Source organism: Daphnia carinata, chromosome 3 (assembly GCF_022539665.2).
Source record: "Daphnia carinata strain CSIRO-1 chromosome 3, CSIRO_AGI_Dcar_HiC_V3, whole genome shotgun sequence".
Taxonomy (NCBI): domain Eukaryota; kingdom Metazoa; phylum Arthropoda; class Branchiopoda; order Diplostraca; family Daphniidae; genus Daphnia; species Daphnia carinata.
Genome location: NC_081333.1, coordinates 12,526,864 through 12,580,227, shown reverse-complemented (window position 1 = coordinate 12,580,227; position 53,364 = coordinate 12,526,864). Strand labels below are relative to the sequence as shown.

Genomic DNA, 53,364 nt, shown 5'->3' with positions numbered 1-53,364 from the left:
TGTTTGCATTTTTGATGAGGTGTTTGCTCTCGTCTCAATGGCGGCTAGGCTAACGTAATTATTTGTCACGCGGGAAACTCGCTGGCTGGCCAATAAAACGAAACCCCAAAACTCCGTCGTACAGAACGAAATAAAAAGTTGAATCAATACGTAATATTCAACAACACACAATGACATCATTCATTTTCTTGCCCAGTCTTTTTTTTGGGGGGGGCGGATGTGGAGAGAGAGAGTCGGACAACAATAGACGCAACCGGAAACCAGAGCAGACCAATTCATTCGAATAGATTGCTCTCGTCGCAAAACGACGCCGAGGTTACCCTCCAAGCAGCTGCTTATTACGAGTCCCCGACAACAAGCAAACGCTTAAACTTTTGGCCCATCAATCAATAACTGCCATCCCTTCACTTATTCCCCGACTTGTAGCGGTTAGCACACGTGTTTGCACGCAGCAGCTTAACAACAACTGCTGCTATTGAGAGAACCCCTTCTCTTTCTTCCCACCTTTAATGTCAAACAGAAATAAATAATATGGAAAGTTCGGTTGTGACATCTGTGTCTGACGTGAGTTATTTAGAACTCCATGAAACGCATCCGCATGCGAGAAACATAAATTAAGAGCCATAGTATATAAGGAGAAGACCATCGATTACTACGTTTCTAACGCAAAACCAACAACGATCGGGTATAAATAGGAAAGAAAGCAACGAGCTCTTTGTCGTAAACACACCCTATCTAAACTATTAAAGCGTTAACGGACTGATATATCACCACAGCGATAAATGAACTTTGCAACGACTCAACAAGGAAACAAAAATTATTTTAAAAGCTTCGACATTTTTGTACCGCAGTAGACCGACGCTAAAAATTCGTTTACAAGTTGGAACGCACGTGAGGGCCCGTCTTTGCTGGTACTACCATCACGTTGATGGATCCGTCTATCTAAATCCATCGGATTTTTTTTTTCGCAAGCATTTTCGCCTATCTAATCGATATGAAAGAGCCCGTTGGCTGTTTCTATAGACACAAAGTAAAAAGGCTGGTAAACACTCTTTCACCAAGTGAGTGGGGCATGTTTAGTGTCAGCGAACAAACGGTTCCAAAAACATAAGTGGTAATCTTCATTCACAGATGTGTGAATAAGCTCTCGCTACATTTCCCCGAAATAACACAGACAATAATAATAACCTTTCTACAGCTTAACAACAAGAGACTTTGAAAGCTACTTATCACACCAAACAATTAGGCAAGAAAAAAAAAAGAGGTTGGGCCTACCTCTTTGAAAAGCAGATTCCATCAAAATGAGTAGCATTACAGATCTACACACGTAAGTTGACTACGTTTCATTACACCTCCGATGGAATGTGTTCCAACCGAATGTGTCCATCCGCGCGGTTTCCGGTTTTTCATTCAGGGCGGGGAGTGAGGTGATTCAACGTCGGTTGAAGAAATTCTTCCACTAGAGCTTGAACCATCTCTTCTAGAGTCGCTTGAACTTGTTGACGGTCACTAACAAATGAAATATAATATTAACCAACTATGTGTTGCATTGTGGACATTCGATAATATTACGTTTGAGTTGGCGGAGCGCGGAGTTCAGTGTAGTATTTGATTTTAGGCTCGGTGCCACTTGTTCGTATGGTCGCATCTAATCCGTTTTCAAAGTAGAACGTGATCATTTGCGAAGAGCTTGAAGTTGGAAGCAGAGCCTTGCCATCCGGCTGTCGCGAATCAAAGCCATTTGTTAGATCACGGACACCTTTAATGACATACTTGCCATTCATCAAGGACTTCGGATACTACGCGAGGACAACGGATAAGAAAGTCAGCACACAATAATTGCTCAAAATAATTTTAAAAAATACCGTTTTAGGTTCCATTTCAAAATTGCGAAGACGTTCAAAGATGCGGCTAATTATAATAGGATCGTAGCACAAATAATACGAGTTCAGCGTAACATGTTGGCCATATCTAAGATGAATTCGACGGTTAGCAAAAACAATTTATCCTCATTCAGCCAAACAAATTGTAATTACTTGATGTAGATTTCCTCTAGCTGTCCGCTGAGCGTAGTACCCTTGTTCTCCAAATAGACGGCCAATTCGGCCAAATGAGCGGCGGCCGAAACGCCGTCTTTATCCGGGACGTGAATGCCACACATAAAACCAATAGCCTCTGTGGATGCAAAAAAAAAAAAAAAAAAATAGATAATGCTGCCCAGCATGTGGCCAATTTATCTAACGAACCCTCAAAGGCAAACAAGATTTTGTATCCTTCTTTTTGTAACTGTAGTCCGCGGTTGGCCATCCACTTGAAACCGGTAAGCGTTTCCTCAAACAAGAAACCCTCTTGTTCGGCCATCGTCTGAAGGATCTTGGATGAAACAGTTGACGCGATCATGGCTGCTGTCTTAGGATCTTGTCCCTTTTGCACTGCTCGGGTCCACATCCACCAACCGAGTATCGCTCCCAACTCATTGCCCGTAAAGACTTTCCACTCTCCGCTGCAATTAAGTGCATGTTCAGTTAAGAGGATCAAAGGGGATTTGCTGCTGTCCATCTTGTCAGCTTACTTTGGTTGCAATTCAGCACACGCTAGGCGATCCGCATCGGGATCGTTGGCCAAAATCACCGTGGAATTGTTAAGCGACGCAGTTGCCAGTGCTAGATTTAAAGTAGATTTGCCCTCTTCAGGGTTAGGGAATTTCACAGTAGAAAATTCAGGGTCTGGCTCAATCTGCTCTTCAACTGGGATGTATGGCTTGATGGTAATTGCAAATAGTTAAGATTCAATACCGACTTTCTTTTTGTTGTTTCACAACTACCTGGAATTTGCAAGTATCGAAAGCCATTTTCACATAAGGAGCTCCGACACCATGAACAGGTGTATAGGTAAACTGCATAAGGAAAAAGACAAACCGGATTAGTCTCATATTATTACGTAAAAGCCGTCTGTGGCAAACTCACCTTGAGGGCGGTTTTTTGGTTGAGTTCGCTTCGTACGCATTCCTTGGCAAGGATGTCGAAATAGAGTTGGGTTATGTTTGCTAGTGGGTCAGAAACCAAAGGATGTTCCCTAACCGAGTCGTCCCAGGCTTCACCCCATGGAGCCAAATTGTCTAAACTACGTTTAAGAATGTTTCCGTCATGAGGAGAAATAAGCTGAGGAAAAAAGAAAAACAAGAAAGGTTTTTATTTACGGTTATTTCAGAAACCTGTCTAACGGAAAACAAGAAAGAAAAAATACCTGTGCTCCATTGTCCCAATAGACTTTGTATCCATTGTCTTCTTTGGGATTGTGGGATGCAGTTATCATGATGCCGGCTTTAGTTTTTAGCTGGCATACACTGAATGGAATATACGGAGTAGGGACTAGCGCAGAAAAGAGATGGACAGGAATGCCCATTGAAATAAATGCTCGTGTAGCCAATCGAGCAAATCTATAAACAGGCAGCCAAAATAACGAATTAGTTTCGTTTTAAAACAGCAATTAAAACAACGATACTCCGCATTTTACCTGCTACTATTGTGCCTTCCATCATAGCCTATCGCCACGCCTTGGGTTTTTACATCGTCAAAGCATTCTAGAAGATATTTTGCCATTCCTTGTGTTGCTTGGATTACTGTCAAATCATTCATTCTGCTAGGTCCAGCTGCCATAACTCCTCTAAGACCAGCTGCCAGGGTTTTAAAATTCTTTGTTGTGAAAAAAATATGTAAACATAACAATAGGAAATTGTTTTGCTATTGCCTGTTCCAAACTCCAAACGTTTCCCAAAAATTTTCAAAAGTGTTGCTGTGTCATTTTGTTTCAACAAACCTTCAATTTCAGCTACATTTTTCTCATTCTGTTAAGAAAATGACAAAACTACATTATTTCAAGAAGTTCTGTTATGCTTAAATTTTGTCATGTACCTTATCCCAATTCAACCAATCCCTGACTTTGCTATCCAAATCTGGATTACCTGTATTGATGTCCATTTTTGCGAAACCTGGAATAGTGTTTCCTTTCAAGTCGCAAAATTTGGTTTTACTTATACAGTTGAAAAGCGATAGAGTAACCGTAAGAAAACTATGTCGATATGGTTGCCCAATGGGGCTGAGAATTTTAAAAAAAATAACGAATTTACCTGAAGACAATTATAATACTAGAAAGGTGAAGAGAAACAAAAAATTAACTTACAGCGTGAAAATCGAACAAGAACTGACTCTGCCAGCTGGTGTACAAGAACGGGAACGGTACTTGAAAACCCACAACCTTGAAGCCGAACATGACAGACTGGAAAGCAGACGCTTTACCCATGGCAACCGCCAGCCCGCGTTTTTAAAGGTCTAGAGTTTAAAGCATAATTCTGCCTAGTGAAACAAACGGTTTATTTTCATTAACAAGTTTGTGCTGTATATTTAACACGTCCGTTAAGCCTTGTGTAAAAATAACAGTGGCTAAAGATAACCAACCCTTGGAAATTTCAATGTACATCTAGAGAAAATTTTTCTTCTTTTCTGAATAAGGTTACTTCAAATCCCCTCCCCTAACATGGTACCATTTCTTACCAGAAATTATATTGATGCAGCACCAACCAAAATATAGGAGACAAAGCATGCATCATAGTTTACTCTTTTGATCTGGAACTGGTCCCTTCCAGTCTTCATTCATCATTTGGGCTACCAGTGGGAAGCGATCTGATCCGAAAAACATTTCTGGGCCTTCTTTTGCATGAACTACTATGGTTGGTGCACCAAAAGCCTGTTAGGAACAAAACATTGGTTCACCATCTTACTTAACCATATTAAATTGGAGGCAGAGGATGCCCTGTACTCCTCGAGTTTGAGTAAGCCGTTACCCCGTAGTCAACTGCCTGTTCGGTAGCCATTTTTAAGGCATCTTTTGTTCCTGAATCGTCCATTTTACTTAAACATTCCTTAATGTCATTTTCTTCCATTTTTGCTTCTTTAGCCGCCATTATGAGGCTGTCATCTGCCACAATATCTTCTCCCTAATTTCAACTAATGATTATTTGTCTTGCTTATATTTTCAATAGATTGTTCATTTGTATTTTTGCTTCTTGTACTTACTTTAGACCAAATTCTACGCCACAGCTCACGAGAAACACTTTCTAGATACTGAGGGCAATGAAGATTTATAGCAGTTAGAAACCTCATGGCTCTCAGCGATCCTTTTTGAACAAGCACATTGTATGGATCCTGGAAAATTTAATTAAACTTTAAAATTTCAGTTAGAAAGCCAATGGTTGAATTACCTCTATAAGTTTTAGATCAACCTTAAAGTATTCCGCACTTCTTTGAATATCCTTCTGCATGTACATACCTTTTGATGCTACAGTCATTGGGGGCTTATTTCCAGATGCCTTCATAACCCCTCCAAGGAAAAATGGTCTTAGAACAAGATCCATATTCCAATGGTGCCTATAACGACACAGAACCTGGAAGAAAAAAACAAGGCAAACTTAATTCCAAGTATGTATGAAATAGACATAAATATTACCTCAAAACCAAACCAAGTATATGGAGACACAACGTCGTAGTACAATTCAACTTTGATTCTCGGAGAGGATGTCATTTCTTAAGTTCTTCACGGATGACACCAACTCTTGCACCTGCGCCCAATTAGACCTTCACTTTTGACTACGAACAACCAAGAAGGTTAGATACTCTGACAGCAAACGAAAAGCTAATAGATAACGTGCTTTGCCATTATCAGCTCAGACTTTGAAACACATTGACTTGTTTACTTTTTTAGTTTTCAGTGGATTGGATTTGGACAGAGCAGACGACCAAATGATCACATGACACTGTTCTGCGCAAGGCGCGCTATTTAAACTTGATTAACCCATGAGGTTTGTTGAGATAAGCCAACAACTCACACGAAATAGATTTTTTCTATTTAAAAATCGCTTGTTTGAAGAAAAAATATCAACGGTTTTTTCAATTTCTGGTTGTATTTTTCATTTATTATTTTTTCCTCAAATAATATATATCCATTTTAAAAAGATTCTAATAATTAGGCAAGCTATGAACGCCGCCTCATAATTTTTCGTGCACTGTGTAAAATCAAAGTTAATTTTTCGGTTCTGGAGACGGCCCTTTCCATTCTTCATTCATAATTTGAGCAATTATAGGAAAGCGGTCCGATCCAAAAAATATTTCTGGATGGCCTTTCGAATGAACAATAATGGTAGGAGCCCCAAAAGCCTACAAATTAATAATACTATTAATCATTTTATTAGGATTTTTCAACGCCCAATCCTTGGGTATCTATCAAAATCGTTTCGGTACACAAAATTAAAATGACTTGGATGATGACGTGAGCCAAGAGAAACTTCATACCCCATATTCAATTGCAGCCTCTGTGGATTTCTTAAGGGCCAACTTGACACTAGAATCATTCAATAGTTTCAAACATTCTTGTATATGAACATCTTTCATGTTTGCAGCCTTGGCTGCAAGATGTAAATTTTCATCTTCAACAATGTCCTCTCCCTTCACAAGCATTAATCAGTTAAAAGGTTTGAGGCATTATATAGTGGCATAACCCACTCACCCTAGACCATATCCTTTTCCATAGTTCACGTGAAACACCTTCAAGATGCTCAGGATGCTTATCACCAATGGCTGTTAAAAATCTTTGGGCTTTTACAGTTCCCTTCTCAATCATGACATGAAAAGGATCCTAAAATAATGCCTAATTATTATGGATATACTGATCATGATACTATTTCTATCAATTATAGACAACCATCTAGGATGCTAATATTAAAATCCAACTTGAAAAGATACCTCAATTAGTTTTAAAGGGACTCCAAAATAAGCTGCATTTCTCAGAAGATCTTTTTGCATGTACAAGAGTTTTGACGGAACCATCATTGGGGGTCTGTTTCCAGATTCCTTCATTACACCCCCAAGAAAAAATGGTCGAAGAACTAAATCCATTTTCCAATGCGTCCGATACCGACAAAGAGCCTTAGAGAAAAATACCATATTTGAATGACCAGAAAACTAACTGCAACTTTGGACAACTTTTGATAAGTGAAACATGTAAGATACCTCAAATCCAAACCAACTGTATGGGGACACAACATCATAGAACAACTCAACTTTTGTGCGTACTATAGCTGCCATTTTCAACCAGTTTAATGAAACAAACAAATTAATTAAATAACCACGGTAATTTAAAGGAATCCTGCGGGGGAAGGCCTATGTGATCAGAATTTTTGTTAACCTTAGCCAAGACCTTTTGTACAATTACGTCTCAGACTCCCGGGAAAAAAAAAAATCTCAGCCACCTGTGGCGATAGTTAGAAGTTCCTGTTTGATAAGTAATCGATATAAAAGTTGGTTTATTTTTTTATTTTTGAAAGTTGGCATTAACTCCATTAGAGAAATCATATATTCAAATTGGTAGTTTCTAACACTTTGTCTTTGTGGTCCGCCATTGATGGGGTGGCTTCATAGGTGCATAGAGTAACACCATGTCTATGACCTTCTGACCAATCTCCTTTGAGACCAATGAATTGAATTTTTGATGTGTCAGAACCATAGTTTTTTGGAAAATGCAGTGTCAAATGGTAGACAGAAGAAAATTTCACTATCCTACCATAGAATATGCCTGCAATAAGATCAGTAAATTAGATGTGTTACATCCATTATCACCTACTTGGTGGCATATTCTACAGTTCCTTCTAAGTCTTCAACAAGATTTAACTCTTGCTCTGGTTGGCTTGTTGCATCATCAAAAGTCATATGAGGTCGATTCTTGAATCTGGAACCAACTGTGTTTTAACACAAACTCTCCTAAAATTAGAATGTTAAAATATATACTTACAAGCGCACCACTGATGGGTGTGTTCCTCCTTCTCCCCCTATAAGGATCAATCCTTTCAACTTCACATTACCTGTAAATCTTTATATTATTCATTAGCATTTGTATGTAATAGGCATCCACACAAGCTATTGCATCATAAATTCATGATGAACATACGGAATGTTGAATAGTAGCTCTTCATCTGCATCACTTTCAACAAACTGAAATACACAAAAATCATTTATGCCTGGGAAACCATAAAAAAACAAACAGAAAAGATAACCTTCGTGCTATCGAGACGTTGGTCCCAAGGCCGAAAAACACTTTTCGCAGAATTTTCTACAGCTTCATTTAAACACTCCAGATTTTCCATGTCGATCTTGGAATACAAGTTATATAGTTCAGCCAAGTTTTCAGTTTTGGTTTCTTGGCCACACTCACAATGGTGACCATGTAAATGATTGTGTTCCATAGCGCAAACTGAAACTATTATAACAAATCTATGTTTACAATACAAATACAAAAACCAACGCCGAGATTGCGTTTCGAGTCGTTTTTTCTTAGTGCATTTCAAGAAATTCGTCTGCTGTAAAAGGTTAGAATTTAAAAGTACGTACTGTACTAATTGGAATTTATATGCAATTTATACCGTTACATTATGAAGCAAAATCAACCAAAAAAATGATTGGTATACGCTAAAAAAAATGAAATAAACGTACAACATAATATTTTGTACAGTATAATATTGTATTGAGTTTTTGACATCATTTCATAATAAGCATTCATGTGAGTAATAAAAGTACAATGTAACCTATAAAAATCTAAACAACCCAGGAAAAATAAACTAAACCTTATAAGGTTGCTAAATATATTTCGTTTTTAGAACCATCGGTTGCTCACATGATATTAGAATTGTTTTCGATAGTACATAGTAAAAGTTATAAGGGCATGCTTCTTATATAGAATGTTCAGTGATGTTTCGTATCATAGATGTTTTGAAAGTCGGCCAGGACTGATGTTATCTGAATTGAAGATTTGGAATAATGTGAAGCTAGAGTGTTAGTTAAAGCACAGCAGAAAATAGTTCTAGGATTCTCTTTTTACATGGCATCCAACTGATAAAATGGGCCTGCCATGGCCCTATCCAATCCATTGTGCATTTTAAATCGCTGTCGCATGAGAGGGAGAAGTACAATTTTTTTTTCTTGGTTTGAGTGCAATGCTAAAAAGCGTTTCAAGGAATGTTTCGCAAAACAGGCAATTTCCCATCAACATAAGGCTAATAGTTCTTATCCATCAGCACCACGATAAACATCACACGGCGCCATTAGAAGTATCTATTACAGTAATGATAGTTAGACCTTTGGAATTCATAAACGTTTCAATGTTTCAAGAATAAAAAATACGCCGTTTCTTTCTCACACTTACGGTGTTAAGTACTTTTTTTGTTTTTTTTTTGTTCAGCTTTCAAAGACGTAGAGGATCTAGGCTTTCTAGATTAAAATCGTCGCCTTCAAATGAAATTCCTCGTGTGAAACCTTCTTGCATTTCAGTCATGCGGCGATTTAAGACACCCGAATTGAAGTTCATTTCTTGGTCCGTCTGCGAAACGACTCGTCCGAAATCTGCCATACCAAAAGGGTCGGTGCTATTGTCTCCAAACGGTTCTGCGCCGAAAATATCCTTCTCATGCGGGCTTTTTCCGTTTTTCTTTTCGATTTTCGGTTGTAGCGTTGAAAGAAATCCTGAATAGTTGAACAGAGTTCCAATATTCAATATAATTGTGGTTTTATCAAATCACACAAATTTACCTAAAGGCATATTTATGGTGGCGTTGCGTGCGTTGTTATTCATAATTGTAGTATCGCTACCACGAGGATCAAAGTCATCATCACTGTCAACAAAATCTCCCATGGCGATGTCGCTTCAGGGGGAAACAAACGTTAAATTTGCCGTACACGAAGCTAATGTCATCGACTTACGATTTCACTCCTTTGGCTTCAAATGATCGAGGTGGCACCGGGGGCAAATTCGGATACTGATTGTTTGTTTGCGGTACCGTATTGGGTCTGTCATTAGTGTGAAAGCTGATCAGTGTCTCATCCTGGTTCCCACCGTTAGTCGATCGGTTGGTGGTAGTTGTGGAACCATTCAATGAGGAAACATTATCCGAATCCAGAGCCACGTCCAATACGTTAGTCACCTGTAGCATGTTTCGATATAATTATTCATTGAATATAATGGGGTACGTCCTATTGCCTAAGTTTCTCTTAACAACTATATGCTTTTTACTCGCTTTACTTAAAAGGCTTTTTTACCCCTTCAGATTCTAAGAATCCAGCCATTTTATTATTGTCGACCAAATTGCTAAGTTCGAGAAGGCGACGACGTAGGACTTGATTTTGACGTTCCAAGTTGTCAAGTTTTTCCTGCAGTTGGCTTACTTGTCGACGGCCTTCGACTTCCCGCCCACTGCTTTCTAAAAACCGTCGGTAGGCCAAGTCAAAGGCTTGCCCAATAGTCAATGTTATTTCCTCGGCCTAAAGTCAATATATGCATTTTAAAAAATCACTGTTTAGTGGATGTGTATGAAGTTTAAACATTACCAGTTTGTCACTAACAAAAACATAGCAGGTATGTTTTTCCGAATCCTCTTCTTTAGCAATAAAACTGAAAAACTTCTTTTCAGCTTTATCGTCTGCACAATAGGAAATACGATGAAGGGGATACTGGTGGAGAATTCGCTATTTGGAAAAATGAAACGCGAAACGCCAAAGAAAAAATATTAATTAATAATCAGTTTAAAAACAGTTAACAACGTCATGCATTAATACCTTTCCTTTAGGTTCTTGAATCGCGACGCCATCAACTGAGACCGTCAATTCTACTTTAGGAGTTCGCTGGCCCTCGGCTTTGCGAAGCTGCTGAGAGAAACGCAGTTTTCGGATGCCTTCCTTCACTACTTCAATCCCTTTAGGTTGTTCGACATCCGTGTTTCCCAAAAACTACAAGTGGTCGGAAAGCCAGGAAAGCTATAATGTGGTTTCACAGCGTAATTACAAATCATGTTTTTTCAAGTACCTTGACTAGATAAGCAATGTGGCCGTGCATGAGAGATTCGGGTGTGTGAATCCAATTTTTGTTGTTGCTTTTGTTATTGCTGCCATTCTTGGTGTTGTTTGTCCAGCGCAGAAGGTTTGAAGTTCTCATCATGCTGTGAAAAAGTCTCAAATGCTAAAAAAAATAAAAACAACAAAAAAAGGAACAATTAACTAACTAGAAAAATGACAATACAGCAAATTTTAATTCATTCCAAGCTTTTTTGAAACTTTTTGTTGTCTTTTTTCTTTTCTGGACAATAGTTTTTGGCTTGGTCCCAACGAACTCAATTTTGCTCCATATTCAAACCGATTTTTATTTATATAAGCCATAAATGGCTAAATATTAAGTTTACATGCACACGTTACGATAAAAATGAGCACATTTACAGATTCCCTAATCAAGATGAGATGGACCATTCATTCTTTAACGACCTTGATAGAATTTATGTTCTTGATTTCATTTGCCTGGGATGTTAAGAATTCACGTCACTACTACCAAACGAGCTTTGAAAATAAAATATGACGGATTTGGACAAGTTTAGATTGATTAACACATTCGACACTTCCCGAAACTCCATCAACGGAAATTGGGCTCAAACCCCACTGCATTCATTCTGGACACGTATACAAAGCTTAGAACATTCAACCGACCTCTCGTTTAAGAAAACCGCTAGCCGAGGGTAACAACGGCTATCTAACGAAACGTACACCAAAGACAGAGTTGTGGCACATATTAATATCACGACGGATGATTTTTCTTTCTGTAAAATAAAATTAACTGATACCGATCACGAAAAACGCCCAGTTCGCCAGACTATTTTGATTTCACGCGATACAGCCCTTTTTCCCGCAGTTCAAATTACAAAACTCTGTGCGCAAGCTCGTACAGGTTTAAGAGAGGGAAATTTCAATTTGGTGAGCAAAATCACGATGCTTACAGCAACGGGGTGCTAAAATTCTCTGGGCACTCACGCTTTCTTTTCATATTCTATACACATATATATATATACCCTTTTGTGTTCCTGAGTTCCTATTGGTTTACAGAGAGAAATTAGAAACTACTTTCCCTGTAGGTTCCTTTTTTTTCCAGCACTACAGCCTTCAAGTTTTACACACCTCCCAATACAAAAACATAACACTTGAAAGATATTATTGAACACAATGCAAACAAAGATCTTTAGTTTGTACACAAAAGAAACGAGGGCACAGAGAAATGTGAAATCGGCGTTTCTATTATTTTTCATTTCCGGAGTATTTTAGTTAAAAAATCTGATATTAAAGGACTTCCGTCAATTCGTTGTAATGAATGAAAAACGTCATACAGGAAAAATCCCGACATTTTGCTGATTTGTCCAACATAACGGATTTAGGTGTGTAAGAAATCTAGGGAAACCTCGGCTCTTTGTTCGTGCCCCAAAATAACAAACATGTTGCTACAACCAAGATTTTTTGGGCCACTGCTTTCCAAAACTGTCAGTTACCATCACATGATATTGGCCAAGTCTTTGGCTAAAATGTGTTGAGATTTGTTTCACAAAACCCTGATTAAACAACTAAAGAAAATGAAAATACATAAACTTACCTAGACGTTGCAATTCCGTCAGCAACAGCGCGTTTCTCCGGTTTAACTCCCAGAGAAAGTTCTCAACTCTGGTTCCTCAACAGGTCATACAAGAATGCACTACGCCACTGTGTTCCACAATAACGGGATAGAGGAATAGGTACTATTTTTTTTTCGGAGCAGCATTCTCGGCGACATCTACCGCTTGTGCAGCATACAAAACGAGAAAACAGTTCTTAAGCAACAATTTCTAATGCTTATGAAATTAAGCAGAGATTCACAGAACTGCGTCAACTTGGTGAGAATGTTTGTACACGAAAAATGTACAGGCAATCGGCGCCTGATTACAAGTGTAAGAAACTCGGCTTGCTGTTTGTTACACGAGACACAAGCTTTACCATCGTCATTGGCACTATTCAGTACAACCAGGAAGGCTAAAAATCCAAGTGTTTAAGTAAAATTTACCTCCAATTCGTTGAAAAACTACAGCGAGTTTCACCAGGTACAAAACGTAACGTCAATGTAAGGTCGCCATGAGACAAGCGGGATTCTCATTTGGGTATATTGATCAAACACGTTGATAGGTTTGCATGCATAATCAATTCGTTCACATTTTACTTTACTGAAATGACAAGGGAAACTCCCGTTTTTGAAATCACTACTTCAACCTCCAATTTAACTTCAATTAGAATATCAATACAATCAGAAAATGTTCTCTTTTAAAATTTCTCGGCATCGAATTATCAATCGAGCCCCATTTTAACGCTTTGACAGCATACCTTTGCCCGGGAAAAGAAGCTTTCACAAACAAATGACGAACACTGTTCTTCAAATTCGTGATTGATGACTTATCAGTTTGTCTTATCTTTACCTATTGGTATTTTCGAAGAAAAAGAAATAAAAAATTGTCAAAAATTTTAAGATACCGAATTATTATTGTTTTTATTACAACTCTACGGAATGAATGGCAATGATGTTTTCTTAAAACTCTCACATTTCATTGGTTCTCATCTATCCTATACAATCAGCTGGAGACGAAACCGTCACTTTTTCAAACTTCGAAATTACGAAGTCGTAAGTCTGTGAGTCGTGAACGATCGGTTTAACTGTTGTGTTATAATTTGTTTAAACTGAAACGCCCTTTTGGCATAGATATAAGATGACTGACATAGATTTGGAAGTCATACTCGATAAATCTGACGGTGAAGTTGAATGCTTTTTGGATGTAGATAATGAAGTGTTTTTTGGCCCTGTTACTGAAAGGGAGATAGAAGTTATGAAGCCTTTACCACGAAAGACTCTTCATCCATGGTTAGTTTTCCCTTTAGTGAATACAGTACTTACCTCTTAAACAGTTAATTGTATTTCCAACTTCATTTTTACAGTGAAATTGCACAAATATCAAAGAGAGGCATGACTTTCCACGAATGGGAAGATTTCAAAGATCAAGTTCAAAGAAATGAAATGAATGATAAAGCTATTCAAGAAGTTTACGGTCTTGATCCTGATACTACAGAAGAGTCGTTTACAAGTTGCTACACATCAAATGGAGATGTGGCAAAACAAGTTTCATGTGACATAATAGATGTCAATAATCTATCTGCTAAATCCTTACACGAACCAAGCATAGTACCCAGTTTGGAGAATTTGTCATATTCAAGCATAAACCAAAAGGAGGATGCATGTGTACTAGATTCAAGCCCAGACCAATCTCATGTGGAATCTGTGCATGAATCAATCATAGATGGAAGTCAGCTGGAGGTTTCTGATGTTGGTGAGCTAAATGACACCTGGGAAATCCAAGAAAGGATGCTTGCATTAGCTGAAAGGCTGGAAAGAGGAGAAGATATTCCTGAATTAGGTCATTAAAAAAATATTTAGTAATTATCCTGGAGCATTTTTCTAACATAATTTGATTTTAAAGGTATTTGTCGTCACTCTTCAGGAGTAGTGGAGTACACAGCAAGGTGAATTTTTTGTTTTTGTTTAATCTATCATTCAACTCATCTTTGGAAATATTTCTTTGCAATTCAGAGACAACAAGTCTTACAAGGAAAGCAAATTGGAAGCGTCTCCGCCGGACAACCAGCTGCATACGGCCAGGTAAGCTGAAATGTTGTGTCATATAAACTGGATATGCTTGTTGAGCATCTAAACTGAAACATAATATTTTAGTGAATACGAAGGCGGAAAGGAAAACATTAAAGCTCAGGATTTAGAGGAATGTAAAAACAGGAAGAGCGATCTTGAACCGTGTGTTGCAGAAAACAGTACTGCCGTAACTCAACATCTAGCCATCAAATTAGCCATTGAACGAAAAACGAAATCTGTAGAAGCCCTGGCCGAAGAAATGGATTGTCTATTTTTGGCCCAAAGTGTTCTAGAGACACCCACTAAGAAGGACGCGCAAACAGCTGAAATGTGCCATATGCCTTCTCCCTCTCGGACTAAACTGGAAACCCCTATGAAGACACCATCGCATTATGGCATAAAATGTCAATCAACTCCTTTGCAACACGGAAGTGCTAAGAAAGCTGCCACGACAAAAAATATGGTGCCGAAGAATGCCTTAGTTGCTTCAAGTCCCGTTGGAATGTATATCCGCAGTTTGCCAGAGCCCATCTTGATTGAAAATGTCCGTTCGGCTCAGAAAAAAAAGCAAATACAGAGCATACCTATGATTAAGCCAGTTCCAGTCGCCGTTAAGAATAAAGATGGGCGTTGGAGTGTAGCTAAGACGCCACGAAGCAGCAGTGTTTCATCGAAGGAGAATTGTGTTCAAGAAAGCGATTTCGTACCAGTCCTTCCATGTGTTCTACACGAAGCTGCTGCTACCCTGGTAAGATTCGAGGCGTGGAGAAACTTCGGAAATTTTATTCCTCTACTGTTCCATCTACTTTCAATCCAGATTAACGAGCAGCCTATGCCTTCTCCCCGTAAGATGCCTGGAACGAGAGGCAAAATAGGAAAACTAATGGAAAGAGGACCTATACCAACAGTTATGAAACATAATGGTCGAATTCAAATCTCCCGAAACACTGCCACGTCAACTAAAATAATCCATTCACCAATGTCAGCAAGATGCGGTAAATTTTCATATTTTTCAACAGGATTCTAAAACTTCATTGATGATACTCCCGTATAGTTGAACCGTCGAATTCTCTTATGGAAGTTTCCGTCCTCGAGGCTGTTGAAGGGAACAAGCTGTACACGCCGAATAGAACCACTGCATCTGGCCGCAAATAGTGAGGAAGACGCTTCTAAATATATATATTCCGTTTCCACACCTATTTTTTTATGTAACCGTGTCCTTTGCTGAACCACTGACTGTATCACCATTCCACATTTTGATAAACTAGATACCAGACGTAGAATTAAAACTCGCGTCTTTTTCTATCCGCCATGGATCTTCTGTTATGATTGGCGCCCCGTGTTTTGTTTTCCGTTTTGTGACGGCGTGCAACGATAGTTTCCTTTTCCTGGCCTTGGCCACGTGGGCCGCCTGTAATCCACAAAAACATTTAAAATAGGTTACGGCATCACACGATTTAACACTATGTTACCAACGACATTTCGTTGCGATGGTGTCGGACCAGGTCTATAATTGCCTCGCCTACTCAACCGTCTCTGTTCCGCTAGCGCTCGGAGTTCTTCTGGATTCGTTACAAAGTGATCCTTAGGCTTTTCTTCAGGCTGATGGAAATCCTCTTCATCATCTGATTCTTCTTCCATTTTCGGTCGCAAGACACGAGGGACCACAAACGATCTTCGGAACTCTTCCTCTCCATTGTGTGCATCTGGCTCTTCGGAACCAACAGCATGGCCATCATAGGTGTCGTCATATTCGTCTTCATACTAAATAAAAAGAACAATGAGTTTTGGTAATAATTAAAGAAAGGTACAAAACCCATACTTCCGCTGCAAGTTGTTCATCGACGCGATCCAGAATCAGGCTTTTCATATCCTGCTTGTCGTTCAAGACTTCACGCATTTCGTTGAAATGAACGGTCCTGTGATATTGGCAAACAGATAAATTGTGACCATTAACGGAAAATACGATTTTCTATAATACTTTGTTCTTGTTTTCTTTGATATATCTGTCGGTTCTTCAAAACCGACGAAGACTTCTGGGATTGGTTGCGTATCTGGAATGCTATGGCTCTCGTTCAAGTGAGGCGGTAGATTGTCTTCTAACACTGCGTTGATGACAGCTTCGGGGTTGAAATCGTAATGTTTCAAACAAACCTTGATATTCATTTGAAATTTTTAAATATAAAATGCTTTCAAAACGTCAAACCGAACAAATGAACTCACCTGAATGAAATTCTCCTGGAGGTCCGGCAAAAGTTCTTTTACTTGAAGAATAAGCCCGTTCATCTTCACGGGATCCACCCCACCGTCAGAAGCTCTTAGACTTGCTGGTGTTAAAGATAAGCCAAACTCCACTCGAAATTCTTTTAACCCTGCTTTTACGTATTCAACTCGCGTACTATCCCTATAAAAAGAAAGTTTTAATCTTAATCGCTAAAACGTAAATGACACTTTTGAGTTACATTTGAATCCCTAATTGGGCGATTAGATCAATATCATCTTGGACTTGAAAAATCAGGTTATAGTCAATAAGAAAATGACGTTGGCGCTCTGAAACTAAACAAGTTAACCAATCTAGCCACAGTTCCACGGGTTCTTCTCTGTCCCAAGAACCGTCCTCATTGCTGTTGGATAACAAATTAGATTATCGACATTGATTTGAAAGGACTGTAAAATCTGGAAGACCTTTGCGATAGAAGAAGTCTGATAGAACCGTAATGCAACAAGGCGTTGTAGATTTGAAGAAGGAATTTGCGAGCTGAGTTCAGGTTCCGAGTCATTTTTTGTTTCACATTTTGAGGCATAATTTCAACCTGGCGACACAAATATGGGATGCCCTTTTCATAAAAATCGGCCAGTCTGAAAACAGAGAATTATACACTGTTATAGTAGAAACATTGAAAATGTATTGTAACGTACTGGTTTTGAATGTTCGCTTTGATAAGAATCGAAGTTGCTTCTGTATAAATATCCACGAAATACCATAAAGTCGCACTAATATCCAGCATGTATGTGACGAGCTCATCAATTTCTTCGGCAGACAACGATCCACAATTAACACTTCCAGCTGCCTGGCTACTATCTAGCCCAAGTTCACCTAAAACAAGTTGAAAAACCTGACAAAGAAGAGGCATGTGTAGTCACATTTTGTGGTGGTACAATACAAAATAGATATGGTGTACCTTGGTTAACCCTTTGGCAGTTTCTTCCAGGTCAAACTTGTATTGTGGCTGATTGGCAAAAATGTTTTTGAACATTTTACTCAGTAGAACCGAATTAGTTGGGCCAAACAGAATAGACAAATCCATCATCTTTGGAACATCAAAGATGAAATTGTCATAGATCAGCTGTCCAAAAACTTCTGGGCTTATGTAGGAATCCTTAATTTAAAGAAAACACATTTATTTTCTAGCATTATGTACTTTAGGGACAAAGATAGGATGAAAAAATATGAATAATACTTGTGCAATACCTTTGATTCTTTATGAGTTGCCATGCGTATAAAGGTAAGAAACACCAGTTTTTGCGTTTCCTTGAATAAATTCCATGCAGGGGGGGAAGCTTTCAAGATGTTTTTTTCCTCTGAATAAAACCGGGGTGCCTCTTGAAGGAAGGAAACTAGGCTGGAGTGTAAGGATTTGTCATATATTGTTTGTGACCAGAATCTATAAGATGAATTTAACGAAATTGAGATAACGTACAACAGGTAGTGATCACTTAATGTTAACAAACTTATGATGTGGAAGTTTCAGCAGCCAGTGCAGATCATTTTTTATAAACTGGGTGATTTCACACCATTCCTTTAGATCGATACCATTGGAAATAACTGTCGGGGGTAGGAAAAGAAGAAATTTCCGGCTTTCAACCCATTTTTGACTCTGTATTAAGGAACATTATATGGATACCAAGGTAAAATTCATAAACAAATTATTTAAATTTACCAACGCCGGTATACCACTAGTTTTTCCACCCTCAGTAATTAGAATTGTTCGTTTTTCAAGGGAATTCATTTTCACTGATTGAAACAACGGTTCTCTTTAAGCCTGTGGATCGCTGTAGTGAGGAAAACTATGATTGTTTATTTGTGAACAGCAGACGAGCATTAAGAAAAGGGAAAAATCTATTGCCCCCCAGAATCCGGGGGGTAATAGCATTTTGTCTATTGCCCCCCGACACAATTAAAAGTCGTTTTATGAATTTGGAGATCAATATATTCTTTTGGTGTTTTTTTGCGGACAAAAGGAATATAAGTTAGTGAATACAGTTCATTGTTTCATTTTACTTTAATGTACTTCCAAAATTATATTCTTCCCCTTTTTGACTGCCATAGTGACGATTTCAGCAGCAACGCTTTTATACCCTTGCGTTTCACGGTATATTAACGTTGTTAAAACACCTTCTAATTGGATCGGGGCAAGTTAGTGACTAAGGATCCTTCCTTAGTACAATAGGCGACTGAATGTAGAGTGAAACATGGTGCGCTGGAAGAGAGATCTGCTCGCACAGTACCTTTCATTAGACATTCTAGTCATGCAGCCGGCTTGAACAAGCAGTTGGTTCCATTGTGTTGCATGTGAGTCGTGGTAAGCGTCATGGTGCTGGCTAGGTCTGTTGAGCGTCCGGATGGCCTAGTTCTGGAAACAGATGCGGAATTGTCGATGATCATTTCTGTGATGGATGGTCCCCCATCCACGTGACTATGTGAGAACAGTTCGGTCTGTTAGATCCAGCAAGGATTCAGATTCAACGGGGTCAGGTAACTGCTGAGAGCCGGGTGGGGGAAACCCGGTAAACTCAAGGGATCCTGTGGCGACTATTACGCTCACACTACGGTAGGCAACTAACTGTTGCGATTCAAGTTACACGAACAAGCCCCGTCCCTTTTTTATATATTTATATTTTTTACCTCAAAGTTAAAGGGCGAATCCAAAATGGTTCCATTTTTGAAACAAGGTATTACAGCTCATCGAATTCTACCATTTAATAACGTTTTCCAAACCCAAAGTTTAATCTAGGTTACTACGCAAAAAGGAGCTGAAAATGTTACCATCCGTGCGCACGTCCATTATGTTGTAACCGGTAATGTACGCCCCAGCGAAATCTATTCAATAAATCCGAACAATATTCGTTATACGAAGCCTATATGGAATAATATGTACGAACTTATACCCATTTTACTATTTAAAAGCAAACGGCATAACCTAATAGCATCAAGCAACTTCACAGGATACGACAAGTCAACCGTTAATAAGTTTACGTCTTATTACGTGTTGCGTAACATGATCTGTTGTGAGCCAGCTAGTATTCGTTGATTTAAAATAAGTTACCCAGTTTTTCACCTTCTTTTTGAAGTAGGTTAATAGCCAATTATAGCCTAGGCTTTATACCGCCTTTGTTTGCGCTTACTCTTGTTATTCAATTCCAGGAAATAATTTTCAGAATGATAACGATAACTTCTTCGCTTTCATTATAACAGGGAGAAAAGATTTTGATGAATGTGTTACCGAAAATCGATAACCAGACGACAATCGACGTCTTTAACGACGAAGAGAGGACGACGACGACGAATTGGAGTTTAGTAGCGAAGACGAGAAGAAGCCAACTGCGATCAACAACAAGCACAAACAGTAGTCAATTGGATTTTCAGGTTCAACTGATGACATCCAACAGAGAAGTGTGTGCTGACTCCGAAGGTGAACGCAACCACATCACGCTAAACGGAACCCCATGACTTCGGGGGACAGAGAAACGATTAGAAGGCGCTTTTTCTTTTTTAAATGCGGCATGGCAAATTTCCACGTCGTTTCATTCCCGCCATGTCGCCCTTCTATATAGAAACAGTGTCGTATGCGAAGCTCTTCAGAGGACCCGAATAAATAAGGCTACCATTTATTGGCCTGCTGAAAAACATGAGAATGGCTTCAGTTGTATCGTACAAGACGACGGTGGGAGAGAAAGCCACCACCATTACTCAAAATGCTGATTCAACTTCATTTCATTCAACTGAGATCAATTTTGAGTATATTCTGTGATATTCAACCAATTCCGATGACTGTTAATGTTTGCCGAAAAAAATCTTAAGCCCGAATTAATAAACCCAAGCGCCAGTGCGCTACAGTAAACTGGGTGATTTCACACCATTCCTTTAGATCGATACCATTGGAAATAATTGTCGGAGGTAGGAAATGTTGAAATTTCCGGCTTTCAACCCATTTTGGACTCTGTATCAAAGAACATTATATGGATACTAAGGTGAAATTGATAAAAAATTTTGTTAATTTACCAGCGCCGGTATACCACTAGTTTTTCCAATTCCAGAATTCTGGAATTGACATTCGAACGACTTTTAGTCGCCAGAGTATCGGTGATCCTGAAAGCCACTGTTTCCTCTGTCACCTTTTTCAGGAGCTTCTTGCAATGGTGCAAGTTTAACTTAGGTATTGAGAAAAAAACTCGCGCAATAACAGCTGTATCACGTTACAATTCAGACGACAGGATGATGGACATGATTAATTTCTCATATGTTTTTATTTACCTCTGAATATTAATTCTCTTAACTCTGGCCATTACGCTCAGTTAAATTTGACGTGTCGTCCCTAAAAATAATTTATAAACATACTAGGATTTAAAAGTGGTTAGCGTGATATTTCCATAAATGAAATATATACCTCTTGCTTCAAGGGGCCATGCAGTTAAAGTTATAGCTACCTCCATGATTAAATCAGTGATTTGGCACGATACCGACCATTCAACCACCTTGACCTGTTATTCGTTTTGAATTTCCGCTTCCGCGATGGTGATCAGGATAGAATTGACACTCGGAATACTGTAGCTCCCAATGATAGCCAGTTCTACACAGAACCGAAGGACCAACCTTAATTGAAGGTTACATCTTTCCGTTATCAGCCGAGAAGGTAATAAACCCAAATAGCATTTCCTAAAGCAGATTCTCTGGTTATTTCCGTAACATTAGCAACCTTGGCCATTGTTTTCTATGCGCGTTACATGAATAATGCTATGAGATTATATTGCAAATAAGTATTGGAACCCTGAGCTACAAACAAATTCTGTTTGAAAATTAAGGCGCTTCATGGAAATGAAGTACCGCCATCGGAAGAAATACTAGACTAGGGCAATTCTGGGCTTCATTTGCTTGTAAATATTGCGATAAAATAAATGTCAGTTGAATGATGTAGTGATAGTTGGGAATTGGTTGTGAAAACCTTGAAAGCGGAAGTAGATCGGTTTCGTGGTTGATTTAGCTTCTAGATGGCACTGCAGTCGCGAAATCCTTGTCAAATGGTTAACGTGTTGATAGCGACACGCTGGCTTTTCCAACATGGTAAACAACTTCCCTTGTTTGTCTAAAGTCCACTGAAAGTAGAACTCAATTCCCCTTTTTCGTCTCATCAGTCATACAAAAGAAAAATTGAAGGTCGAACAGCTTTTTGGCAAGGTTCGAACGAAGGGCGTTGTTTCATATTCTAGCTTCAACAGATAATGCCAGCCATTGGTAACTATAAGGACTGTCAGATAATCAACAGACAATCAAAAGAATGTAAAATGGATAAAACATTTACAAGTTGGAAAACGTGTATATAGAGCTCGAAGCCAATTCCGAGTTCGATCGTACCGAAGAAACAGTGTCTGAAAGTAGGATTTTTTTGTAGGCTATTTCTCTTACCTTCGATATTCATTCATAGAATACCATTAGTAGGGCGTTCTCATATAAATTTATTGCCTTGTGCCTTGGCTATAACTTGTTTCATCATCATCTATTCAAGTCAAAGAACTCGATGAAACCAACACTTGTTGTTACGTTTGGCACATGATACATCGCGTAACCTGCAACAAATCTACGTCGTAGGTTTTCATTTTTGCCTCGGGGTCGTGTTGCGCTCATTTACGTTCATGCGAACCCGTGATCTAACTTCACTGGTACGGCATATTTGGCTCTATCCATTATCTTGTTTTGTTTGTTTTTTCACCTGAGAAATTGACAGACTTGAGAAACTAAACCTAATACATTGGTTGTTATCTTCTCAGTTGCGGCAAAATATGGGGTTCGAATTCGCCTCTCATAGGAATATTTAAGAATTGCTGAGTTACTATGATATAATAGTACCGAAAGAGCGGCAAAAATGTTGCAACGATGAGTGGCTTAATTTAATCGAACATTTGCGGTTTGTCCTAAAACAATTCAGAGCGTAGCAGCGGGAAATAAAAACATTGGCTCAATGCAATTCACAAGGTAGATAGATGACTCAACAATGAGAAGCCCTAGAGCTATTTAATATTGCGAAGTTGCATTAACCAAAAACTTGTTTTTCCCCCCTTTTTAGGGAGTGCACTGTGGTGGAGGGGGGACGAGGTAGGGGGGGGCCTTCAATGGGGTTTTAACCGCGTTCACTCTGCCGTTGCTTGCAGACTCATTCACGTTGGTATGCGCTTGGTTCCCCTCCGGGCAATTTACCGCGCCTGTCGAGTCCAGAGTTCTAGAACTTTCCGAAACTCGTGTATGATGCGAAGGCAAGGGAGTCTGGCTTTGCCCGTTGTCCCATTTTACATTTCAGGGGGAAGGGAAAGACCTTAACTTGATAGTTGCTCCCGCACGACTTGTTTTTACAGATATTTTTCACGGCGAATGAGATTTTGTCTAGAGATGAATCTCCGGTTTCCACTACAAAAAGAATGAACACCGGTTGTTGTTTTCCTTCTTGATGAGATCAGCAGGCATCCGTTGACGTTCGCGGGGGAAAATAAAACAAATACGAAGTTAGTATTTGTAATGCAGGTTGATATATGCATAACCATGTCCGCGTTCCAGCAATATCTGCACCACCGGATGATTCATTTTCTCCGTCAATACAATTAAAGCACCGGATGTAGCGAATCACACAACGCAGCTATCGTGTTTTCTTCATGTTACAAAATGGATCATTGTTAGCTGAAACGGAAAAATAACTTACATGAGAAAAATAGGATGAGTGGAAAATGGCTTTTTAATTTGGCTCATATGCTTTGACATCGTTTTGGCAATTCTTCAAATCAACTGTTTCCCGGGAATCGAAATAAAGCGTTTTCTCAGCTTCAGCGCCTAGACAAAGAAGAGGAGGGGAATGCTTAAAATGACATTGAATTCATTTTCATGTTAAAGTTAAGTACATTTCGCATTAAATACAGTTGCTGACCTTGAAGTGCTGCAGAAATTACACGTGCATTCGCAGAACTATTAAATTTTGGCCTTAAGGGATACCTAAATTGATTGCCAATCAAGTGTAAATTAATTACATGCACAACGTTACATTTTCTCTTATTTAATTTGGTCGGGACTTGATATTATTTAATTTGTGTTTAATTTGTCCCATTGATAAAACAAAATTATAAGTAATATCCGACAACGTGCAGCAATTTCAGGTGGTGCAACTTTCGTTGAGATAAAATCGAAAGGTGCCAAATATTTTGTCAGTTTACAAAAATCATGTGACATAGTTATCAAGCGGTATCAATTGGTTGATAAAACATCTAATCGTTCGAACTTTGGGTACGAACATGAATAACAGTATGGGTGCAAACTCCATCATGCTGCATTTCCAAGATCCATCTACAACTTAAGAACATCCTTGAACTATTCTTTTTTCGTCTCTTCTGCTTCCGCCATTTGCATACTGAAACCTTCTCTTTTCTGCTGCCCTTGTGTCTTTACATAACGGAATGAAACATTTTGTCAAAAACTGCAAAAATAATACATTTGTCTGCAATAGACGAACATAACTCGGGTTATCACGTAATATTGTGGACGTGAGTGGGTCAACGTAAACAGTTGCTATCCAAAATGGGAAAAAGCAATAATAAACGACACCATGCACACTTTTTAAAAGCATCTGCATACAGTATGTGTGTTTGAGGTGGTACGACACAGTGCCTGTGGTTGCCCTCCAGACTTGAACATTTGCCAAAAGGATAATCACGACGGTGCTTCAGGTGGGGAATTACGTGCATGGGAGGAGTTCATCGGGGTTTTTTCTTGAAAAATAAAAATAAAAGACCTTACTTTATTCTTCGTGCCTGGTACCATCCGACATCTTGGTACGGAACACCTCTCTCTTTCAAGCTCCTCAACAGTAGTTGTTTTCCTTCTCTGGAAATACCGCCCTTCGACTGACAAGTATTACGAAACAGCTGTATGTTTCCTATGCGTACGTTTCTCGCACTGTTGCCATGTGCCTTGCATGTGCTTTGAAGTCAGCCATGTGCTTTCGACAGCAGCCAATCAACGATAAGCATTTTTTTTTCCTCTCCCCTCCCCCCGTGCTCCGCTTGAGGCTTTCCAAACGAACAGTAGAGACTATAAAGCTGTGGGGGGAACGACGGGCAAGTTTAGTTACAAAGCAGCGCGCAGAGCGTAAACATACAAAGCAATTTTTCTAATTTCTTGCGTTTAAATTTTTAAAAGTTTATTAAATGGTCTGGACGGTCGGTGACTGGTAAGTTAACATCACACCAGACAGATGTTTTTAGTGGATATGTTCTGATCAAATTGTGACATCATTGCAGGTGCATCTGTGTTCCGGAATCTATTGAGCTTTTATCTCAGTCGGTTCAGAAGTTTTGTGGATGTGGTAAGTGACTCCATTCTTATACGAAGATTTATCAATTGCTGTATTTACCGTTGTGTAAAAGGAGGTGGGCCAACGGCCTGTAACCATTTTAGGTCGTGAGTAGCAATGTAGTGCACGTGGTTTATCTCGAGTTCAATGGACTCGTTGTACACAAAACTTTCTCTTAACGTAAAAAGCGTAAAACCATATTTTTGGGGCTTGCCCTAAAGCAATTTTCGACTTTCTCCTTTTTTCTAATGGGGTTGTCAACCCCCTTTTGCCCTTGAGTGCTGTCACATGATAGTATTGTACTACAGTAAAGACTGCGTCTTTCATCTTATCGAAAAAGAAATTTACGAAAAGAAAGGGATGTTGATTGTGTATGACAAGTTGGTCAGTAAATCAATGACTCATTGTATTTCATATTGTTATTTTGTTTTGTCCCCGTTAGGTCCACACTCGTATACGGCCAAACACTTTCTTCACGCTCCCGGCCATCGTCAATCACCGGTAAGAAACGTTGTTGCATGTTGAATTTTTAATAGATTATTAACTCTTTGATATTTTCAGATTGATATTCATACCGACGAAGTTCGTTTGGATCCGCGTTTGAACATTAAGCGACTTACGTGGAATTATCCGAAGGAAACGATTGAATTACTCAATACCGGATATTGTTGGAAGGCTCACGTGCCCACTGCAGGGGCCACTTTGTCTGGAGGTCCATTGTCGCACGAATATGAACTCGCTCAGTACCATTGTCATTGGGGAGAGAATGATCACGTTGGATCGGAACATCTTGTTAATGGCCAATCGTATGGAGCTGAAATTCATTTCGTCAATTGGAATACCAAATACGGAAGCTTCAACGAGGCCCTCAAATACGGAGACGGGCTGGCAGTTTTGGCTGTTTTTCTTAAAGTAAATTAAGTTATTGCACGGACGTTTTGAGCTGTTGATTAATGATGTCCTTTTTATAATTTAGGTAGGAAAAGAAAACCCGGAGCTGAACAAACTTTGTGAACTTACATGTGATATCAAGCACAAGGAAGAATGTGTGCCTTTCAAAAACACTTTGGATCCAAATAAGCTTCTTCCAGGTAAAATTATTGTAAATTTTCTCATTCTTAGATCAGTTGATGAATGGTTTGTTTCTTTCTGTAGAGAAAGGTGCGTATTACACATATCTGGGATCACTGACTACTCCGCCTTGCAACGAGTGTGTCATTTGGATTGTATTCGTTGATCCCATCGAAGTGTCGCACGAGCAGGTACAATTTTGATATCTACAAACTCCCTCAAACAGAAAACCTAATAAATCTTTGTACTTGGTTTTAGTTGGAATCTTTCCGCGAGATGATGTCCATGAAAAAAGGTGGCTGTACTCAGCCCAGCGGTGAACACAGAATCCTAAACAACTACCGTCCACCCTTGTCGGTTGAGCAGCGAGTAGTCAGTCTTGGATACCTTTAAAGCCTTCGCATCATTATCGCAGTTATATGAAAATCAGAAAAAAAGAAGTGGGAATCTTTATCGGTTGGTTCGGGAAGGACATCGGTTTGCATTATTTACCCCACTGTCATTTATTTTTCGTCATATGGGAATATCAGATGTAACTATCGCCGTAGAATTTACTATTTTATAATCGTCACATTTATCCGGAAAAATTTCCCTGTAAAGCCATTCACTATGTGTATGTATTATCCCCAGCAAATGATGCCGGAGAAGAACCGTCTTCAGGTGTTGACTATGCCAACATTTTTTTATATAAGGCTTTGATTGTCGTAAATCGTTGATTCTCAATTACTATGCAATTGGGCATCAGAGATTTGTACAGGGGATTCATTTTCACTTTACATTTTAATAAATTTTTCGAATTATATGTTTTCCTTTTTTTTTTTGACTTGATGAAATTACTTTTACAATTGCTAAAGATAGTAAACAAGTGATGCAATAAAACCGCAGGCACGAAGCCGAACTGGTTGCTAATGCATCATAAGAAAGTAGGAACAACAAGGACTTCCTGATTACAAATTTCACGTGACTTCTAAATATGGTGGACAAGACGATTTTGGGATTGTTTTCACTTTATATCAGCACGTAGGATCTTTGTTTACGTCTTTGTTTCTCTTTTCAAACACGTAGGCAAGGACGAAACTGTTCCTTTTAATTTAATTTTTTTTCTTTAGATATTTACTTAAAAAAAGAAAGAAACTAGAAAAAACAGGATTTCCCGAATGTCTAAGTGAACTACGACGTAGTTTCTTTTCCGCTGGTTGCGGTTTTTCTTTTAAAAGACGTATTTAAAGATCCGCTCTGTTGTCATAAACTCAATATTTTCATGTGTTGTTGATAAAAATTTGCCTGGCAACCACTTTTATTATTCTAACCGTAATATCCGGCATATGAGTCAGTGATTGATCGTCAAGTTACCAAAAATTTTTCGATTTAGTTTTCAGTAACAATACTACAATAGCCAGGAAAAGATAAGTCTTTGCTTGTGAAATCAATTGTGAAACCTAATTTCTTATCAGCCAAGTCATGTGTCGACCTTTGACCGGTGCCGGGCAGTTTTACCAAAGGAACGATCAGTACTGTATGAAATAGCTTAGGAAAGCTGGCAACATAACAATTTGTTTATCTCGGTGTTGATCGAGATATACAAAAAACAACTAGATGTTGATGTAACGTAACAAAGCACCCGCGTGAGGAAGATGAAAAGACTCAAACCGCTTCTGACCGGATAGAAGAAGGTTACGTGAAGGGCATTGGTTTTCTTTTTTTTTTTTTTGCATTCTCTTTGGTCCCAGGAAATTGTTGTAAAAAACCGATTCGGCCGTGGCCTACAGCCGAATCTGCGAAACGTACATACACGCAACGCCTTAATTGGAATAAATTATACTAAGCGCACTTGTATCGAAGAACGAAACTAAGAATTATTTTCTTCAACCCGGATAAGCAAGGAAATTACACTTACTAGTTCTAGAATTTGCCAAGGAACTGTCTTTGCGGTAGGCTGTCATTGCGTGAAGATGTTGGTCGTACATGCTGCAGTGGGATTGACGGCCGCGGGTACGATTGTTTTTTAACAGTTCCCGTACCGATCGTGCTGACTGTGGTGACGGCTACCGCCTTCTAGAATATTCGTCAATGAGTAATTATGTCAATCGTACTTTCTAGAATTTCTATATACCTGTTGCTCATGGATATTCAAAGTAGGATGATCTGCTACAACTGGTGCTTTGTGATGCTGCGATTTAGAATTTTCCTCTTTTAAACCTGAAAAAAAAAATCAAAATTCAAGATAAATTTGATACAGAAATTCTATATTTGTTTAAATGTATCAGCAGGAAAATTTCTGGAACTAATCACTGCCGGAGACTGGCTGTTTAAATTAGTTTTTAAAAGAACTAGTTCCAAGAATGACACTAAGCCCCTAACCGTCATGGCTCGTGGTTGCAAATACGCAGTTACCAATTAAATTATATAACTTAACGTTTTATGTAGAGTGGACAGAATCTTTTGGATGACACTGCAATAAAATTCGTAAAACTTAACACAATATGAAGTCTACTTGTTTTCCAATACAAAATAGCTGACTGGCTTAGCTGAATTTTTTATTTGTTTATATTTGCATTACGTGAAAGCTTTTACGCCTTGACTCACGTTGGCATTCCTCTCTCAGGGTGAAAATCTCGCGATTCATCATTGCAACTTTGTCCTCGTAGTGACTCTGCATTTCCATGATCTGCGAACGAGTATTTTCAACGTTATTTTCCGAGCTGTTCAGTTGCAAGATAGATTGGCTTTGCCAAAATGATATTCCTCTTCTTGCTGCTTCAAGGCAATCATTAGGATTGAGTCCCATCAAAACCATCTGTGTAAAAAGTTATTTGTAGTTTGAAAAGTATTTGATATCTTCCAACGCATGAACTGTAGATTCAGTTCTCTCATTTGGATAAAATGATGCAATTAACAAAATTAGGCTAACAAATTATTAAACCTTACCTCAACAAAGTGACTCGGAGGATTCAGTTCAGACTGAATGATATCAAATGGGCTTGTCAATTGATGACAACAAATAGGACAAATGGCTGGAAGTTTTCCTAGTTCAGCCAAACCACAGGACACACAGAAAATGTGCCCACAAACAGTTATCCAAGGTTGATCTGTCTTGTTGGAAAGTTCCTGGTAACACGCCGAAACATTGCACCTTAACACGAAACGCTGGACAGAAACCTTTTCATCATCTAGGGTCATATTTGTTACGATTTTTTAACTGGGCACGTGAGAAAAAGCAGTCACTTGAACCTTCACCCAGAAGAACAATTAATTTAATATTTAACAGAATTAAATTATCTTGGCGCAACGAAAGAGTGTGAAAAAAAGTTTTGAAAAGTAAAAATAAAACGAATACTGCGACGGTGCCATAACGATGGCAATAAGGAAACTCGTAGGAGTTATATTTTTGGAAAATAAATGGCGCCGAACGGCCTGATTCTGGAAAGAAAAAAGTATAAATATCTATATAAATTAATGCCATAAAAGGTCATGATTTTACCAGCAATTACTTTTAATTTCTCACTACTCCAGTGCAATTGCAGAGAACACGTTTTATCCCTGAGGTTTAGAGACTTAAGACTACTGTAGCATGAAGGCGTTAATGTAATCGATTCGACATTGTCGGTACGGATACAGTCACTGGCTATAAGCACCTGAAGGTTTATGCTTTAATGCTATTTCCTTGTAAATGGTTTAACACATTTTTCTTAGTTCGTGCTTCTTCCATTACTAATTTAACAGTACAAATTTTACCGGTATTGGTGTCAAGATCTTTTCTTAACTTATAAATATAATTTTAGCAAGCTTCACGAAATTATTCCAACTAGGGCAACTATAAATTACTTGAAAAAGCAATAACCAAATGCTTGCTATTATTTGGTCGTCAAATGAAAATTTCTATTGACCTCAAGTGAGCCAAATCTCAAGGCATTTAGATGCACTCTTTTCCCTTGTGCTGGTAGGACAAAGTTTGGTCCTAAGCACACTCACGCCATCTGTTAGTACATTAAATTCTAAGCAAAAAGGTTGTTTTCTTCTAAACGTACTTTACGGTGGTCCTAAACTCGCACGTTGTGGGTGAAAACTTAATTGTTAATTATGGTATAGAATGAAAAAAATCCGATATTCAATTAAAGATAAAGAACGAGCAATAGGAGTAATCATTGACTCATCTGCGTCACAAAAAATAGACAAGGACAGGAGGTATGAGATTGATTATTTTTTTTTTCAACTTTGGCCCAACAAATAATATCTGTCCAAATATTCGATTTGGAACAATTTCAACATTTTCCGAGAACCATGGCAAGAATGGCCATCCGAACATACATGCCGGCCTCAGCTTGACGGAAATATGCAGCACGAGGATCGCTATCAAAATCGGGTGAAATCTCAAAAACTCTAGGTAGCGGATGCATGACAACCATACGGCGTTTGGCCAATCGCATCAAATGCGGAGTAACAACGAAGTGGCCACAAGCCTAGATAAAAATTTTAAAATCGAAACACAAGATAAGCAATAAATCCTAAACTGAACTAAATTTGGCAGTTGAACCTTGTCGTATTCTTCTTGTGTAGCAAAGCGTTCGCGCTGAATTCGTGTCATGTACAGAACATCCGTCTCCGGCAGAGCATCCTCTAACGAACTGAAATTGGTCTGGAAACGAATAATGGAATTGTTTATCACGCATTACTAGTGAATATTTTGAAAAGGAATCAAACCTGAGGTATTCCTCTTGATCCGATATAGTCCATAACTTCATTCGGCATTCCCAGATTAGCCGGAGAAACGTAACGCAAATGAACGTTGTACAAAGTAAGCAACCTGGGACAAACAAACGTTTTGATAAGAGGGAAAATAAAAATTTCCGATGTAATTGCGTCACCTAGCCAGCGAGTGTACGGTCCGTCCGTGTTTTAAGTCGCCGACCATCGTGATGGTCAAGCCATTGACGGTGCCAATTTCTTCACGGATGGTGAATACATCCAAGAGGGCCTGTGTTGGATGTTCTCCGGTTCCATCGCCAGCGTTAATCAATGGGCGACTTGAACGGCCGGCTGCCCGCTAAACGAATGCAAAATTTTATCAATTTACTTTCCTATCTCATTTCAATTTGTGATAATTTGGTATGTAAATAAGTTCGACCTACCCCTACTGCCCCCGGCTCCGGATGACGTAAAACTACTACGTCGCTGTAACTGGCCATCACCGTAATGGAGTCTAACGTAAACGAATCAAAATTCAACCCAACACACGTACACAAATTTTTAATGCATTCGCACCTTCAAGAGTTTCTCCCTTTTTCACTGACGAACTACTTTCGTCCATATAAATTACCCTGCCTCCCAATCGCTGCATGGCAGCCGAAAAGCTACAGCTAGTCCGTGTGCTGACCTCGTAGAATATGGAAGCCATAATCTTGCCCTAAAAGACCTTGAACATTCAAAACACGCCTCTATATTATGCCTTTTAAAGAGGTTAACCTTGAGGATGTGGTCGAGCGAGCGCTCCTTTTGGACGCAAAGCCGGAATGTTTGGGCCAAATTGAAAATGGCGTTGAGTTGCTCTTTGGAAAACATGTCCACCGTTAAGATACAATGGCCCTGTAGCCCGTGGTGAGGTAATGCAGCCGACCCGGAAAAGCTTGATGATGTGGGTTGAGGTGCGGCAGGGGAAACAGGACGTGCCGAAATGCCCTTCACTTGCGGTGGCGACAAGATGGAGCTGTCATATGCTCGGGAAGCTGGGCTCACAGGTCTGCCTACTGGAGATGATTCATTTAGATGTTGCTGTGGGTGTGAGACCCTAAGTGTCGGTAACGTTGGCCCGACTGACAGCGATCGTATTTTCGGAATTCCTAGTTCGCTGAACATCTGTCCGTACAATTCACGAGTCTCACTCGTGTGTCGATGAAAATGGACGTCATCTTCACCTGCGCCAGACGTTTGGCTACCTGACCCGGTGTAAGCTCCAGAGCGTGTTACTCTAGGATCACCCAAATCAGAAAATTCCATGTGTGGAATCGAGAAATTAGATTCATCCACTGGTTCACGAACATCCTGCCCAAATCCTGGTTGAGCAATAATCTGTAAAAATTAATCATTTTATGATGTTTGTGAACAACATAAAAATAAATTGTAAGTTGTACAGATCCATCGATGTAGACAACTTCTCCATGAAGCACTACGCGTTTGACAGCGCCTTTCACTTTACGTCCAGCAAAGGGAGACCATTTGGCTTTTGAAAAGACATTTGCAGCTGGTAGGACCCACTCTTCTTCTAAATCGATTTCAACATAAGTGTTGGATTGATCCGGTAGTCGGAAGATACGCTTTGGATTGTGATGGCATTTATTGACTACGTCCTAAAATCAAATGGATAAATAGATCACAGAGAATGATTAGGTGAAAATTCAAAGTTGATACCTGAAGGGTCAGCTGCCCTTTATTGACGGCCGTAAGTAATAGCGGCAGCATAGTTTCAAGCCCTGGATACCCAGGTGGGCTATTGTCGCTCATTTTTTCCTCCAGCGTGTGTGGTGCTAAATAGATAACGTATTGCTAAATTACTTATTATGCTTCAATACACCTTCACTTTTGTATCCAGCAGCCCCCCCCCTTTCAAAAAAAAAAAAAAGTTTATAATTCAAACTCGACGTTTTCAATTTCATCACATGTTTTCAGGATATTTCCATCAACGGGCAAGACACTTGTTATCAAGAGCTTGACACATTTGATCTATCAAATGATGAAAGACAACCGAAAAGAAAAACAAAACACGGTTTTTACCCAAAGACAAGGGGGGGGGGGGGGGGGAAATTATCTAGCTATTGTCAAGAGCGCTATGCAGAAAAAATGAATGTGACAAAGCCCTATTCATATTTTTTTTTAGTACCGTGATCGGTGGCGAAACAATCGATAACGTCCAAATTATCCCATAGTGCTTGTTGATCTTCGGGACTAGCCAATCGTGGCCTGACTTCACCCTTGCTGCCGAAGGTGGACATATCATTGGCCGTCAGGAACAAGTGATGCGGACAGACCTCACAGGTAACAGGTAAACCCTGAGGGGAAAAGAAAGATATATATCTAATAATAAATGTGACTACCACAGGCGTTAACATAACCGTTGAGCAAAGTTTCCCTTTCACAACCAGATAACAAGATAAAACGTTTACAATTGAAGGAAAAAAGCAAAGCATAATTTTCCTTGTATGCATTGGGGAAATTCAAAGCATTAAATATTTGTATGACATACCTTTTTCTTTGCAGCTTTGATGATTTCAATTTCATCACGAGTTGCCACATGGCAAACATGGACCGAACGATTATTGAGAGAGGCAAGCAAAATAATGGCCGCGGTTGTCCGTCCCTCAGCGTGAACACAAATGGGCACTCCTTTTGGCCAGTGCTCGAAATGCTAATAAGGTAAATTGCAGGATGTCGTAAATTGCCACGCAAAAAAAAGATAAGCCTACTTACTTTAAGCCATTGTTGAATCCCGTCTAGTTTCAGAGTAGTAAATGTTTCATTGAGGTACATTTTCAGGCCGACAACGTGAGGTGCGAGTTCTATTATTTCTTCGAAATTAGTTGCTGACGCACCCATGAAAATGCCGTAATCACAGCGGGCTCCTTTCTTAGCCAGCTATAAATGCAGTTTATAATTTAAAATATTTGTCATCAAAATAAGATAGTAGGCATTTATGTGAAACCTACATCTTTGATGAGGTGAAGGGCGGCCTTATCAGTGATCGTTGGCTGGGTGTTTGGCATGGCAAGTACCATAGTGACACCTCCAGAAAGGGCGGCAGCTGTCCCAGAAGCAAAGTCCTCTTTGTGGGTGCCGCCGGGTTCGCGCAGATGGACGTGAACGTCGATCAAACCTGGGATTCGAACCAGCCGTCGCGACGTAATGCAATCCACGTGCGGTTTCATTTTAGGCGCCTTGCCCACCAATCTCAGAGCCTGTTGATTAATAAATTTTTTAAACAGCATCATGAGCAAAATGAGAAAAATCGGAAAAAAATAAAACACGAATGAATCAAACATTTAAACTTGATTCCGCTTCACCATTTGATCGTAACCAAAGTTGATCGATACGCCAAACATGTCGATCACGAACCATGAGATTGCGCGCCCTATTTCTTACATTGTAAATACCACCGAATAGATAACAAGGCACATATTTGCTCCCGAATATTTTTAAAAAATTAAGAAGGAAAGAAAAAAAAACTCACTCGATTCACGGCTGAATTACTCTTTTCCCAAACCCAATGGCCGGCCGTCGCGGCGGCTGGTGCAGCGGCCGATACGACGTGAAGCAACATGATCAATTCACACTTAGCGATGAGAATACGTAACGTTTAATCGCCATTGGAAGCGGCCACGAACAAAGCCCACTTAAAGAACGCACTTGAAACAACGCAACTCTTCTCGCCAATGACAAAGTCTCACTGCGCTTTCTCATATCAACTCCGCATGGGCCTGTTGCCAACTCAACTTGGTCCAGCATTTTTCAGCATCTATTTTCATCCGCTTTTTTTGGAACACAGACTGACTACAAATAAAAACTGGCGTCTTTTCTAATAGAGGTCAATAGTTCATCGAAATACTTGAGATGACATGCAAAAAACAACAGAATTAAGTGCGCGGTAGCTACAAAATCTTCCTTATCTACTTCCCTGTGTGCGTGAGCTTAAAATATTAAATGCATTTCTAACCTATGTCCTCGTTTAGTTTCCCAGTTTTAAAATCGAAAAGAATGCTACACTGAATAACTGATACCTTACTTGGTCTAGTTCAGAATCTTAGCTCACTACACTTCCAACATTTCCCCCCTCATATCAATCACGAATATTCGAGATTTCATCATGACGGCACTTGCGTATGTTTACCTCAACGAGAAGCTTGGCGCACTTGATGTCCGTTATTAATGGCACTGCGTAATCGACAGCCATACGGCGAGTCCTGTAACCTGCAAAACATTTATAAAAAAGAATTTTGAGTTTAGAATGCCACAAAACTAAAATAGATACAAAAGACGTAAACATATCTTGAACTACAATAGGCCAACTTTAGATTCCTATGTGGCTGTCTTTCAAGTATAAATCATTACCGTGAGTGGAAAAGGAAGATACCCGTCTAGCTCCTCCATGCCGCATCGGTAAGTTTATGACGAGATCTAATTGTTTATGGGCTAAGAAGTCAGCCATATTGTTGAGCTGGCCTTTACTGGTAATCTCTCCAATGTCATCGTATGCCCACTCAATAGATTCCACCTACAAATCAAGGCAAATTAAATAACGCACTTAATGTATGAAAAATATCAACGGTTTTCCCAAAGTTCCACGAATTAATTATCAGCCCCTAACAACAGCGCCACCCATGACCGGACATGAACGATGACATTTAAAAACATTCCATTACATCCGGGCGTCTATGTGGATTATGTATGACGTCATGGAAGAATCGCACTATCATTAAATCAAAGGGCGGGGACGGATCCAAGTCCTTTCTTTATGCAACCAACGACCAGACGTGTTCACGCTCCCGAACAGTACGTCGTCTGCACTGTTTCGATGATAATTTGATAAAACACCCCCCTGCACTGCATTTCACTTTTCCTTCGGGATTTCGATAAAAAAAATGCCACCAATACTACGCTGATAAAAACGAGCTGATAATATAAGAAAGTAAAGACCGACTTGATCTCGGTTTGTTAACAGTTTCGAGTTGACCGCCGTACATGGCGAGCGTGCAGCTCTCGGTGACATTATCAGTTAAAAAACAAAAATCCGGAACGAATAAAATAAAAGAGTGACGATAAGATCGTACAAGTGTTGATTCGAAAGACTGGGGTACCATGGGGAATCATTGCTGTCAAGGCCAATCTGAACTAGCGGATGGTTTTGAAGTGGAAAGACGAATGGGTTCACGCGGAAATATCCAACCATCCGTCGCTATGATGTACCACGACGACGACAAGAGGATCGATCCGCTACACAAGGTCAACGAATATTACCAAATCTTGCGCGAAATTCAAACGGAGAATTTAAACAAAATGCGCGACCAGCTGAAAAAAAATCCCCAACTTTTCCTGCTAAACAATCTTATCTTGGCCATCCAGTTTTTTGACAACTTCGACAGGTAATTAACAAACTTTCCCAACAATTTCAAATGTCAATATTGGCACTACAAAATACCCCACCGTCTGAAATAAGCCAGACGACAAAATGAACACTTTAAAAACTAGTTTTAATTGCGACTGGCGACAAAAGATAAGATCCGTTTTTAACCGGACAAAACGGAATGTACAATTGCTAAAATTGCCAAAGATCAACGCGGTCTTTAGTTAAAAAATTAACAATAAATGTAACTTAATCTGCTGTAAAAATGAGTGTGACTTGCACACAGCAAAATCACATAGAATTAAAAAAAAAACTGCAAGACAATGTTCACTTATCTTCGATGGCATTTAACGCATAAAAGGTGTTAAACACACCGTCAGATACTGTCAACATTCTTTGATAACAGCCTTTTGTCCAACATCTCGCCAATGACGTCAAACATAATTAAACTTGTTTTGTCGCCTACCATACCGTGACTATGCACATTAAACATAACCCACGTACAATTATCTTTGCAGGGATAAAGAATCCATCCGATCGACAAAAACAGATCAAGAGACGGCTGTCAATAACGCCTTGGGAGACGTCCGACGAGGCTGCCATTACGAAAGTGCGTTAACCGAAATGGTTGGACGGGCCTATCGTTACCAGCCAAAAGGAGCCAATCTACCCGAAGTCGTGAGCAACACGCGCTACAACATCATTCACCGGAATCTTGAAGTCTACCCACAAGAACAGTATTCTTCGTTGGTTTGCAATGAGTACACATCCGCCGACGACCCCATCTACCGTTTCTGCATGGAAGATGTCGAAAAATTGCCAGGTAAAAACTAACGCAATTTCCTACAAAAAAAAAAGCAATCTGCTAACGTTTGCTCGGATCAGGCTGGATCAAGTTGCGCTGCGTCGACATACCGAATGGCCACCGCAGTTCGGATGGTACACACTCGACAACCTACGACAGAGTGGACAACGATAGCGAAAGTTACTATGGCAAATCAAGTGATTATGACAGTCCAAAGTCGAGCGTCCAATGCGACAGTATACCGTCGGTGAAATCAGGCAGCAGTGGAACCACGCCCGAGAAAATATTGGCCAGCCAAGAAATCTCAAAACGTCCGCCAATGGCAACACCGGATGTCAGTTCATCATCGTCGACGGACGACGATGGCGGTGATCAGTTTCCATCAACAGGACCCGAGTTGATGAAAGAGATCGCGAACCGAATGAAAGGCAAAGATAATCGACCGACCGTCTCACCTGTCCCGCTATCGGACGATTACGGCCGCTTACGAGCACAAAAACAGGCTCTTATAGTTCCTACCCTTCCGGCCAAAGTGAAAACTAAACGACGCGGAGTCAAATCGATTGAATCTTCAAGTGACGATGATTACGACTACACATCCATTAACGATCTTCCCCGTCCACTCGACGGATCGAAATTAGGACAAGTGCAAAAACCACGGAATTCGGCACTGTCTTCCGACTGCTTCCAAACTATTAAAATTCGAGTTGTCGATTCGGCAGATAACCCATTGGGACTCGGCGGACTGTTCGAACGGAAAACGTATCTCTCTTCGACGGCATTCTTCAGTCAATTTGCCGAAATGTTTTACGAATGGAGTCAAAAACTGGACCGTAGTTTGCAAGACGCTAGCAGCTACAAGGCAGCCATCTGTTGTACATTGATTAAACCAGCAAGTAATTGCCAGTACAGAACAACTGTGGAATTCTTCCCCGTCATCCCCGTTAACCAATGGCCTGACATTGCTCGAGAATGGCAAAATCGCAAACGGACAGCCGTGCTGGACAAGCGAACTAATATCCAATATCGATGGCCTCAACCTACTCAAGTAGAAACCATAGTCAAGCAGGGCTGTCACCTCAGCACGGAGGGCGGGAAATCCCGTGGACGGACATCACCCAACGCGAAATTAGAATGGCAGTTTAGTTTTGGAACAGCACAAGACGCTCTGCTGTCTTCGCTAAGCGAGCCGCATCTTCGTGCTCTGCTATGGGCGCGCTTAATATTCCATCACGTTATAGCTCCGATCGGAGTTTTATCGCAATGCCACGTCGAGACCGTCTTCTTCTGGCTAGTAGAATCCAATTACATCGACTGGAACGAAGCTTCGCTCGGTGAGAACGTCATGAACATCTTCCAAACACTGTACACCTGCATACAGCAACGTAAATTGCAGCACTACTTCATCCGGAAGCGTAACTTATTCAGCAGCAAAGCTCCAAAAGATCTGGTCAAAGCTCAAGGAAAGATGTTCCGGTTAATTGAAAAGTTCGTCCCACTAACGATGCAGGCCGCCAAACAATTACAAACGTCCAATTCGACTTTCCCTTTCCCCGATTTGACGCGCTTATGGGAAATCGTGACCACCCCGCTAACTCTCGCATCCATCAATCCCGGACTTGCCAGTTCAAACAAACATCTCAGCACCAGTGACACTAGCTTAAATGGCGTCAAGAAGAAGCCTGGCAATCGGGGTAAGTCGAGCGACGAAGGATTTTGGGAAGCAGTGGCAAAGCCTCCGGCGGGCGATAAAACACGCGATCTCCTACGAAAAGAACGAGCGCGTATCGACGCTGAGGAACGTGAAAAACGTCAAGTTCCAGTTGCTGAAGCTGCAGACAAAGCGGATATTAAGATCACAGCATTTAACATTAGTCAGACGAAAGTTTTGCTCGAGTTCTTTTGCGAGCATTTCATACGCATGGCCGCGTCATGCAACAAAATCCGTGCGTACGACAAAAGCACGGTATTTTTAGATCAAGCCTTCAACTTGGCAACGCTGCTCAAAGAGGAAAGGTTCGACGAATCGGCTGACGATCTTTTAGAAGTTATCGAGAAACTTAGAAGCGCTGCCCATCAGGGTCAGTTCACGGAGCCTATAATAAACATTCCAGGATCGCCTTGCGTTTTTCAAACAGGTGTAGAAGCACCTGTTGGACGGCCGATATCAAATGGTGGACCTTATCGAAATAGCAGCCTGTCAAGCGGTGCCATTCGATTAACTCCTCTACCACTAACGCCAAGTCAACAACCGTTCCATTTCAACAAAGCAAACGGACACGTCCCGTCTAAATCTGCATTAAGTTACGAACAAGATTTCTTAAACGGTCCTATGATACATTCAACGAGCGTCGAGAAACCCAAAGGAACAGCGAACGTAACATCGGCCGTCATCGAAAGCGTAAGATCGAGCGAAACGGAACCGACGGACCAATTCGACAGCCCACCACCGATGCACAGAACGTTTAACAAAACAATGACGTTATCGGATGATGACGAATCAACCGATTTTTAAACCAAAATTAGCAACCCAACTGTTTAGAATATCTTAATTTTGTTTTTAGGACTGCAATCGAATTGCATTTTTTTTTAATGCTCGCTCGTGTAAAGTTATTAAATGTCTTATTCATTTCCCGCTGTCCCCATATTAATATTTACGATCCTTCTTGAATTAATATAAAGCCTGTTCAATAAAATGTGAAATGTCCAACTTACCGTAATACCGTGGTCGTTGTAGAAATCTGCCGTTCCAAGACTCGCGTACAATTTATAGCCGAGCTTTTCCAATGTCCTGACGCTGGGAAGCATTTCATTTTTATGCTATATAGAAAAATACGAAATTTTTAGTGTTTGAATGAAAGGGATACGTTCATCACATCATGGAATACCTTATAGCTGCCGACTGAGAGAAGGATGCTGTTTTTTGGTATGGCCATGCCAGTGCTCATCAAAGCTTTCAGGTAAGCTTCATACCGGTTTTCACCAAAGCAAGCCACTTCTCCGGTCGAGGCCATTTCAACGCCAAGCATCACATCAGCTCCTGTAGAGCAAAATGTCACAAGACTTGGTTATCTCGTTGGTATGTACATAAACCTGAGCAAGATTAAACACGGACCAGCCAAACGTGAGAACGAGAATTGTGGGACTTTGACGCCCACTTTATCGCACCCGCGTAAAACGTCGACTGGGTCTACCCGCTGGCCAACTATCACCCGAGTGGCCATGGCAATAAAATCATGCTCGAGCGTTTTGGAAACGAAAGGAAATGAGCGTGACACTCTCAGATTGCACTCGATAACCTGCAGTTCGTTATCCTGTTTTTTAAATAAAAAGAAGCAAACGAATTAAGAAGATTATATAGACAGATAAACTGGTTTAGATTGTTCACCTTGGCGATGAGTTGCATGTTGAATGGACCCGAGACTTCCAAGGACATCGCGATGGCGCGGCATATGTTTTGGATTTTGCTCAATGTTTCGTTGTTGAGATCCTGAGGCGGAGTTACAAGAGTTGCATCACCAGAGTGCACGCCTGCGTTCTCAACATGTTCCGATACGGCCATACAAAGCAATTGCCCATCTTGAGCGACAGCATCAACATCAATTTCCTCCATTAAGAAAATTACAGGTTATGGCGTATTAAAAAGACAAGGTCAATTAGACAGGTCATTTACCTTGGCTTCAAGGATGAATTTGGAGATTACGACTGGATACTCTTTAGAAATTGCGCTAGCTTTGCTCAGATAAGTTTCCAAATCCTGCGGCGAGTGGGCAACGTTCATGGCTGCTCCACTGAGTACGTAGGATGGCCGCACGAGGCACGGAAAACCGACGTCTTCGCAAAATTCAATGGCCAATTTCAAGTTGGTCAACTCTTTCCATCTGGGTTGCAAGATGCCAATTCGATCGAGCATACGCGAGAACTTGAAACGATTCTCGGCGCAGTCAATACTCTCAGGAAGCGTTCCGAGAATTTTGGCACGTTGTCGGTGGAGTTCCATGGCAATGTTGTTAGGTAATTGACCTCCCATGCTAAGAATGACACCTTCGGGGGCTTCCAGGTTATAGATATCCATGACGACCTAGGAAAGCAGATTTTAACATCAATATTCGTGAAAAATGAAATAAGAGCGTTACCTCAAAAGTAATTTCTTCGAAATAGAGCCGATCGCACATGTCGTAGTCCGTGCTGACCGTTTCGGGATTGTAATTGATCATAATTGTCTTTCTGCCAAGGTTACGAAGCTCTCGCAAGCAACCAACAGCACACCAATCAAATTCTACTGAACTACCGATACGATATACGCCAGACCCTAAAGTACAATGAAAATCATTTAGAATTCACGTAGATAGCAACAATGATAAGCAATTACCGATAACCATCGTGTACCCTCCGGGAAAAGTCAAGTCGTGCGAACTTCCATTATACGTCAGGTAGAGATAGTTCGTATGAGCCGGCCATTCAGCAGCTACTGTGTCTATTTGCTTGACAAACGGCGTTATTGCTAAGGAATGGAATGAATATTTAACATCAAACGATTGAAATTGTTAGCAAAAAATGATACCGTATTCTTCTCGTTTGCTTCGGATTGCAAGCTCTGTACTTCCGATGCAGGAAGCTATTTGTTTGTCGGAGAAACCCATTTGTTTGGCCTCTAGGAGAAGTTGGCTTGTCAATTCTTTTTCGCATTGCGCCTCCAAATTGTTGTAACAGCTAATGATGTTTTGCATTTTCACAAGGAACCAGCGATCGATCTTGGTCAACTCGTAGAGACGATCGACGGTGTAACCTTTTTTAAGAGCTGCGGCTAGGACGAACATGCGCTTGTCTGTTGGGCTCTCAAGCTCCACGTCGGATACTGTGTTGAGATTGGGATCAAATCCTAAAACATTTTCGTCCACCATCCGCATCGCTTTTTGGAAAGCTTCTTCAAAGCGACGGCCGACGGCCATGACTTCTCCTACACTCTTCATGGAGCTTCCGATTTTAGCGCTAACACGCATAAATTTGCTTAAATCCCAACGAGGAATTTTGACGACGCAGTAGTCCATGCTGGGCTCGAAGCAAGCGGTGGTCGATTCAGTTACCGAGTTGCGCAAAACGGGCAATGGAATACCCAGGGCTAGCTTAGCTGCAATGTAAGCTAAAGGGTAGCCAGTGGCTTTACTGGCCAGCGCCGAGCTGCGCGATAGGCGAGCATTGACTTCGATAATGTAGTATTCTTGCGAATTGGGATTAAGTGCGTATTGGATGTTGCATTCACCCACGACCCCCAGATGCCGGACGACTTTGATGGCTGTCGTTCTCAGCATGTTGTACTCCCTGTTGGTCAATGTCTGGCTGGGTGCAACGACAATGGACTCTCCGGTATGAATGCCGAGCGGGTCCACATTCTCCATGTTGCAGACAGTAATGCAATTGTTGTAGGCGTCGCGGACAACTTCGTACTCGACTTCTTTCCATCCTTTCAGAGACTTGTCGATAATCAACTGGCTGGAATGGGCGAAAGCCGATTGTGCCAGTGAACGTAATTGTTCGGGATTGTCGGCAAAGCCAGAGCCCAATCCTCCGAGTGTGTAGGCTGCCCGAGCAAGAACCGGATAGCCCAATTTTTCAGCAGCTTCAAGTGCCTCTTCTAACGAATAGGCCGCCGCACTAGGAGCAACTCTTTCTCCAACTTCGGCCACTTTTTCGGAAAACAATTTACGATCTTCAGACTCGATGATGGATTGAATAGGAGTGCCAAGTACTTTAACCCCATATTTTTCCAAAATTCCAGATTTGTTCAACTCAATGCCGCAGTTAAGAGCCGTTTGGCCACCAAAAGTTAAAAGAATGCCTTCAGGTCGCTCTTGACGAATCACCTGCTTGACGTAGTGCGGCGTGATGGGGAGGAAATAGACTTTGTCGGCCATACCTTTCGATGTCTGGACAGTTGCGATGTTGGGATTGATAAGAATCGAATGAATTCCCTCTTCTTTTAAAGCCTTGATGGCCTGTGAACCGGAATAATCAAATTCACCGGCCTGGCCAATTGAAAGTCCACCGGATCCAAGAAGCAAAATTTTTCGGGGTCTACAAATTCCGTCGAGTGACATGGGTGATGGCTTGCAATCAGCTGCAAGATATTGTTGGATACGTTCTTGGACACAAGGAACCATGTTTCCGACTCGAGAATTGTTGACAGCGTCCAAAAATACCGTAAACAGATCTTCTAAATCTTCCGGACCCGCCATGTGTTCAGGATGGAATTGCACACTATCAGATTGCAATTGGTTAGTTGTGAGATTCAGAAATATACCTATAATCACAACATTACCTGAAAAATGGCAACGTTTTATGAACGATGCCTTCATTTGTACCATCATTGGCGTTGGTAAAGAGTGGACACCATTCTGGATCAGAGGGCTGATCCGCTTTGACAGCGAAACCGTGATTTTGGGAAGTGATAAAGCATCGACCAGTGCCTTCGTGAGTACAGGGCTGGTTGACTCCACGATTGCCGTACTTCATCTTGAAAGTAGTGAAGCCAGCAGCTAATGCTAAGAGTTGGTGACCAAGACAAATGCCAAAAATGGGCTTTGTGCTGGATGATAATAAGCGACGAAGATTGGCAATTGTTTCTTCACATTGCGAAGGATCGCCAGGGCCATTACTGATGAACAATCCGTCGTATTCGGAGGGGTTTAACGAATGGTTCCATGGGACAAGATCAACTCGAGCACCTCGAGATAAGAAACATCGGAGCTGATGGTATTTCAGTCCACAATCGATGGCACAAATCCGAGGGCTGCCTTCAGGATTGTAGGTTTGTGGTGTCTAAGGGGAAACAGAGTTGAAATGATCTTGATAACGATAAAAACTGATTTCTTTCTACCTTAATCGAAACTTCTTCCACCAAGTTGCGGCGATTAGGATCATCCCATCCACCCAATTCTTTGGGAATGGCTTCGCCCAATAAAATTTTTCCAAGTACAGTGCCTTTTTGACGAATCATTTGCGTTAATTGACGAGTGTCAATCCCGCTAATGCCTGGTATTCCTTCATTTTTAAGCCAACTATCGAGTGTCTGATCCTGACTCCAATGGCTGGGTACTTCACACAACTCAGACACGATGAGCCCAGCTGCCCAAATTCGACGTGATTCGAACCATCTAAAATCAACCAAAAAGCAGATTTAGCAGTCCCGCCGAAACACAACCAACGATAAGATGGTTTTCAAAGATGGCGTTACGTGGCACGTATTACATGTGTCCCTCCATTTCAAGTTTAGAAACAAAACGTCGTTTTGAATCTGATGTTTAGGTAAATTAAACTGAACAATTAAAAAAGGTCATACTTTGGAAGCTGAAATTCATCGAGTTCTTTGCTTGGCACTCCATAATTTCCGATCAATGGGTACGTTGGCACGAGGATTTGAGCACAATAAGATGGATCCGTCAGCGATTCGGGATATCCCACCATACCCGTTTGAAATACTATACATTGCGATACACCAATTTAAATTTTGAGTACCACACTACAAAATTTGCAGAAAACCTTTTGTCAACGTTACTCACCGACTTCGCCTGACGTGTTGACTGGAGCACCGAAATGCTGGCCGATGAAGTAAGCTCCATTTTCGAGAACTAGAACAGCTTTCATGGCTTTTAAACTGATTTGCACACACGTGGTTAAGTCGACAAGCAAATACAACCGCTCCGTTGTCCAACTCTGGCACGAGCAGACTGATCACTACGCCCACTTGCAGTCTACCAGTCTAGGACTAGGAAACCCCTTGACGACAAAGAAACGCCGAGGGCACCCTCCCCTTCTCTCTGAAAAATATGATAATTTCTAGAGGAGTGGAGTTCAAGTCACGTGTGAGGTCAATTTGACCTTGACTGTGAAACAATAAGGACGTAGAAATTTTGAGATTTTTTGTATTTGTTTCCAGCCTTTCCGGGGATTGAGCACAAAACACAATGAACTGAGTGGTCTCACATGCATTCGACGACGTCATCAGCCTTCGGTTATCGAAAAATTTCATATATCACGAACAGAACTAGAACTTTTTCATGAAGTAATCAGTCAACGGAAGGGTCACTCCTTTTTCAATACAATCTAAAATCCAAATGCTAGCAACACAAGGAACGTTAGCCTCTGGTTTTAACTGACCAACGATGAGGGAGGCTTTTTTTGAAACACTTGTCAAGTTTCCTCCAGCGCATTGGATCATATCGCACAGGTCTGAAGGGGGAATTGGCGACTTCTTACTGACGTAAATGGCTTCATAGTCCCCAAAGAGACACTTGTTTTTTCCACGGTACAGCGAAGCGGCACTGGAGAATCTCTCAATCTGGTAGTCATTTTCATTTAAAAATTTTCCGCTGGCCATCGAATCAGTTATCTAATACACACCAGGGGAATTTTCGTTCAGCAGTTGTTTCATTAACAGAATACAGAAACATACCCAGTTAAACGTCACGATTTTGGCACCCCGTACAACACCACGCATAACATTTAAAGTTCTCCGTGAATCTCCGCATATTACATGAGTGGTTGTATCATTGACTACGTCTATTAACTTGAATCTTTTCATTTGTTCGATTGCTTTTTCTACTATCTTTATGGACCTGCAAATAAAAAGAGAAAAGTAAACGTAACGTATGTAGTGTCAGTTTAATTAAAAACATGTTTCTTACTCTGCATGCAGGCTGGTGCATACTAGCGTGGCACTAGATAATCTTTGATCGTTTCGTTTTTTCGGAGTTGACAGCCTGAAATCGGCCAAACTGTCACGCCGAGGTGATGTGCCACTTTTAGGACTCAATTTAACGCTTGTAGAGTACGGAATCAAGTGGGATTTAGCATTTGTTCCGACTTGGGAAAAACAAGGATGATTTTTCTTCTCTTTCTTTGGACTTTCGTCGGGAGTAAAAGCAACGAGGGGATCCTGCGGCAGATGCAGCCTCGTGGGCTGGAAAAGCAACTTCCGACGAGGAAGTTTCTCTATTATATTCTCGGTGTTTTCTTTTCGCTTTTTTGCTGCTGAAGACATGCTCGAGCACGTCTTTCGCTTGTTGTTGTTTTCAGTAGTTTTGTTTATTTGGCCCAATGGCGAGCCAGGTATTGTTACGCGAACCGCTTTCTCAGCGGACGTTTTTCCTGAACTAACGTCTCCTTTCCTTTGATGATTGCTCATGCTAGGTGTCGTTGCAGTTTTTGCCGAATTCTGTCGGACATTAGCTAATATTTTTCTGATGGACGAAGGAGTGGGGTCCATAGGAGAATAGTAGTTCCTTAAAATAAGAAAATAATGTATAAAATGTATCCTGTATTTTTAATGTAGCAGTATGTATACTTGCTAATAAATTTTATCATTAGAGGGGTGTCAAAAAAGGTGTCAAAATCTTCTTCTTCTTTCTCATTTACAGTAAATACATCATTACAGGTTTTTCCAGAAGCTAGCTGTTGCTGAATCCTGAAAAGCAGAGTAGACAAAAAATAAGAATTAATAAGATTTGTAGAAATTTTATATGTATTTACTTTTGCTTGTCCACTAAGACATACAAAAGAATTTTACCTTTCTTGGCAAGCAGGTGAACTTTCAATTAACGTATCAATTATTGATTTTCTTTCAGCAATAGGTGTGAATAGTAGTGGAGGCTCCTCACTACTTTCACCAGTAAGCAACAAACTTTGCCTAACCTTTTTCCTCCTTCTGTCAAGCCGCTTCTCTGCCATTTGTAGTTCTTCATCAAGTTCCTTTGGCTGCATTGATTTGACTTTCTATGAGTAAGAAAACATCTCTTGTCAAAAAGTTGCTTTGAACTAAACTAAACAAAAGCTTAGCTTTACCCTCCACTTGAAGAACTCGGAATCATAATCTTGTGAATTAATGGCTGCATGTTCTTCGGTAGAAACCATTTCTCCCTTTTCTTTGCAAGCAACAACCCATAAATAGGACACAATTGGGATGCCTAATGCCTTTGCTTTGTCATAAATAGGTTTTGAGCCATCCTTAAATACAACATGTGTGACTCTTTTTGAGAAATTCCCCACAACTTCAGCACCCATTTTTTCCATTTCTGTAGCAACACTTTTTGACCGATTGTCAGAACCAGTCCGAACATCAACAAAGGCCACAACTCCTGATGGTGTCAAGAACTTATTATTAGGTTTATTTTTTTTTTTTAAGAAGTAGGACAGATATGAATATTTCACCTGTCATTATTGTTTTCCAACATTCTGGAAAAAATTCCGGCTCTTTCAGTCGAGATAATGAAATGTTAGTCTCCATTGTGACAATGGTCTTCTAGGACAGGTAATGTCAGCGCGTACTTTTCGAAAAACTTTTGATTTTAAAGAGCACTAAACCGTTCAACGTAACAGTCACTTTAAAAATATTTAAGTTAACATTTATGACGTACTGAACATACGTTTAAGGCACTTTTTTGGGTAAAATTTTTAACTATCCGTTCGTTAATTTTCAAGGATGTATTTGAACAAGAACCATGTGCAACATTGTCAATTCACAAAAACTTGCACTTTGTAAGTAGGGCTCGACCCAATTCGCTTCAGCCCCAGTGGAAAAAAGATCAGACCCGACAGAAAGTGTGGTTTATTCTGCAGTAGCTGTGGTTTCTCTCAGCGAATCGGTGCTGAAACGGCTATACACGCAACGTTGCGATCCACGATCCTGGTCGGGCAATTCCCCAGTGCACCGTACACCGGAAAACCCACGTGAACAATCAAAGCAATCCATCATCGATCGGGCCATGGAGCAACGGATCAACCCGGGGTAAAGCTTGGAGGTGCAGATGGCTGTATGGTGTAATGTAACAACCGTAATTTTATTGAAATACTAGCCTGCTAGGCACGCCCTACTGGTGAACATATTAAGAAGAAAAGAAAAACAAAAAACGGTATCGAAGGGGGTCACATTGCTCGATGATTAGCTGCCTGCATCCATGAACCTAGTGGCCATGGGGAGGCTTACGAACAACCTACAAGCTCCGATTACCCCTTCTCCACCTGTGGGTCGATCTTCAATGTAGTGAACGGTACTACAGATCGATTTTTTTTTCTGCCATATTTAGCCCCTTTATAGTAGGCATGGCTCTTCTTTTCTTCTCTTCCTTTCTTCTCTTCTTTCTTGATAGATATCCAGCGATTGGATGTAGATGATGGATATAGATGATAGATGTCCGAAGTCCGGATGTAGAATCTTGCGTAATCCGTTGTGATGAAGATGTAGAATCTTGCGTAATCCGATGAATCTTGCGAATCTTGAATGATGATATGGATATGGGGTGGGAGGGAGGAGAGGGTGGTGGGAGGAGAGCATGGAGGGAGTGGAGGGCTTGGAAATTGGAGGTGGCGGGATTCGAACCCGGGACCGACAGAATACAAAGCGTGGGTGATAACCACTGTGCCAGGACCGCACATTCCAACCAAATTTTGCTTTCGATGTCAACCATTTAAATAGGCTTCTTATGTATGTAACAGGTGAGTGAGGTGTGGCGCCCTTGTATAGTTCGCAGCTGTCATGCTGTTTTCACGGGTTCGAATCTTTGTTGTCATGCTATTTAAATATTTTAAATATTAAATATTTTAATATTTTTTAAACATATATTTAGTCATTATTATTTTGCAAAGCACCCGCTATCCCTGCCCGTCGGCTTACATGCTGTCGCCCACCCGTTATAAGCAATGCTCGTGTACTGTAAAGTTGCTTATATCCACGTTTCCATCCACATTTTGGCGTTCCAAAACCCCATCCCACCGATTCACTCCAGCTGGCGGCGGTTAGTGGCCCCGCTAGCCAATCACAGCAAAAGCCCAATGTAACAGACAAACAAAACTCCTCCCCATTTTTTCTTGCTGCCTTATAGAGTACAGAAGATTTCCATGATACTGATTACGTTTTCATATAAAAGCAGGCTCAAAATGGTTATTTTATCTATTTTTATTTCACTAGATTTTTCTTCACGTTTGAATTCAGACAGCTAGTTTGTTTTTGGCATCCTGTAGATGGCATTTTTGTTATTCAAAATTCGTTAGATGGCGTACTTATCGTTATTTCGTAAAAAAAAAGTCAATATCGGTTTTGACAGTTCTTTACTATGTTCCGCCAAATCCATGTGTGATAAATTCGGAATATTTTTGTTTTTCCAAGATTTGCTTGTAGTTCTATTTCTTCGATGCGTTATTTAAACATAGCGAAGCCTTCTTTCCTCTCCCGACTCGACTATCATGGACAATCGCGGTTTGGCTGGTAATCACATGAAACTTCACAACTCTACAACCGACTTCGACTCAGTGCATTCTAACGACGTATGATCTGATTTGTACCTGCGCCTTGATTTGAAATAACATCTTAACGATATCTTTGTATATATGCATAGGTTATCAAATTGATGGCTATTGGTAATCACAATTTAAATGAGTCAGGTTGTGAAGGAAGTCACAAAGATAGTGAATGTTATGGAGATTCACAACACCACAGTTTTGTTAAAGTCATTCCTGTGGAGTATACTAAACAGAAATTTCCTAGTATGGTTTATTCAACTCAAAATATTTTAAGCCAAGAAGATGCAAGGAACTATCCCACATTGTTAAATGAAAAGGATCAGTCAGAAATGTCTAGTATCGCCTCTGTGTCAACTTTGTCAAGTCATGTTATGAATCGTGCAATGTCTGCTACTGGTGCAGCTATGGCTGATAAACCTTCTCCTCCCCGTATTCCAAATGGTCAATGTGAGTAAACCAATATTATTTGAGATTATCCTGTTTGATTCACCATTTTTAATCCATTTTCGCAGTGTGTGTTTTCCTTAGTAATGGAACCTGTGTTTGTATTGATGTTGAACACGGTGTCAACACCAACTCTGCAACAATTTTAAAAACACTGATGGAAGCTGAAGAACTACGATTACCTCCAGTTGCTCTAAATGTCTTTGCATTGTGGATGATTTCACCAGAATTAGGTAGTTCTTTGCATACATAAAAAATCTGTTTTGTTTTGTCCTTTAACAGTTTCTCTATTTATGATTTATAGAAGTGCAACTGAAACCTCATCACAAGCCTATTAAGATTTATTCCGAATGGGGACAACTTGTAAAGAAGTTTACTAAATACGATGGAAACCCTGTGTTACCTGAGCCCACACTTCATTTGAGACGAAACGCATTCTACCACAGAAGTGACGAAATGCGAATAAGAGATTCAGGGATCATCGAACTATTGTATTGTGAAGCCAAAAATAATGTTCTAATTGGGCGTTATCCATGTGATCTCCCGGAAACTTTCCTCCTCGGTAGTTTCGTGGCGAGAGTTAACTTGGGAAATTTTATTTCTCAACAGCACACACCAATGTTCTTCAGGTACTTATCCCCAATCATTCCTTGCATTTCAAAATTTTGACATATCATTACATAAATTTATTTTTTACCTTAGGAGTCGATTGCGGGATTATCTCCCCTCCTACGCATGTGTCAAATCAACTCCCTGGTCATTGGTTTGGCCATTATCAAAGTTACAACGCCCAGACAAAACTGCTCCCGAATCCCTGATAGTCGAACAGCTCAAAAAACTTCCTAACAACATTCCTAGTCAGAGATTGATGTTGAATTACTTGAAACGCTGTTGGGCTAGACCCTACTACGGGTATTATACCGCCGTTTCACTTTGAGTTGCTTATCCATTTATTGTGTGTTTACTTCATTAGAGCTGCATTTTTCTGCGGCCAAATCGAAGAGCGCCGTACCTCTCACCTGTCTTCATGGTTCACTGCTGGCGACCTCGAAATTCAAGTGGCTGTCAGTTCGGTGGGAGTGTATCTGATTCAGCAGCACGAAGGGGTATATCACATTTGAAATACTGTGATGTGTGGAAACCTGACGTGATGGTCACACTTTATTTTGGTTTAATTTTCTGTCGGCCAAAAAGACTGTTCTTCTCGGTTTGAAGTATGGCGAATTCATTTGGGATTGCGCGTTCCCCTACCGCCTCGACGACCCCGATTGCTTCCCATGCATTTTTCTCCAGTTCGCCTCTCCCCCGTCAAGTCCTCGCGATGGCAATGACACCTGCGTCATTCAGATATTTTCTAAACAGGTTTCTTTTTTAAAATATAAAAAAAATTGTGTTTTCTTGGCAACCAAGAATTGCAAAGAAATAAATAGCATTTTTCTTTCCTTCTTTTTATTCTCACAGGCTGTCATGGTGAACGCGTTAATAGCCTATTACACCAACAGGCAAAGAAGAAACTCGACCGCCGCTGCAAACGCCACCACCGATGAAATCGACGGAGGTATCCATGGAGAACAGGATTTAGACGGTGAGATTCTGCCTGATTAGATTTGCTCGAGCATGTTGCTTTTCATCAAAGATGAAACACGTTTAAATCTAATATGACTTTTCATCTAATAATCCTTAATTGATTTTATATCGGACGTGTTTTATTTTTGCTGCTGGCCATTCTGATTGCGCTACTAGATGTGATGGCTCCGCTAACCAACCCTTCGCAAACCGAGTTACTCGACTCTTGTCTGACCAACAAGCTTCATCGGCTCTCGTTGGCAACTTTTGATGACGAAGGTAATTGCGTTACTTACGCTCTTAAAAGCTCTCTTCCTTGTGTTTGAGATCTAGAACTTTCCCTTTCTGCTGCATGTGAGTGCCGTTATCTGACATAGAGCCCTAAGAGAAAACAGAAATGTAGAACGTTTGTTTTACTTGTTTCACTAACTGACTTTGTCTTTTCCCTTTCTTTAACCCTGACATGGAAACGTAAAAAAAAAGGACGCTGCCTTATATCGACGGGGTCCTTGGCGGTAATCAGGTAATCTGTCAACAACAGTCTCACCGAGTTCACTGGACATTTTGATGTATTTCTACACTTTGATTTGGTTTGGTGCTTTTTGATTTATATTTCTAACGTCGACGTTTTATCCTGGTCGTCCATCCGCCCTAATGTTTAGGAGGCATTTAAAAACGTTGATGTGAATGTATTGGTTTTATTATTATTATTTTTTTTTTTTGATCTCGAACAATATCGGGTATGCAGACTTCATATAGATATTATAAAAAGGTATAAGGAAAACAAAGGTTAATTATATAACAGTTTGGCATTGCCAGTGAGAAGGTCCCTACCGAAAACAACCTACGGCATTGTAAACGCAAATTTCTTTTGATTAATGACTAGTTTTTTAAAAAATCCTTCAACCAACACGTTTGAAATTCAATCGATATACCAAGTGCAAAATTTTTCATTTCGTTGTGTGACGCCGTGTTGTAATTCCTATTCCCCAATTAGATTAGCGTGTATGCGATATTGTTTAACCTTTTTACCTTATGATAAGACGTGACCAAAACACCAAAGGGAACCGATCTCAACCGTAAACAAAAAAAACCCACAGGAATGAAAGGGAAAGTAAAATAGCGATTCAAAAAAATGGTATGATTATTGATATTGTAGAAGAATGGCACTTGCTTGGTTTGTGCTTCTTCATTTTTAAATTTCTCGTGGTCATCAATACACAAATCACACTACACTGAGTTGCGGATGACGAAATCGCCCTCTTTTGTTTTAATTTTTCTCTGATTGTGTGTGTGCAGCTTTGGCACGTCTCCATGACAACAGGAAAGACCTATAAACCTGCTCCCGAATGCATTATTGAGAAATGCGTGTCTCGTCAGCGCGATCAAGAATCTCCTGACCTTTTCGGCAGTTCACAAGAACGTCAGTTTCCCTCTCGTCTAAAAAATTGTACGCAGTCAAGGAAGATCCTTTTCTTTTTTTTTGGCTAGCGTTCAATCATTCCAGACTGGTGGATGCGATTTGGACAAGAAAGCACGTCCCGTTTTCTTATTCCCACTGTCGAAATGGATATGTGTACCGAACGGGGCCGGCCATAGCGGCATCAGGGTCAGTCCCTTTCTTTTTCCTTTTTTTATATGAGAATGATATCAAAGCGAAGAGACTCGCATATGAAAAAAAAAGATTGTGCAACGTTGACGATTTCTTCACGAGATGTTTGAAAATCTCGTCAGGACAAACTTTCACGCGACGTGTCGACGCTTTTCGTTAGCGCGCTGAACGAAATTACGGGTGCGATTCGATTACGTCCCATACACAGACGCGATTTCTAACTGCCAGGATCAAAAAGAGTCTCGAGAATTTTATTTTGTTGATTTGTCTCCGTTTCTTT

At 40.4% G+C, this 53,364-nt stretch overlaps 12 protein-coding genes and 1 long non-coding RNA gene across 16 annotated transcripts; 4 read left to right on the top strand and 9 right to left on the bottom strand.

The window, feature by feature from the left end:
• Positions 1 to 1,064: 1,064 nt before the first annotated feature.
• Positions 1,065 to 4,248, bottom strand: LOC130698632 (phosphopentomutase-like). Of its 2 annotated transcripts, none has more exons than XM_057521319.2 (13): positions 4,183 to 4,248; positions 3,915 to 4,006; positions 3,751 to 3,847; positions 3,517 to 3,676; positions 3,247 to 3,439; positions 2,967 to 3,161; positions 2,825 to 2,896; positions 2,573 to 2,760; positions 2,247 to 2,503; positions 2,037 to 2,175; positions 1,866 to 1,971; positions 1,573 to 1,799; positions 1,065 to 1,509 (listed from the first exon to the last, which is right to left on the bottom strand). In XM_057521319.2, exons 2-13 carry the CDS (start codon positions 3,978 to 3,980, stop codon positions 1,407 to 1,409), a joined length of 1,803 nt encoding a protein of 600 aa, XP_057377302.1. In that variant the 5' UTR covers positions 3,981 to 4,006; positions 4,183 to 4,248; the 3' UTR covers positions 1,065 to 1,406. The 2 variants fall into 2 exon arrangements, with proteins under 2 accessions (XP_057377302.1, XP_059350360.1); XM_059494377.1 differs by having other exon boundaries at positions 3,915 to 3,991; positions 4,183 to 4,201.
• A 153-nt stretch (positions 4,249 to 4,401) lies between these two features.
• On the bottom strand, positions 4,402 to 7,274 carry LOC130698687 (uncharacterized). Its single transcript, XM_057521371.2, has 10 exons — positions 7,065 to 7,274; positions 6,798 to 6,980; positions 6,562 to 6,690; positions 6,348 to 6,500; positions 6,083 to 6,212; positions 5,506 to 5,582; positions 5,261 to 5,443; positions 5,076 to 5,204; positions 4,844 to 4,996; positions 4,402 to 4,746 (listed from the first exon to the last, which is right to left on the bottom strand). Exons 1-10 carry the CDS (start codon positions 7,137 to 7,139, stop codon positions 4,606 to 4,608), a joined length of 1,353 nt encoding a protein of 450 aa, XP_057377354.1. The 5' UTR covers positions 7,140 to 7,274; the 3' UTR covers positions 4,402 to 4,605.
• Positions 7,275 to 7,356: 82 nt separating this feature from the next.
• LOC130698631 (PITH domain-containing protein GA19395-like) lies at positions 7,357 to 8,373 on the bottom strand. Its single transcript, XM_057521318.2, has 5 exons — positions 8,105 to 8,373; positions 7,999 to 8,042; positions 7,843 to 7,920; positions 7,675 to 7,779; positions 7,357 to 7,610 (listed from the first exon to the last, which is right to left on the bottom strand). The coding sequence occupies exons 1-5, from the start codon at positions 8,291 to 8,293 to the stop codon at positions 7,403 to 7,405; spliced, it is 624 nt and encodes a 207-aa protein (XP_057377301.1). The 5' UTR covers positions 8,294 to 8,373; the 3' UTR covers positions 7,357 to 7,402.
• A 299-nt stretch (positions 8,374 to 8,672) lies between these two features.
• LOC130698630 (PTB domain-containing engulfment adapter protein 1-like) lies at positions 8,673 to 12,666 on the bottom strand. Of its 3 annotated transcripts, none has more exons than XM_057521317.1 (9): positions 12,505 to 12,666; positions 10,903 to 11,055; positions 10,656 to 10,826; positions 10,428 to 10,565; positions 10,140 to 10,361; positions 9,804 to 10,024; positions 9,633 to 9,745; positions 9,244 to 9,566; positions 8,673 to 9,158 (listed from the first exon to the last, which is right to left on the bottom strand). In XM_057521317.1, the coding sequence occupies exons 2-8, from the start codon at positions 11,032 to 11,034 to the stop codon at positions 9,289 to 9,291; spliced, it is 1,275 nt and encodes a 424-aa protein (XP_057377300.1). In that variant the 5' UTR covers positions 11,035 to 11,055; positions 12,505 to 12,666; the 3' UTR covers positions 8,673 to 9,158; positions 9,244 to 9,288. The 3 variants fall into 3 exon arrangements, with proteins under 3 accessions (XP_057377300.1, XP_057377299.1, XP_059350384.1); XM_057521316.1 differs by having other exon boundaries at positions 9,250 to 9,566; XM_059494401.1 differs by having other exon boundaries at positions 8,673 to 9,566.
• An 864-nt stretch (positions 12,667 to 13,530) lies between these two features.
• LOC130698628 (uncharacterized) lies at positions 13,531 to 15,768 on the top strand. Its single transcript, XM_057521313.2, has 7 exons — positions 13,531 to 13,794; positions 13,869 to 14,344; positions 14,408 to 14,450; positions 14,518 to 14,586; positions 14,659 to 15,322; positions 15,392 to 15,569; positions 15,629 to 15,768. The coding sequence occupies exons 1-7, from the start codon at positions 13,643 to 13,645 to the stop codon at positions 15,727 to 15,729; spliced, it is 1,683 nt and encodes a 560-aa protein (XP_057377296.1). The 5' UTR covers positions 13,531 to 13,642; the 3' UTR covers positions 15,730 to 15,768.
• On the bottom strand, positions 15,738 to 18,680 carry LOC130698627 (activating signal cointegrator 1 complex subunit 2-like). Its single transcript, XM_057521311.1, has 12 exons — positions 18,516 to 18,680; positions 18,307 to 18,452; positions 18,047 to 18,239; positions 17,757 to 17,954; positions 17,494 to 17,690; positions 17,260 to 17,433; positions 17,037 to 17,198; positions 16,798 to 16,978; positions 16,556 to 16,728; positions 16,397 to 16,493; positions 16,047 to 16,338; positions 15,738 to 15,985 (listed from the first exon to the last, which is right to left on the bottom strand). The coding sequence occupies exons 1-12, from the start codon at positions 18,582 to 18,584 to the stop codon at positions 15,858 to 15,860; spliced, it is 2,010 nt and encodes a 669-aa protein (XP_057377294.1). The 5' UTR covers positions 18,585 to 18,680; the 3' UTR covers positions 15,738 to 15,857.
• A 3,686-nt stretch (positions 18,681 to 22,366) lies between these two features.
• Positions 22,367 to 24,776, bottom strand: LOC130698676 (uncharacterized). The gene is made up of 3 exons (XR_009003322.2): positions 24,629 to 24,776; positions 23,766 to 23,830; positions 22,367 to 23,671 (listed from the first exon to the last, which is right to left on the bottom strand). It is a non-coding gene; the product is annotated as an uncharacterized LOC130698676 (long non-coding RNA).
• Positions 24,777 to 24,915: 139 nt separating this feature from the next.
• LOC130698675 (carbonic anhydrase 1-like) lies at positions 24,916 to 27,057 on the top strand. The gene is made up of 7 exons (XM_057521362.2): positions 24,916 to 25,061; positions 25,132 to 25,196; positions 25,627 to 25,685; positions 25,746 to 26,096; positions 26,161 to 26,275; positions 26,340 to 26,446; positions 26,514 to 27,057. Exons 1-7 carry the CDS (start codon positions 25,039 to 25,041, stop codon positions 26,646 to 26,648), a joined length of 855 nt encoding a protein of 284 aa, XP_057377345.1. The 5' UTR covers positions 24,916 to 25,038; the 3' UTR covers positions 26,649 to 27,057.
• Positions 27,058 to 27,798: 741 nt separating this feature from the next.
• On the bottom strand, positions 27,799 to 29,548 carry LOC130698659 (E3 ubiquitin-protein ligase CCNB1IP1-like). The gene is made up of 4 exons (XM_057521346.2): positions 29,184 to 29,548; positions 28,842 to 29,052; positions 28,369 to 28,454; positions 27,799 to 28,310 (listed from the first exon to the last, which is right to left on the bottom strand). The coding sequence occupies exons 1-4, from the start codon at positions 29,433 to 29,435 to the stop codon at positions 28,158 to 28,160; spliced, it is 702 nt and encodes a 233-aa protein (XP_057377329.1). The 5' UTR covers positions 29,436 to 29,548; the 3' UTR covers positions 27,799 to 28,157.
• A 902-nt stretch (positions 29,549 to 30,450) lies between these two features.
• On the bottom strand, positions 30,451 to 44,920 carry LOC130698623 (CAD protein-like). The gene is made up of 27 exons (XM_057521308.2): positions 44,728 to 44,920; positions 44,508 to 44,646; positions 44,046 to 44,322; positions 43,488 to 43,987; positions 41,733 to 43,426; positions 41,541 to 41,672; positions 41,305 to 41,480; positions 40,842 to 41,249; positions 40,557 to 40,775; positions 40,284 to 40,482; positions 40,057 to 40,208; positions 39,884 to 39,988; positions 35,352 to 35,514; positions 35,131 to 35,210; positions 33,953 to 34,201; positions 33,717 to 33,881; positions 33,493 to 33,654; positions 33,130 to 33,298; positions 32,661 to 32,776; positions 32,384 to 32,599; positions 31,719 to 32,321; positions 31,518 to 31,659; positions 31,385 to 31,455; positions 31,121 to 31,299; positions 30,957 to 31,059; positions 30,790 to 30,891; positions 30,451 to 30,715 (listed from the first exon to the last, which is right to left on the bottom strand). The coding sequence occupies exons 1-27, from the start codon at positions 44,810 to 44,812 to the stop codon at positions 30,518 to 30,520; spliced, it is 6,804 nt and encodes a 2,267-aa protein (XP_057377291.1). The 5' UTR covers positions 44,813 to 44,920; the 3' UTR covers positions 30,451 to 30,517.
• On the top strand, positions 35,988 to 39,888 carry LOC130698618 (uncharacterized). The gene is made up of 3 exons (XM_057521303.2): positions 35,988 to 36,382; positions 36,882 to 37,186; positions 37,249 to 39,888. Exons 1-3 carry the CDS (start codon positions 36,099 to 36,101, stop codon positions 39,681 to 39,683), a joined length of 3,024 nt encoding a protein of 1,007 aa, XP_057377286.1. The 5' UTR covers positions 35,988 to 36,098; the 3' UTR covers positions 39,684 to 39,888.
• Positions 44,921 to 45,074: 154 nt separating the features above from the next.
• LOC130698619 (microcephalin-like) lies at positions 45,075 to 47,638 on the bottom strand. The gene is made up of 7 exons (XM_057521304.2): positions 47,375 to 47,638; positions 47,009 to 47,301; positions 46,734 to 46,939; positions 46,512 to 46,631; positions 45,853 to 46,449; positions 45,621 to 45,783; positions 45,075 to 45,557 (listed from the first exon to the last, which is right to left on the bottom strand). Exons 1-7 carry the CDS (start codon positions 47,448 to 47,450, stop codon positions 45,213 to 45,215), a joined length of 1,800 nt encoding a protein of 599 aa, XP_057377287.1. The 5' UTR covers positions 47,451 to 47,638; the 3' UTR covers positions 45,075 to 45,212.
• Positions 47,639 to 49,244: 1,606 nt separating this feature from the next.
• LOC130698620 (putative FERM domain-containing protein FRMD8P1) lies at positions 49,245 to 52,730 on the top strand. The gene is made up of 10 exons (XM_057521305.2): positions 49,245 to 49,486; positions 49,558 to 49,909; positions 49,975 to 50,139; positions 50,211 to 50,535; positions 50,609 to 50,818; positions 50,880 to 51,012; positions 51,101 to 51,268; positions 51,368 to 51,491; positions 51,650 to 51,751; positions 51,956 to 52,730. Exons 1-10 carry the CDS (start codon positions 49,406 to 49,408, stop codon positions 51,997 to 51,999), a joined length of 1,704 nt encoding a protein of 567 aa, XP_057377288.1. The 5' UTR covers positions 49,245 to 49,405; the 3' UTR covers positions 52,000 to 52,730.
• Positions 52,731 to 53,364: the final 634 nt, after the last annotated feature.

Excerpts from the sequence above, each read along its gene's own strand:
- LOC130698632 (XM_057521319.2), bottom strand. The coding sequence starts at position 3,980 with ATGGACATCAATACAGGTAATCCAGATTTGGATAGCAAAGTCAGGGAT. Across the intron at positions 3,162-3,246 it reads ATTGGGACAATGGAGCACAG|CTTATTTCTCCTCATGACGG; the intron begins GTATTTTTTCTT and ends TTTTTTCCTCAG. Across the intron at positions 2,176-2,246 it reads AATCTTGTTTGCCTTTGAGG|AGGCTATTGGTTTTATGTGT; the intron begins GTTCGTTAGATA and ends TTGCATCCACAG.
- LOC130698687 (XM_057521371.2), bottom strand. The coding sequence starts at position 7,139 with ATGGCAGCTATAGTACGCACAAAAGTTGAGTTGTTCTATGATGTTGTG. Across the intron at positions 6,213-6,347 it reads AGGCTGCAATTGAATATGGG|GCTTTTGGGGCTCCTACCAT; the intron begins GTATGAAGTTTC and ends ATTAATTTGTAG. Across the intron at positions 5,583-6,082 it reads GCCGTCTCCAGAACCGAAAA|AAATGACATCCTCTCCGAGA; the intron begins ATTAACTTTGAT and ends GAAGAACTTAAG.
- LOC130698631 (XM_057521318.2), bottom strand. The coding sequence starts at position 8,293 with ATGGAACACAATCATTTACATGGTCACCATTGTGAGTGTGGCCAAGAA. Across the intron at positions 8,043-8,104 it reads AACGTCTCGATAGCACGAAG|TTTGTTGAAAGTGATGCAGA; the intron begins GTTATCTTTTCT and ends TGTGTATTTCAG. Across the intron at positions 7,921-7,998 it reads GAGCTACTATTCAACATTCC|ATTTACAGGTAATGTGAAGT; the intron begins GTATGTTCATCA and ends AATAATATAAAG.
- LOC130698630 (XM_059494401.1), bottom strand. The coding sequence starts at position 11,034 with ATGATGAGAACTTCAAACCTTCTGCGCTGGACAAACAACACCAAGAAT. Across the intron at positions 10,827-10,902 it reads ACATTGCTTATCTAGTCAAG|TTTTTGGGAAACACGGATGT; the intron begins GTACTTGAAAAA and ends GACCACTTGTAG. Across the intron at positions 9,567-9,632 it reads CACCATAAATATGCCTTTAG|GATTTCTTTCAACGCTACAA; the intron begins GTAAATTTGTGT and ends TCAACTATTCAG.
- LOC130698628 (XM_057521313.2), top strand. The coding sequence starts at position 13,643 with ATGACTGACATAGATTTGGAAGTCATACTCGATAAATCTGACGGTGAA. Across the intron at positions 13,795-13,868 it reads CGAAAGACTCTTCATCCATG|TGAAATTGCACAAATATCAA; the intron begins GTTAGTTTTCCC and ends TCATTTTTACAG. Across the intron at positions 14,451-14,517 it reads GTAGTGGAGTACACAGCAAG|AGACAACAAGTCTTACAAGG; the intron begins GTGAATTTTTTG and ends TTTGCAATTCAG.
- LOC130698627 (XM_057521311.1), bottom strand. The coding sequence starts at position 18,584 with ATGAATTCCCTTGAAAAACGAACAATTCTAATTACTGAGGGTGGAAAA. Across the intron at positions 16,979-17,036 it reads GCCCAATTAGGGATTCAAAT|GGATAGTACGCGAGTTGAAT; the intron begins GTAACTCAAAAG and ends TTCTTTTTATAG. Across the intron at positions 16,494-16,555 it reads TCAAAGAAAACAAGAACAAA|GACCGTTCATTTCAACGAAA; the intron begins GTATTATAGAAA and ends CCAATATCACAG.
- LOC130698675 (XM_057521362.2), top strand. The coding sequence starts at position 25,039 with ATGGTCTGGACGGTCGGTGACTG. Across the intron at positions 25,686-25,745 it reads CCGGCCATCGTCAATCACCG|ATTGATATTCATACCGACGA; the intron begins GTAAGAAACGTT and ends TGATATTTTCAG. Across the intron at positions 26,097-26,160 it reads TTTTGGCTGTTTTTCTTAAA|GTAGGAAAAGAAAACCCGGA; the intron begins GTAAATTAAGTT and ends TTTATAATTTAG.
- LOC130698659 (XM_057521346.2), bottom strand. The coding sequence starts at position 29,435 with ATGACCCTAGATGATGAAAAGGTTTCTGTCCAGCGTTTCGTGTTAAGG. Across the intron at positions 29,053-29,183 it reads CTCCGAGTCACTTTGTTGAG|ATGGTTTTGATGGGACTCAA; the intron begins GTAAGGTTTAAT and ends CTTTTTACACAG. Across the intron at positions 28,311-28,368 it reads TGAATATCCATGAGCAACAG|AAGGCGGTAGCCGTCACCAC; the intron begins GTATATAGAAAT and ends CGAATATTCTAG.
- LOC130698618 (XM_057521303.2), top strand. The coding sequence starts at position 36,099 with ATGGGGAATCATTGCTGTCAAGGCCAATCTGAACTAGCGGATGGTTTT. Across the intron at positions 36,383-36,881 it reads TTTTTTGACAACTTCGACAG|GGATAAAGAATCCATCCGAT; the intron begins GTAATTAACAAA and ends TTATCTTTGCAG. Across the intron at positions 37,187-37,248 it reads AGATGTCGAAAAATTGCCAG|GCTGGATCAAGTTGCGCTGC; the intron begins GTAAAAACTAAC and ends TGCTCGGATCAG.
- LOC130698623 (XM_057521308.2), bottom strand. The coding sequence starts at position 44,812 with ATGAAAGCTGTTCTAGTTCTCGAAAATGGAGCTTACTTCATCGGCCAG. Across the intron at positions 41,481-41,540 it reads AGGGTACACGATGGTTATCG|GGTCTGGCGTATATCGTATC; the intron begins GTAATTGCTTAT and ends ATTGTACTTTAG. Across the intron at positions 31,456-31,517 it reads AAAGGGAGAAACTCTTGAAG|ACTCCATTACGGTGATGGCC; the intron begins GTGCGAATGCAT and ends CGTTTACGTTAG.
- LOC130698619 (XM_057521304.2), bottom strand. The coding sequence starts at position 47,450 with ATGGAGACTAACATTTCATTATCTCGACTGAAAGAGCCGGAATTTTTT. Across the intron at positions 47,302-47,374 it reads TTGGAAAACAATAATGACAG|GAGTTGTGGCCTTTGTTGAT; the intron begins GTGAAATATTCA and ends TGACACCATCAG. Across the intron at positions 46,632-46,733 it reads TCACCTGCTTGCCAAGAAAG|GATTCAGCAACAGCTAGCTT; the intron begins GTAAAATTCTTT and ends TCTGCTTTTCAG.
- LOC130698620 (XM_057521305.2), top strand. The coding sequence starts at position 49,406 with ATGGACAATCGCGGTTTGGCTGGTAATCACATGAAACTTCACAACTCT. Across the intron at positions 50,140-50,210 it reads GATGATTTCACCAGAATTAG|AAGTGCAACTGAAACCTCAT; the intron begins GTAGTTCTTTGC and ends TATGATTTATAG. Across the intron at positions 50,819-50,879 it reads TGGGCTAGACCCTACTACGG|AGCTGCATTTTTCTGCGGCC; the intron begins GTATTATACCGC and ends TTACTTCATTAG.